At 37.5% G+C, this 72,089-nt stretch overlaps 1 protein-coding gene across 1 annotated transcript; it reads right to left on the reverse strand.

Moving 5' to 3' along the window:
- Window positions 1-27,028: 27,028 nt before the first annotated feature.
- LOC136729105 (disks large-associated protein 2-like) lies at window positions 27,029-58,499 on the reverse strand. The gene is made up of 7 exons (XM_066697527.1): window positions 58,376-58,499; window positions 48,733-49,085; window positions 44,245-44,330; window positions 40,250-40,659; window positions 39,704-39,795; window positions 29,571-29,723; window positions 27,029-27,241 (listed from the first exon to the last, which is right to left on the reverse strand). Exons 1-7 carry the CDS (start codon window positions 58,497-58,499, stop codon window positions 27,029-27,031), a joined length of 1,431 nt encoding a protein of 476 aa, XP_066553624.1.
- Between the last annotated feature and the right edge of the window lie 13,590 nt (window positions 58,500-72,089).

Genomic DNA, 72,089 nt, shown 5'->3' on the forward strand with positions numbered 1-72,089 from the left:
CTATACAGTACACTGACTTTACAAAGTGCTCTGTTGTCATTTTATTGATTGCACTGATATTCTTTCCCCCTCGGTCCTCGCTAATAAGATTTCACACTGGACTGTGAGGTAAATAGATTCTGACCTGCCTGTAGAACAAATGCATTACCTGAACTTGATTGCACGTGTGGCAGTTATACTAGCACTGATAAGACTATCAGTTTTGGCAGTCTGTTTGATCTGATAAACAAATAAATCATTATAAAATTTTATACTATGATGAGCTAAGGTAGCTAAGTGAAGATGCAGCACCCACTCTTGCTTTATGGTAATACTGTATATATCCTCTATCTCTATCTAAACATGAATGGGGAAAATACAAACATAGTGTAAATGTATATCTCAAATGTTTTTTTGTTGTTGTTTTTTTGTTTCAGGAAATTATATAACTGATAACTGATTGTCTGTGGTTATTTACACCTCCATCTGTGTTTTCAATGAATTCCCTGAAGGCTAAATACAGACTTTTTAGATTTGTAGGATTTTTACTTGTTTGCACATTGTTGAAATTAATATAGGGATTGTTTGTAATAATTTTTTAAAGTATATAATTTAATTTTTTTATATATTCCCCTGCTCAAAAGAACAACTTGTGTAGCAAAAGGCAGACTGCATCAATATTTTACCAAAACAACAAAAATAACTATACAGCATAATAAAGTTAATAAATTAAAAATTGAGTTTCACTGATAACAAAACAAAAAACATCAACAAGCTAATTACCAATGATGTAAGCACATTACATATCTTTAAACTAAATTGCTTTGTTCACAGCAACACACTTTTGATTTAGGAAAGTGCTGTTACAGAAAGAAAAAGCCACCACCAATATACTTATCTTTCAATGTACTATTTACAAAAACAGCAATAGAATCACATTTTCTTAGCAACTGTGTTATTTTAACTTACATATGTAAAGTTGCCACACTGAATTTGTTACCTCTTAGATACATTTAGAGCAGAACTGCTATTCAGAGAAGAAGCTGACAATAATTTGTAAAAAAAAAAAAAAAAAATACCAGAACTAATATGAGGTACAAGTTAATTTACATGGAGTGTACAGTCACAATAATCATAATAAAGAAAGTCTATATAAATGCCATCATGTATAATCTTTATACATTTAATTCAGCTCATTGTCTCTCCCAGCCCTTTGTTGAAATCTCCACAAACACCAAGCATTAATGGCTTCTGTCTATTGTCAAAATCATTGGATTAAAAAATAAATTATAAGAACTTAATACTGAAGTCTTAAGAACTTGCTTTCAAGGCACCCATGAACAGTTTGATTTATATTGCTATACACTTAACAAAGGAAACGTATATATATAATAATAAGGAGACCATATGTACATGATAAAATTGCATTTGTACAATACACTTTAGTTATCTAAATAAATATATCAAAGCAAATGCTATATACAAATGGAAAATATGTTATTATTAATTCATTTTAATTCACATATCACTTGAGATATGTGATGGATGTATCTGTATTTTTTCAACAGCAATTTGTGGTTTCTGCAAGTATGCAATTAAATATTATAAAAATTAACAATTGTACAGATGAGCAGGGGAAATTTCCAAAAAAATGTGTAGCAAGAGCTCCATTGCTTCGAACTTAGAAGTCTCCATCATATTTTCTTGGTATCAACCATGAAAGCAACAGCAACAGGAACAACAATATTATACCACCAAAGTAAATCTTCCTTTGTTTCTTAATATGTTTTAAACTCTCACCAACAAAAACACGGTGTGTCCAATGTCTTTCTGTGTCTCCAAAAACAGCCTGATGACTATCACATTACTTCTCTAAATAATAAACACAACTTCTCCATTCCTATAAAATTTAAATTAAACTTTAGAAAAAAGAACAAAGAAAAGTACCTTAACATTCTGACCAAGGGACTATTTTAAAAACTCAAAAAGAACCTCATGTTCACAATTCCTTATTTGTAACATTAAAGTGCAGCTTTTCCCTCTTACAAAAAATGGTAAAATAAAACATTTTGCAAAGTCATTCTACAGATAATCAATAAAGCACATCTGGGGTACGGAAATTCATTTTTGAAAAGAGTGATTAAAAAAATTATCTCACACATCCACACCTTTAATTCATCACAAATAAAACAGGTGCTCCCTCTGGCATACATTTCCAGAATTCCCTCTCCTTCAAGCAGCCCAAATCAAAGATTGAAGTGCAGAAGTGCTGCTATTTTATTTCTAGTCGTGTATTCTTTATATAAAAAGAATGGCATTTTTAGACAAAATTGATACATTTTGTGCCAACTTCATAACTAACCATTTCATTCTGAAACTTGCAGTTACATTTAGATAGACATCAATGCATAGTCAATATTGTGGTTCAATCCCAACTATAACAATATGTTTTGCATCAGTGCTCAACTTTGTATTGAAGCCCAACATTATTTAGGACTGGTAGTAAATCTCAAATGCACAACATTAGGACAAATATTTAGGGTATTCCACACTATTATACTGCAACAAAATATAGTGAACTGAAATAGGTTGTGGTACTATGGCATAGTAGAAACTCCAGAAAATGTAATTATCTGTACGTGTGCTTTTTATTGATTGCACCAGGCTAAACACTACTCTCACAATATCATAAGAGGCTATCAAATAAAATACGTAAAACAAATAAAAACAAATGATATAATAATAATAATAATAATAATAATAATAATAATAATAATAATAATAATAATAATTACAACTCTGATAATTTTAATTTGCTATAATATTCAAACCAAACTGGAATTATCTAGAACATTTTTACTAAAATGTATTTCTGCCAGGAAGAAAATAATGATCCCTGGCACTTAGTTGCATGCTAGAATATTGAAAGTAAAACAATGTTCACAACCACAGAAAACATTAAATTCACCAGTGACCTTGGAACAGCATTCCCATGGTGCACTGCTCTTAAGAAATTGTTAAGACATTCCACTTCTGCAGTAGAAAATGTTAAAATAGTGGACATTAATCATTGCATCCTCCCAACTCTAAAGCCGTGTGTTTACAATTTAAAAAAAAAATGTTTACTGGATTATTCTGCATCGGTTATGGCATACACAGATAGAATAATTGATTATTAGAACTGCAATATTAAAACTGAATCTCAAGAGACAACAGACAACCCAATAAATGATGTGCTGGCATATGCCAAGATGAAATAAGGACATTTATAGCAGAAATGTTGATGAGCATAGTCAAAGAACAAAAGATTAAACAGAAGTTTAATCAGGCAACAGGGAATTGACAAAAGCTGAAGATCTTGATGGTGATGCATGTGATATTTATATTTTTTAAGTTAACTGGTCAATACCTGTTTATTTTATTATTTGTCTTGTTGAGGTCAAAGAAGTTTCAATGTTTCATATTAGCATTATCAGTTACTTTTACATTTTTTTAAATGTCAATCCTGAAACTAAGCTTCTTATCAATGTATTCAATCGCATAGGGAAAGAGTTGGGTTTTTGTCTTTTTGCTGTGCTCTGCTAAATTAGCTCAAAATGGTGGAGATTTGTTTTAACAAAGCCCATCATTGTTGCATATAACATATTGCAACAATGATTTACATTTGCTCAATCTATATTAGGCTTCCCTGAAACATGGTAAACATAAAGAATAGTCTAAAGACAGAAAGCAAGCCACAGCCTTACAAACACGGGAAAAAGGAATTAAGGTGACACAGATGGATTACATGGTGACAAAACCTTATTAGGAGATACACATGCAGTTGGAAGTACAGCACAACATGGAAGGGACTAAGAATGTAACAGAATCAAATTAAGTACTTTGAAGTGGGTGAGGCAAAAAAGTTGCTAAGGGTAACCTGGTCAGATAACAAAGGAGAAAGGTCAGCACATTTTCCACAGCCTACAGAATCATACTCACCTCAGTGCCAAGTGATATGAGAGCAGAACAAAAGGTGGCCTTTCTGTGTGCACAGCAAGAAAACCTGAATCAGAAGACAACTCTCAGAGCAAGAGGGAACAGAACCAGCTTAGAAGATGACCATACTAATTTCCAAACCACCAGAAAGACAAGAGAAGCAGTTTGAAGCTCTTGAAAACTATCAACAGGAATGGTGATGTGGTAAGAACTTCAATAGATAGGTATTAAAATTGTAATACAGAGGAATATGTGGACATATGATTGACATTTGTGTTGGGACATATAGCACTTCAATATATAAATAAAGTAAATAAATAAATGAAAAGCATTGTATTTTGAAGGCATAAAGTGAAGACGACTAAAAGATCAGCTGATTATACACCAGTCTTTTTTTTTAAAACAGATGAAGGAAAGTTAAAATAGTTGAGAAGGGCAAAGAAGAGGCAAAAATGGATGAAAAAACTTATTCCATAAGGGCAAAAGGGCAGAATGGGATAAGTTCTGGGACCAAATGGAGAACCATTTAAGAATTAATAAATAAAACAAATGAATGCCAAGGAAGGTTACACCTACTTTGGAAGATAGAACACAGGAAGGAAGGAATAAGTAATTCCTACCAAGTAGAACAGAAGGAGAGTACATATCCAAAGAATGAAAAGTAAAATACTAAATAATGATTTTCCTTGTGACAGCAAGATAATCTTATTGACATTAACATTGGCAGTGGATGACTCTTAGTTTTCCAAAGACTGGATAAATAGAATCAAAGAGCAGAAATATCAGTTATCCCAGGATGCACAGAACCCCTTGGAAACAAAGCCAACACAAAGTAATTGCGAACCATGTCTGGTCAGATGTCTGTCATGTTTGCATGCAAATCCATAAGCGTTTGACATTCTCCAATTCTGAATTCTTAAAGAAATCAGGAAAGGGGATTCTCTGACTGACTTCAGAAATGAGCTAAGATGCTCTCCATTCCTTAGAAAATTGAATGTAATGGACTATGTCCCTCATTTTATTTGCTGTAACTATACAGTGAGGGACAAAAGTATTTGATCCCCTGCTGATTTTGTACATTTGCCCACTGACAAATAAATGATCAGTCTATAATTTTAATGGTAGGTGTATTTTATCAGTGAGAGACAGAATAACAACAAAAAAATCCAGAAAAACGCATTTCAAAAAAGTTATAAATTGATTTGCATGTTAATGAGGGAAAAAAGTATTTGATCCCCTATCAATCAGCTAGATTTCTGGCTCCCAGGTGTCTTTTATACAGGTAACGAGCTGAGATTAGGAGCACTCTCTTAAAGGGAGAGCTCCTAATCTCAGCTCGTTACCTGTATAAAAGACACCTGTCCACAGAAGCAATCAATCAATCAGATTCCAAACTCTCCACCATGGCCAAGACCAAAGAGCTGTCCAAGGATGTCAGGGACAAGATTGTAGACCTACATAAGGCTGGAATGGGCTACAAGACCATCGCCAAGCAGCTTGGTGAGAAGGTGACAACAGTTGGTGCGATTATTCGCAAATGGAAGAAACACAAAATAACTGTCAGTCTCCCTCGGTCTGGGGCTCCATGCAAGATCTCACCTCGTGGAGTTTCAATGATCATGAGAACGGTGAGGAATCAGCCCAGAACTACACGGAAAGATTTTGTTAATGATCTCAAGGCAGCTGGGACCATAGTCACCAAGAAAACAATTGGTAACACACTACGCCGTGAAGGACTTTAAATCCTGCAGCGCCCGCAAGGTCCCCCTGCTCAAGAAAGCACATGTACAGGCCCATCTGAAGTTTGCCAATGAACATCTGAATGATTCAGAGGAGAACTGGGTGAAAGTGTTGTGATCAGATGAGACCAAAATCGAGCTCTTTGGCATCAACTCAATTCGCCGTGTTTGGAGGAGGAGGAATGACCCCAAGAACACCATCTCCACCGTCAAACATGGAGGTGGAAACATTATGCTTTGGGGGTGTTTTTCTGCTAAGGGGAAAGGACAACTGCACCGCATCAAAGGACGATGGACGGGGCCATGTACCGTCAAATCTTGGGTGAGAACCTCCTTCCCTCAGCCAGGGCATTGAAAATGGGTTGTGGATGGGTAATCCAGCATGACAATGACACAAAACACACAGCCAAGGCAACAAAGGAGTGGCTGAAGAAGAAGCACATTAAGGTCCTGGAGTGGCCTAGCCAGTCTCCAGACCTTAATCCCATAGAAAATCTGTAGAGTTTGCTGAAGGTTCGAGTTGCCAAACGTCAGCCTCGAAACCTTAATGACTTGGAGAGGATCTGCAAAGAGGAGTGGGACAAAATCCCTCCTGAGATGTGTGAAAACCTGGTGGCCAACTACAAGAAACATCTGACCTCTGTGATTGCCATCAAGGGTTTTTCCACCAAGTACTAAGTTGAAGGGGTCAAATACTTATTTCCCTCATTAACATGCAAATCAATTTATAATTTTTTTGAAATGCGTTTTTCTGGATTTTTTTGTTGTTATTCTGTCTCTCACTGTTAAAATACACCTACCATTAAAATTATAGACTGATCATTTATTTGTCAGTGGGCAAATGTACAAAATCAGCAGGGGATCAAATACTTTTTTCCCTCACTGTATATAGCAACCATCGTGTGACCATCTTTGGAGATGAGGAATCCTAGGGTTTGTAGACATATTTGTATTATCAATCGAGAAATGCCTGGAACAAAACCAAAATCAAGTGAATTGCTTATTTTTAAGGAGTACACATAAACCAAACAAATAAACAAGAAAAACACCATGGTCTGCAGCACAACTATAGTTTGGAAAGCTCTGATACAGAAGATGGATATGAAGTTATCTCATGAATTCTATGGCTTATAACTCCTGTAACATCTATGTTAGCAAAATGTAGTGTCACACTAAATGCATTCATAGAGTTTCAATATATTGCCACCAGAGAGCACCACTGCTTTCACCACTTTAGATCAGCAAGTGAGCCAACTGACGTACATGCCAGCTCTGGGTTTTTTTATACACAGAGAAACATGTAAGTAGTAACCTGATAGTAATTTATGTGATGTTGTTAGCTGGCATGTTAAATCTGTATGTGTGTGTGTGTGTGTGTGTGTATATATATATATATATATATATATATATATATATATATATATATATATATATATGTATACACATGTGCATGTGTGTATTGTATATCTGGAAATTGTGTTAAAATGTCACAGCAGTTGACTGATAAAAGTTATACTGAAGAACAAAGACCCTTGTACACAAAACTTTAAAATAGCAGCTTTCAATCAGCATGAGATACATTACTTATAAAAGTTTACTGTAAGAATCAGTAATGAATGAATTCTGTGGTGAGATTGTTCAGGTCAGCTTTTGATACCATTTTAAGAATTTCAATTCTATAATCCTAGTTATTTTCACTACCATATATAGTAAAGGTGATAGAAATAATAGCCTTATTTAAATAGAAAACAATAATATTTGATCATTCTATCAATCTATCTATCTATTTACTGAAGTTTTTTCTTTTTTTTTAATATGCATTTTTTTTTGTCTCTAACGAGGTGCATTTTCAAATAGAGAAGTCCCTTTGAAATGTCAATTTTTGAAAAACTTGAAGAATCTGGCAACACGAGACAATTATGCCTGTACATTATACATTGCATAGCACAGGGTTCCCAATTGAATTAATATTTAATGTATTGTAAGTAATCATGAATCTGTAACAAATTCCACATTGTATTACGCTTATTTGACATTAATTCATCTTGAACATCCACTAATTATGAAGGTGTTACAATTAATTGTGCAACCCATTCTTATTAATCTTATGATATCCTCATGCTTGGCATACTTTTACATGTCAAGGCAAAAGTGACCTACTTAATCTGTTCATCATTCTCTACTGAACAACTGAGCCCTAGTAGGTGGAGCCCAACTCTCAGAGGGCATCTGTTCAGAACTGGCCTCTGTTGTATGGTGAGGTGAATTAAGTTTACTTGATCCTTGTGCCCTGTTATGAGTGAAAACAGTGTTTATGCCTCGGGAAGAGCTCTAAACAACTTCTCTCTCAGTCCTGTAAATGGAAAGCTGACGCACATATTGAAATCAGTATGCCAGAGTTTGTGCAACACTAAACCAATAACCAGTACCATGTTGCTCACTGGTACTAAGTGATCCAGTACTATGAATTAAATACTTCAAAACAAACAAGCTTCAACATGGCACTGGAGACACAGCAGCTTAATATGGATAGGTTACACTCTCAAAAGTGTGTTACTCCTTACAGCTTAGCTATCCACTATGATTCAACAATGTCTTCAAAGCTCATTGCCTGCAGTCTACAACCTACAAGACAGGACAACCACCAGCTTTACCAGTACAAGTACTGATTGCCTGAGACATGTCTTCTGAAACTAAAGCATCCTATCTTTTTTTGATTCATGCAGATCACAAGCCGCTTTCCTTTGGAGAGAAACCATTATCGGCAATACACAATCCAACCATTTACACAACATTGTCACCTTAATTAAAAAAGAAAACTCTGTGTATATATATATATATATATATATATATACGCTATATAACAATCTCTGTCTAGTCTATCTGGCTATATACACTCACCTAAAGGATTATTAGGAACACCTGTTCAATTTCTCATTAATGCAATGATCTAACCAACCAATCACATGGCAGTTGCTTCAATGCATTTAGGGGTGTGGTCCTGGTCAAGACAATCTCCTGAACTCCAAACTGAATGTCTGAATGGGAAAGAAAGGTGCTTTAAGCAATTTTGAGCATGGCATGGTTGTTGGTGCCAGACGGGCCGGTCTGAGTATTTCACAATCTGCTCAGTTACTGGGATTTTCACGCACAACCATTTCTAGGGTTTACAAAGAATGGTGTGAAAAGGGAAAAACATCCAGTATGCGGCAGTCCTGTGGGCGAAAATGCCTTGTTGATGCTAGAGGTCAGAGGAGAATGGTCCGACTGATTCAAGCTGATAGAAGAGCAACTTTGACTGAAATAACCACTCGTTAAAACTGAGGTATGCAGCAAAGCATTTGTGAAGCCACAACACGTACAACCTTGAGGCGGATGGGCTACAACAGCAGAAGACCCCACCGTGTACCACTCATCTCCACTACAAATAGGAAAAAGAGGCTACAATTTGCACAAGCTCAACAAAATTGGACAGTTGAAGACTGAAAAAATGTTGCCTGGTCTGATGAGTCTCGATTTCTGTTGAGACATTCAGATGGTAGAGTCAGGATTTGGCGTAAACAGAATGAGAACATGGATCCATCATGCCTTGTTGCCACTGTGCAGGCTGGTGGTGGTGGTGTAATGGTGTGGGGGATGTTTTCTTGGCACACTTTAGGCCCCTTAGTGCCAATTGGGCATCGTTTAAATGCCACGGCCTACCTGAGCATTGTTTCTGACCATGTCCATCCCTTTATGACCACCATGTACCCATCCTCTGATGGCTACTTCCAGCAGGATAATGCACCATGTCACAAAGGTCGAATCATTTCAAATTGGTTTCTTGAACATGACAATGAGTTCACTGTACTAAACTGGCCCCCACAGTCACCAGATCTCAACCCAATAGAGCATCTTTGGGATGTGGTGGAACGGGAGCTTCGTGCCCTGGATGTGCATCCCACAAATCTCCATCAACTGCAAGATGCTATCCTATCAATATGGGCCAACATTTCTAAAGAATGCTTTCAGCACCTTGTTGAATCAATGCCACGTAGAATTAAGGCAGTTCTGAAGGCGAAAGGGGGTCAAACACAGTATTAGTATGGTGTTCCTAATAATCCTTTAGGTGAGTGTATATGTATGTATGTGTAAAGCAAATGAACACCAGAAAGCTGTATGATCAAACTTTTAAAAGAAATACAATGAATCATCTTAAGTTTGATATTCAGACAATAGCAGTTGAAAAGATCTCCAAGACTTTTTCTGATAGTTAAAAACAGCAGCCAACAATTACAATTACAGTTTTATGTATCTTTATGTGTTGCTATAATGTATATGTAAGATATATAGCACTTTTCCAGTTCCATTCTATCATACAAACAACTTTGAAAAAGGAAAAATATCAAACTCACCAAATAATGTCAGATGTCAAAAGGATGTGTCTTTTAGGGGATGTGTTTTTATCTGAATTTTATTTGCTGACACGCTGATCTGGAATTCAGCTTGTCCAGATATGTTCTTATTCCTCAAATTATTAAAAAATAATATTAATTATTACATATTCCAAGTTAAATATTTAAAACATTTGACAAATACACCAGAAAATCTGTAAATGATTCAATTTGTTGATGCCTGTCAGTTACAAGGGCAGATACTGGATACTGAAAATATTTGTCACCCTCTTTCACTAATGAGTTTCACTACTCATTAAAATAAGTACATTGTTGGGTCTATTATTTCACATATTTTTTATTGTAGAGACAGGGAGAAAAAAAAAAAAATATATATATATATATACATATATATATATATAAAATGAAAGACCTGTATCACTTTTACGTGAACACATGTTTTAAGTCAACTTCCACAAACTGTAACAGCCGTATGTTGCTGAATAGCATGGACTGTTGTAGTGGCCCCAAGAATCATTGACTTTCTTTTCAACTTCATATCTTCTATCAGTGCAAGCTGTTCATGCAGTTAGACCTTTGCCACCGTTCTGTGGAGATATTTGGTCTGGTGCCTGAAAATGATGAAGGACAAAATACATGCCAAATTAATATTTTGGAAAACGTGAAGTGTCTCGGAAGAGGTGGCTCCAGCAAATGGAGGCTGAAAGCAATATCTTGCCAGCTGGTAAGGTACCAATCATCAACTTGCTTATCCATACTTTAGCAAGTAAAAATCACTCTCCTATTTAATTTAAAATTGTAAAAAAATGACATTATGCTGAGCCTGAATTATAACTTATTCACAGTTCTTACAGCACTACTTCACTTCAATGTACTATGCTTCACTTCACACATGTTTCAATGTCCTTACCCAAGGACTGAATTGTTGTTTGTAGTAATAGCAAAGCTCAAATAGCTGAAATAATTGGTTTCGAAAACCTTTTTATTTCCACATGCAGACATTTTCCAAAATCATTGTCATTGTGAAGCCAACAGTGACTTTGCAAGATTTGCGAAGTTCTACATTAAACAATAACCCAGTTCCTACACAAAGCCATTGCTGAAAAAGACCCATCTTAAATATTGTATGGGGATTGCAACATAGCATGTAAATGATACTGTAGATGTGGCTTTGTGGTTAGACTAAATACAAATTTAACATTTTAGTCTAATTCAAAGCATTACATTTGACACAAGCCCAAGACAGCATATCACTCAGTCAACACCATTCCAACTGTCAAACGTGATGGTGGCAGCATCATGGTGCTTTTCATCAGTGGGGACTGGGAAGCCTGTCAGGACTGGAGGGGAAATACATAGCAAAGTACAGGCGAATCCTAGAAGACACCCTGTTTGAGACCCAATACTAGGTTGAAAAAAAAAAACTTGCTGCCCCCTGGGGCTGAATACTTATGCAATCACTAAATACAATTTTGTTAATTTTCTTTGCAGGTTTTGGAGACTTCCTTAACATACTTTGCAGTGTGTGTGTGTGTGTGTGTGTGTATATATATATGTCACCTGCACAATTATTGGCACCCTTGATAAAATAAACAACAGGTAATGAGGTATACTGTAATTTTCTAACATGTGGAATATATTGTACTTTATTAATGATTCAAGTGAATTAACCAAAATAACACATTTCTCAAGTTATACATTTATTTCCACAAAAAATTTGTGTTATTTAATTATTGGCACCCTTGTTTTCAGTACTTCGGGTACCTTGCAAGGATAATGACACTGAGTGTCTTTATATATATATATATATATATATATATATATATTATTTTACAAGATTGGAGAATGCATTGGAGACCATTCCTCCAAACAAACCTTTACAGATCCTCAACATCATTTGGTCTGCGCTTATGGACTTACAGGTTTTCAATTGGATTCAAGTCAAGAGAGTGAGATCACCATTGATTTTGATGTATGCTTGGGGTCATTGCCTTGCTGAAATATCCTCTTGCAGACGAGTTTCAGCCTCCTGGTAGTGACAACCAGGTTTTGGGCTAAAATGTACTGGTATTTGGTAGAGTTCGTGACTCTTGAACTTAACAAGGGTCCCAGGACTGGTGGAAGCAAAACAGCCCCATAACGTCAAACATCAACCACCATATTTTCTAGTAGGTATGAGGTTGTTTTCTGTATTTCCATCCGACTTTCCACACCAAAACCACTTCTGGTGTACCTGGCTCAAGAGCTCTATTTTAGTTCCATCTGATCATAGCACCTGGTTCCAAATGCCAATGCCATTTAGCAAACTCCAGCTGTTCACATTTTGGTTGCTCCCAGTAAAGGTTTATTTCTGGCAACCCTTCCAAATGAAGATGGCATCTTGGTGACCCCAAGATGCAACAAAGTTCTGCAATTCTCCAACTGTGAACATTGGATTCTCCATTGCATTCCAATACAACATTCCTCACTGTGTGCGGGGGCAAGATGCACTTGCATCCTCTACCAGGCAGGTTTACCTCTGTTCGACTGGTTTTCAACTTCTAAATTATTGCTGTAATACCATTACTATTAGTAACAGTGGTAAGTGATATAAATATACAACTTACCACTATTACTAATAGTAATGGTATTAGGGCAATAATAGTTTTTTAGGTAGGTTTTGTATTGACTGATTTTTGAAGGTCAACATTTGTCTCTTTTCATTTGGGAGTTCTTCTCCATGGTGACGGATGACAAATGGATTTTACATGTGTGTTACCTCATTCATATACCCCAGTGAAGCAGGAAGCCATGGAAGGCCACAATACAGTTCAATAAGACTGAGAAAAAAGTAGAATATCATTGCATTTAATTTTGTTAGATTGTATCTATCAGAATCTTTAGTGGTGCCAATAATTTTAAGACCTATCTTTTTGAGAAGAATAATTATTACTTGTTAAAAATAATTGTATTAGTATAAAATAAGTTTTTACATATTTATGAGCATACATTTTAGCTCATTACCTGTGTTGTTTATTAGGTTGTTTATCTTTATCATGGACACAAATAATGTTCAGGCTATATTGATCCACTGCTGGATAAAGGCTAGATGTTTACACATGCTTCAAACTACAGCTTTTCTTTTCCTTGTCACACCTGCAAAGTTCATTGTTTCATCTTGTCATCATTGATGTGGTCGTCTTCTAGGTCTTTTTTCATCTTTTGGTATCCATTCGATATCTTCCTTTGTCCATCTTTGATCTGTTCTTTGTGCAATGTCTCCAGCCCACTGCTTTCAATGATGTTACATATTTATGTTTATCTTTCCATGCTTTTTTGTGTTGTCTGCTTCACAAGTTACCAGGCTTCACAGCCATAAGTGAGCACTGGTAGTATGCATTGATCTTCAGGCAAATGGGTAGATTTCCTTTCAACAGTGTGCTGTTTCTTCCAAATGCCCTTCATATTAATATTTATATTTATATACGTTTACAAACATGAAGAGGCCATTATACCCATCATGCTCATTTGGTGTCCATTAGTAACTCATGCCTCGGTCCACTGGCTTAAGCATCCATGCCATGCCATGCTGTGCAGTACATATCCCAGAGCTTTTTGTAAAACCAGGCCATTTAGCAAGTCCGTCCCCTGTTGTGGGAGGATCAGAGCGATTGTGGGTTTGGTTTGTGTTGCATTTTAAAAATAAAGACAGAAAACAACACTATGAGCAATAGAGCCTGATGTGGAAAGGACTTTTGTGTCTCTTTTATTCTTTATGCATTACATGATTGGAGACAGCATAATAAATACACGTTTCTGTTAAGAGATATTAGGAATAGCTAAACGTGTATAGACAACTTTATATTTAGACAAGCATTATGTTACCTAAGAAAACGTTTCCATGTACAACAATAAAAATAAATATTTGCTATTTATTGTTATTGTTATTATTATAATCATCATCATGATATGTGCTAGTAGATGTATTTTAAATGGCACAACTTGACTCCCTTAACTTATTACTCTTACTACAGATTTGTAAATTTGTAATGACACTTTTTGACATATTATTTTTAATTTACTTAGCAGACGTCCTTAACCAGGGCAAGTTATAGTTGAAACAAAATTCACGTTTCACGATTAATCATACAGTAACAGCAGCTACAATATAGCAGGTCATAATTTAACTGAAGTGTGCACGTTTCAGTCATGGTGTTTATGGATGCATATCTAAACCAGTCCTTAATGTTTTAGTGGGAAACCCAGATCTGTTGTATTTATTCATTCATTTAACTTGTAAATGGGAACATATTAACTAAATCGTGTTCGTACTGATTGTCTCTGCGGGGGTGTTATACAACAGACCTGCAAACCATTCACAGGACAACAGCCTGAAACACCGTTCAGTTGTTCAGAAAATATTAATAAAATTGGCTGCTACCGATCCGATTATTATCCTTCAGTTTATTTTTAACTAATCACGGCACTGAACCGTTCCTGTGAAATCCGTGTTCGGCAAGTTTTTAATACACTCGGATATTAACTGTAACCAGTCATTCTTTCTGTACGTGGATTTCACTCCATGGTGCTACAATAAAACTATAATTTCTTTGTGATCCCACACAGCATTTGAGCAGAGGAGTACGACACGCCCCCGCAACCCCCACAGTGCGGGGGTGCCCACAGAGATGTAAGGGCCTCACCCAACAATTATTAAAAAAAACATAAATAAATCAAGAACATAAGAATAATAACCATGCTGCGATCTCGGTGGGGTGGACTCACGCTCCGATCCTGGGGGTAGAATAGTGCTCCGATCTTGCGGAGAAAGCAAAGTATTGCCTTAGTGGGCGTGACGGATGCTTACGGCCACGTCTGGCTCTGGATAGTTAACCATCTACAAAACCTGGACGCGTCCAGACACTTAAACAAGTGGAAACACCCATTTAAGCGCCCGGGCACATCCGCCAGTGGAAACGGGGCATCAGTTATCCACGATTCACCTCCAGTCTATTTTTGAATCTTTCCAAATTTTCAGCTTCAATCACATCGCTGGGGAGTTTGTTCCAAACTCTCTGTGTGAAGAAGTGTCTCCTGTTTTCTGTGTTGAATGCCTTGAAGCCCAATTTCCATTTGTGTCCCTGGGTCTGTGTGTCCCTGCTGATCTGGAAAAGCTCCTGTGGTTTGATGTGGTCAATACCTTTCATGATTTTGAAGACTTGAACCAAGTCCCCACGTAGTCTCCTCTGTTCCAGGGTGAAAAGGTTCACTTCCCTCAGTCTCTCCAAGTAGAACATTCCCTTCAGAGCTGGAATAAGTCTGGTTGCTCTCCTCTGAACTGCCTCTAGAGCAGCGTTTTTTCTCTTGAAGTGTGTTGCCCAGAGCAGTAACACAGTATTCCAGAGGAGGTCTAACTAATGCATAGTAGTCTTAACATTACTTCCCTTGTTTTAAATTCCACACTTCCACACCGAGATTGTATCTGGTGAGCCACCTATTTTAGTATAATATGCAAATTTGACAAGTTTGCTAACTATCCCAGAGTTCAGAACATTAATATAGATTAGAAAAGGCACAGGCCCTAATACTGATCCCTGTGGAACTCCACTAACAACCTCACTCCAGTTAGAAGCAACTCCTCTTAATGCCCCCCACCCCCCATGTTCCCAATACATCAATCAGTTAATATTCCATCTACTTACATTACCTTGAATACCTATAGCTTCAAATTATTGGAAGTCTTCGGTACAGAACCTTGTCAAAAGCTTTCTGAATATCTATCATATCATATCAGCATATAGCAGCATTCATGTGATCCTCAGCTGCAGTTGCATTTTCAGAAAAATTGAATACATTAGTAAGACATGATCTGCCTTGCCTAAATCCATGCTGACTATCAACAAGTAGGGTTTTCATTAAGATGCTCCTCTATTTTCTGTCTAATATTTTTTTCAAAAAATGTACTAGTAATATGTGAGGTCTGATTTGCAGTTTTCCAATCAGTTGGCACATCTGCTGTTCTAAGTGTAAATTGGATTATTTTAGTTAGCTGCCTAATTTCCCTAAATTCGTTAAGTAATGTTGGAAAAATACCATCTGGCCCAGGTGATTTGTTTGTTTTTAATTCTGCTTATCCCTTTAATACCTCCTCCTCATTTATCCTGATCTGTCTTAGAATTTGACTGGACTGATTGTTAACCTGTGGAATGTCATCTGTTTTTTTATTTTGTAAAAGCCTCTGTAAAACACTAATTTAGAACACTTGCCACATCTTGTTCATTTTCTAAGATACTTCCATTTTTAGCTTTAAGCTGTTTCAATTCCTCCTTTATTGACCTCTTGCTGTTATTGTATTGAAAAAAAGCTCTTTGCATTAGTTTTAGCTCCAAGAACTATGTTTCTATCTACCTTTTTGCTTTCATGATCCCTCTCTTAACATCTATTTTCAGTTCTATATATTTTTTCTGTTTTGTTTAGTCTCTATCTCTTTTGTATGCACTTTACAATATTTTCTTCCTCTTGATATTATTTTACATAGTTCAATTAAACCATTTTGGCCAATGTTTTTTGATCCTCAATTTGCCTAGTTTTGGTACAAATTTTTCCTGAGCCTCTAGTAGTATATTCTTAAAATATAACCATCCATTTTCAACTGAATCTGTATCCAGTATGCCCCAGTCTATCTCTTCTAAGTACTGCCTCATACCTTCAAGGTTTGCTTTTCTAAAATTGTAGACCATTGTTGACCACCTCAGTGCTAACCATATTGTGATTGCAGTTTGCCATTGATTCTCTAACTAATGTTCTTCTGACTCTATCTTGGTAATTTGAAAATATAAAATCAATGCATGTGCTTTCTCTGGTTGGTTCACTAACAAATTGAGTTAGAAAGCAGTCATTTGGCATCTCAACCATTTCTGTTTCTGCTTCTGTAGTCCCATCTGGGCTTTCCCAGTCTATGTTTGGGAAATTGAAATCCCCCATTATAACAGCCACATCCTTTCTACATGCAGTCCTGATTACACTGTACAATGCAACATCTTTCTGAATATCTGAGTTGGGTGGTCTATAACACACTCCTACCACTAATCCTCCAGATCTTTTATTCAAAAATTTAACCCACAAAGATTCTGTTTCATAAGCATGATCTAATTTGACTTCTTCTGCCTCATAATGCTACCTCACCACCTCTTCTCCTTCGCCTTTCTCTCCTAAACTGTGTGTATCCTTTCAACTTGTATTCATCCCCATCATTTTCTGTAAGCCATGTTTCTGTCACTTCTACAACATCATAGTCACACGCCAGCACTGTGGCTTCATAGTCTAACATCTTGCTCCTCATACTCCTGGCATTGAGGTACAAACATTTCAGTACTTTCCTACTAGCAGTTTCCCTTTGTTTTATTTAATTAGTAGAACATCTCCCTTTGTCAGAGCTCCCTGCCCCTCTGGTCCCTAGTTTAAACAATCCTCAATTACTCTTCTGTTTAGATGTAGACCGACCTGTTTATACAGGTCCCATCTATCCCAGAAAAAAGACCAATGCCCCATAAATCTAAAGCCCTCTTCTATACACCAGGATATCAACAACATGTACAATTTTCTAATCTCTGTCTGTCTCAATGGCCTGGCATGTGGTACCAGTAGTATTTTAGGAGAAAACTACCGTGTAGGTTCTGCTCTTTAGTTTCTTACCCAACTCTTTAAATTTGTCTTGCAGAACCTCTGGCCTACCTTTTCCTATGTCATTGGTTCCAATGTGGACCATGATCAGTGGATCCCCTCCAGTTTTGGCCAGTAGCCCATCTACTAGTTTAGGGAGATCTGCAACCTGAGCACCAGGCAGGCAAGATACCATGCGGGTCTCCTTATCACTAGAACAAACTGTCTGATCTATACTTCTAAGGATCGAGTCTCCTACTATAACTACCTCTCTGTTCTTGGGGGGGGTGGGCACCATGGTGCTCTGGTGTTCAACTGCCTTCCCATCACCCTCTGAGCTGTCACTGTCCAACTCAGTGTCCAGCAGTTGGAACCTTTTGGGCATTTCTAGCTCTTGGGTCGTCTCTTCTATGCGGTGTGCACACCCTACGACCTATAACCTAGCTGTTCTCTACACTTTCTTGCTCTAAGGGCTCAACCTTCCTAGGTTTTGGCATGCACACCATCTCTCTTATGGGCTGATTGACCAATTATACCATATCACTCATACAGTGCAGATCAGCAAGCTGGATCTCAACATGCTCACAACATTGACAGATGAAATCTGAGTTCATCCAGGAAGGCAATAATTCTGCAAACCAGACACTGTAGTGGCAACATGCTTCTAAATTTAGCAAGTTGTTGGTGCTCTAAACACTGTCTCTTGTTTTTTATTTTTATCCGTAATTCAACTGCTTGACTTTTTGTTACTGAGAAACAGCACAGCTCCAAATTCCTTGACTAGATCACCTTTCCTTCAATATATTTACTAAAACCAACACAGCAGCTGTACTGAATTATCTATGATTAAGGCAAACTAGAAACAAGATTAACTTAAATTAAGGCAAACTGAAAACAAGATTAGGAATGCTAAAACAACAACAAAATAGCTCTTGCTCACCTGTCCTGTGTCTGACTTTGGCAAATGCTAACTACTTCTTCTATAATAGATGCCAGTGCTGATTTGTTATCCAAGGTAGACATAACTTTTGACTTCTCAGAGTATCCGTTGATCCACTTAAATTGTAAGTAAAATTTTTACTGTTAAAACGACTCAAGTCCTGTTTTCTTGCTTGCATCTGAGAGCTCTTGAAATTGAAGCTGCATACATATATATATGACAAAAGTTTAAAGCTGCTTCTCAAAATAAAAGTCTGGGTGTCACGTCAACATTAGAGCATTGTTAGGTGCCGATTGGGGTCTCCAAAAAGTGTATTTACAGTATACGGTAAAATGGGTATGAGCAAGGCATTGCCTTGCTGCTTCACTTGTTTTTCAGGTTTATATTTATCATCAGTGTTTTCAAATACGCCATGTTCACTTTGCAGATTTATTTGGGTAATTATTATAATGTAGAAATCCAGTGTAACATAAACAACAAATTATGTTAACATATAAACATATTTGTACCTAGGTCATTTTTTGTTGCATGACTTTGTTCTGTTTGGGTGAATGCATTCATTTCAGCCTGGACAAAACTTGATATTGCACTGGGAAATGTGTGAACTGGCCCAATTCTGATAAGAAAAGGCAGTATTAAAACCTCGGTTTTCGGTAAATCATGCCACCGTTTCAGGCAACAATTTGAACCCAAGTCATATGTGTCACTGATGTCCAACATGAACATGGAATTTAGTCATAACAGCATCTAAAACCAGTTGAGAATTAATCTCCCTGCCCTACTTATGAGGTGCACAAAGATTGTGGCTGAAGCATCCTAAGAGTGATCAGCGATTCTGCTCTACACAGAAAAAATAATCCAAATGAGTTTTAAATAACTGAGAGAAGATAAAATGTTTTAGTCACTGTTCCAATTGAAACACTAGCCAGCTGAGCAGTCTTCGTGACTGAAGCTCCTGCCATTCGTGTCCCAATAATCATCCCTCCAAAGTCACTCTCACTTTCCTCTTGCCATCTTCATCCAAAATTGAGGTCAACTCGGCCTACTCTGCATTTTTATACATGCCAAGAGCATGACAGGATGTTAATTGCTTAAGTGTATCATGCAGTACACCTGTTTGGAGGCATCTGCATTTGTTATGTTCCTCCACTAATTTATTCAGGTTTTTCCTTTAATTTGTCACCCACCTGTGTGTGTGTGTGTGTGTGTGTGTGTGTGTGTGTGTTGGGATGGTATTTATTTTTAAACAACCCCTGTTATACAAAAGACGAAACTAATTACTTAGTGCAGATTGTACTGGAATAGGAAACATATTATTTAATTTGCACTCACATTCAATTACGAACATCACACACTTAACATACATTCCTGTGCATAAGCCTATTACAAACCAGTGCAGGCGAGTGGGATGATTCAAGTGATCCAAATGCTGGAATGCATTACGATCAAAATGATAACTGCAGATTGCAGATTTTTCCTCACTAATTTTTCCTTTTGTTTACTTGCAGAACAATCTTCAGTGCACATAAATCTGCTCCGATGCTGAAAAGGAGAAAGTAATGACTTTCTTGACTGTTTTTCCTACACTCAGGGACACAGCAATTTAATTCGGTTGACTTAAAAATAATGATTTGAGTTTCCGTGGGGAAGACAAATCTGCTGCTTTTGTAGTTTTTCCTATGTTTCTGCTATCCAGCAAGTTATCATAAGACAACAACGAATTAAAACAGTGAAAGAGCATACACAGCTTTTGATAACTGCCATTACTGAAGCTTGACTTTTAAATTTATTTATTTTTAATGTTGCTTATATGATAGAATAGAACTGGAAACGTACCATGCATCTTACATATACACTATAGCAACACAAAAACATAAATAAAACCACAGTTTTAGGAATCACACAAATTACTCTTTAAGACACATTCAAATTTGTGAAAATAAATTAATGACATACCTGTTAACACACAATGTTGCCACAACGTTGCAGCAATGTAATTTATGTTGTCACAACGTTGTACAACGTTGTGTGTTAGCTGGGATGAAATAAAATACAAACAGCACCATAGGGTCATATGAAAGACACCTGTAATATTAATCTGAGATTATTTTATGATGCCAAAGGCCCATACCTCCACTGCTATGAACAACTGCAGTTAATTTGTAATCGAAGGTCAGGCATACCACATGTTGTTTAATATAACTAAGTCTGTGCTAAAATTACTCCTTGGATTATAGGATTTGGTGGTAGATACTTATTATCACTATGTTAGGTGCACTCTTATGAATCTATAATGACTATTTTTAAATCTAATCCAATTTACTAAAAATCTTGAAATTACTGAAACTTTTAGTGCAAAATAGATCAGTGTGCTTGTAGTTTATTTTTTATTTTTTTCTTCCAAACATGGAATGCACTGCTTTAACTTCACCTCAGCAGGGCAAACACTGCAACACACAACCATGAAAGCAATTGAATGGCTTTGGATTATTTGACCAGTTAACTACTCTCAGTCTCTGTTGTACAGTGATGTGAATAAGCTTCAATTGACCCTTATCCCTAGGAGTATGTGCTGTGAAGGTTGCCAGACTGGAAACTCAGAGCAGACTGTTGTAATCCAGGTGGTATAGCTCTAATAACATTTGTAGATTTATAATCAGTAGAATACATCCCTACAAATAGAGTTAAAATAAAAAACACGGTGGAGCCATTGCCTGAATATCAATATTTGTGTAAACTGAAAACAAATAATGAAACCTTTCTAAAATGAACACAAGGAAAATTATGTTTTTTCTCCCCTTCTGAAAAAAAACCAACGAATAAAATTCTAACTATTTGGTGCAGGAAAGCGCTGAAGCTTCACAACAATCGATTTTCCTACAGTTTCCTCAAATAATATATCATATAGTTTTCTACCCTAACCTCCCCTGATTTGCAACAAGTTTTTCCCCAAAGCATTTGATAAATTGACCTTTAATTTAAATTATTAATTGATCATTCTATGCACCCATTGCACAATAGTAGTTCAAAACATTCAATTTTCACAAGCTAGGGTCGTGCAAACTAGTAAAAATAAAATTGAATTCAATGTTTGAAATTAAATGTGTGCAGTGCACTTTTAACTTATGATTGGAAATCAGTTCAAATGCACCCCTGAAATCATGCCCAAATAAGGTACTCCTAATGAGAAGATAGAAGATCATACAAAATATTTAGGCTCCATACTTTTCGATATTTCTGTCTGTTGTATCTACCTGCCTTTAAGACTGTAATTGTAATCCATGTCCATTTATCAGTTATATATTATATCTGATGATGATGACTGATACCTATTGATTTAAATACAATTCAACCAATGAGATTTACTCTGAGAAAGTTTTTTTTTTCTCTCAAATAATTACAGGACAGCTACCACTTGACTAATTAATGACTAGAAAAGGTGCATGCTCTGTTTCACTTGATTGCAATTTACAGAGAGTCCCTTTAATAGACAGGAATTAGTAATACATGCTGGCTTCACAATCATGATTGCATTGAGAAGTGGACATAGACTAACAAAGCTAATCACTGTAAAGGCAGATAATTAAAGCAGAATAAACAACAACAAATACAAAGCCCGAGAATAATGTTTCAAAACAAGTAACCATCTTAGTGATTGTATGTATTTTTAGTTATGTGTATGCTACAAGTGTATGGACCCATATAGTGGACTTAATTAAATGTTGAAATAAATACATACATGTTGAAATACAAAATGTTGAAATAAATAAATAAATATTGAAATATATATATATATATATATGTTAACTCTTTAATCATTTATTTATTTTAACATTTATTTATTTAATACTTTTTTTTCATTGTCGACCATGCAATCATTGAATAAATAAATCATTCAATTGCTAGGTTTTGTTCAACGCGCTTATGTGGTTTACTTTGGGCTTAAAGCTGATATTGATTGTTAAATCATATAGATTATTGACCATAATAATTATTATCTTGTAAATATACTACAAAAAAACATAAACACGGATTATATGCAGGGCTTCACGTCATTATTAGATTTTATTTTATTAGTAAGATTATGATTACAAACTTTGACCACCACACAAAGTTGACACAATGTGACAACGTAATTTACATGTTGTGTGTTAGCAGGGAAGTAATGTTTATGTTTAAGCACATGAAGGTACATAACGCGATACATTAAGCGTTTTAGGCTCTTTCGCTTTTGACGTTGTAAAATAAAATACAGGTCGAATTTCGTTAAAACAACAATCTCACAATAAGGAAACTATATAGTCCTAGCCCATTGTCAATAGTAATGTTTACTCTTTCGACAATGACATTTCAGTACAATGAAATATTCTGATCTTCCCTTGTAGGTAGATTTGACCTGTATTTTTAGTTTACTTGTACAAATAATTGTGTTTGTAGAATCCATTAAAAACTTGTCTAACCAACAATGTGCCGACTATGAAAAGAGCAGAGAGAGAGAGAGAGAGAGAGAGTACCTCACAATTTACAACTTGTAAAACATTTCTGCTAAGAAATACTCAGTCGTAAACATGAGAAAGGGAAGGCTATACATTTTCTAAACGTAGTTATTTCATGTGTTGCAACATGAAAATGTTTGGATTTATGCTTGTTACCATGGTTTAATTCGTATTTAAAAAGCTAACAGCGTTTACTGTTATAAATAAATAAACGCATACACTGTGAGAAGTGAGAGAATTCGTTTTAAAACGTTATCGGATGTTGGAGGTTGAAGACCTAATTTACAGGATGAAGAAGGGCCATCACGGTGACACATTCATTTATTTAAACTTGTTGTGTGGATCAATCCTAAAATTATTTTACCAGTATATAAATAGCAGTAGTAGTTTGTTAAGTATTTGTGGTGTATTTTATTAATGTATTCGGGTAGGCTGACGCTACGCGAAAAGGAGTTCATTTAACTCCTCCCCCGCCCCGAGCCAGCACTAGGCAAGGAGCAGGGCCGAAAATTCACGGCCTGCCCAGTGGGCAAAATATATGTTTCAACTTATACTTCAATTTATACATTTTTATTTATTTCCTTAAATTTGTGGTTGAGCACATTTTCTAGTTGATAATTTCAGTAATATATAGCTTAAATTCTTTCATTTAGAGTTTGATGCTTTTGATTTTGTCATAACCTGTATTCAACATGAAAGCAATGTCAGTGTCATCCCAGGTTGAATTATTGTTGTATTCTGGTTGATCATTGTCTGATTTCAACCATGAAACGAAGTAGAAATTGCATTATGGTTGACGTTGATTCCATTTGCAAATCCAACCAATTCTAAATGTCTACTTGATGTTGATTATAACTTTGGAATAACGTTGCTTCCATTTGTTTGTGCCTGCTGGGTGGTTCTGGGTCAGCTCGACAAAATAGGCAGTGGGTAACGTGCCAAGCCGCGCCAACCTAGTTCCGGCACAGCTTGGATATGCCAGTGGAAAGGGTGACAGAGCTCTCCCATCTCCTTACAGTCCTTTATGACACAACCAATAGGTTTGCAATTTCAGGAAACATGCAAACCAGCAGAACAGAAGCCTCCAATTGTCCCAGCTGATAAATCTAATAATGGTTGACCAGGGTGACAATGTCCACTTAACATTGTGATTTATTTGTCTTGCAGTGAGACACTGTCCAAAACGTCTTGCAAATTACCAACAATATAAAACCTAATACGGACCAATAGCAATTTAATTATTTCATGGTTGAACTAAATAAATATATATTTAAATAAATGATTAAATAGTTAAATAAATAAATATATATATATATATATATATATATATATATATATATATATAATTTCAACATTTATTTATTTATTTATTTATGTATGTATTTAATTCAGTCCACTATATACATTAATACCAGTGGAGGGTCATGGGGAATGGTATTTGACAAGATTATGTTTTTTTGTTTGTTTTCATATATACATACATACACTCACCTAAAGGATTATTAGGAACACCTGTTCAATTTCTCATTAATGCAATTATCTAACCAACCAATCACATGGCAGTTGCTTCAATGCATTTAGGGGTGTGGTCCTGATCAAGACAATCTCCTGAACTCCAAACTGAATGTCTGAATGGGAAAGAAAGGTGATTTAAGCAATTTTGAGCATGGCATGGTTGTTGGTGCCAGACGGGCCGGTCTGAGTATTTCACAATCTGCTCAGTTACTTGGATTTTCACGCACAACCATTTCTAGGGTTTACAAAGAATGGTGTGAAAAGGGAAAAACATCCAGTATGCGGCAGTCCTGTGGGCGAAAATGCCTTGTTGATGCTAGAGGTCAGAGGAGAATGGGCCGACTGATTCAAGCTGATAGAAGAGCAACTTTGACTGAAATAACCACTCGTTACAACCGAGGTATGCAGCAAAGCATTTGTGAAGCCACAACACGTACAACCTTGAGGCGGATGGGCTACAACAGCAGAAAACCCCACCGGGTACCACTCATCTCCACTACAAGTAGGAAAAAGAGGTTACGATTTGCACAAGCTCACCAAAATTGGACAGTTGAAGACTGGAAAAATGTTGCCTGGTCTGATGAGTCTCGATTTCTGTTGAGTCAGAATTTGGCGTAAACAGAATGAGAACATGGATCCATCATGCCTTGTTACCACTGTGCAGGCTGGTGGTGGTGGTGTAATGGTGTGGGGGATGTTTTCCTGGCACACTTTAGGCCCCTTAGTGCCAATTGGGCATCGTTTAAATGCCACGGCCTACCTGAGCATTGTTTCTGACCATGTCCATCCCTTTATGACCACCATGTACCCATCCTCTGATGGCTACTTCCAGCAGGATAATGCACCATGTCACAAAGGTCGAATCATTTCAAATTGGTTTCTTGAACATGACAATGAGTTCACTGTACTAAACTGGCCCCCACAGTCACCAGATCTCAACCCAATAGAGCATCTTTGGGATGTGGTGGAACGGGAGCTTCGTGCCCTGGATGTGCATCCCACAAATCTCCATCAACTGCAAGATGCTATCCTATCAATATGGGCCAACATTTCTAAAGAATGCTTTCAGCACCTTGTTGAATCAATGCCACGTAGAATTAAGGCAGTTCTGAAGGCGAAAGGGGGTCAAACACAGTATTAGTATGGTGTTCCTAATAATCCTTTATATATATATGTACTCTTTCAATTCAATTGCCCTGATATTTATAATGATCTTCATTACTTACATTTCCCTTGGAAATACACACTCCCATATTCTTAGTTGCAAAAAATGTACTTTTCTATATTGCAAATCTGACTTTCATACCAAAGCTATTTATCTTCTTTACCAGAAATCATTCATTTCTAAAAGAATAATACTTAGTTGCTAGCATGGACTGATTAATTGAAGAAAAAATAAAGAAAAGATTAACATCAAAAATGCTCCTTTTGAAAACTGGCACAATATTATTAGCACATTTTATGCTTCAGCTATGCCACAGAAATCCAAAATATTTCACTTGACATGTGGAAGATGAAGATGATTTGGCTGTCTTTATATTGGCACATTATTTCAGTCTTTTTAGTTCCCACTATACAACAGTGTGAACAATTGCCTGTTTGTCTACTTAAAATAATCTGTTGGGTGGAGAGCCATTATTTTCCAACATTGACAAAGCCGAGCTTACAGAGAGGTAGCCCAAGTCCATTTCAGAAATGATGACTGCATACTCAGCTTCTAACTACAGTACAACATGCACGATTGAGGTATTTCAAGCATTGGCACTTTCAAATAAAATGGATTTACCATGATTAAATTCTTTCAACAGCCTAGTCCAAGTGTTAAAACCAAGAATCATGACAATCAAACAATAAATCTAAATATTTTCTGTTCAAAAATCTTATGAGTCATCATCTCTGTGCTACCGCTGTGACCTCAAACTGGTTGCGTATTTTCCCTTACGCATTAGCCCAAGATCACTGTTGCTGGTGGGATTCTTAGAAAGTTGCACTTTGTGATTAACTTTGAAAATGTTGAGAAATGCAGGCACCCCTTTAGGTTAATCTAGATCGCTATCTGAAAACTACAGCAGATGTTTACAATTTAAAGGTACTGCAGTGAAAAGCAAGTCAATTTACTACATCCCTTTCCGAAGATGGGTGCCCAACTTTGTTCCCTAGAAACAGAAACCAACCGCTATCTATTTGTGGGGGTAACTCAATAGATCCATAAGGGAGTAGTTCACTAGATACAATGAGCACAAAGCTGCTAAATATGATGAAACAGGAAGGGAAAAAAATAAAGCCTGAATGAAAAAGAAAAGACAATATGGATAACAGACTGGAAATGCCGATGTGTCCTTTGTCTTAAAGTCTGGTCTGGGCTTCAGGGATGTAAATCTCGATGCTGTCTGCTCTCTCAGTGGCCGAGTTCTGCCGAAAGGAAGCCGCCCGCTTGGCTGCCATCAGTCGTCTTCTAGCTTCTTGCCGCTGCCTGTCTGGAAGATCCAGGGACTTTTCTCGTGTGACACCTGGCTTACCTTTTGGGGGCTTCTTTGGTACTGGAGGCGGCAATTTTTTCTCCTCCTACAAGAATAATAATAATGAAAACATGTTGAAATCGTTCCAGGTTTTACTTTCATTTAATAAAAAAAAGCCATTAATGTAAAGCCATTTTTTAATGATAATAATAATCATAGCAATGTGTCTAAACATTTCATTTTCTAGCAGCTGCCGCTCATATATCTTTTAACAACATGTGCTTGTTAATAAGTAGTATTAGAATAAGCAGATCTTTGTTATTTCTGCTTGCTGTAAACACACTCACTGTATGGAAAACCATGATTGTTGTCATCAGTACAGTTGCTTTAAGGAGAAAGGGTTTAATGGTTTCTAGTACTAAATATTTATTTCTTATTATTATGATTCATTTCTTAGCAGATGCCCTTACCCAGGGTGACTTGCAGTTTGCACAAGAAACATTTCCCAAACATTGTGGAGTTGAGTAAATACAACCAGGACTAAATACAATAAGCAGACATCCTAGTACAAAGTGCAAACATAATAGAGTTCTGTCCTTGGTATGTGCTAAACGGTGTGGTAGTCATAAGAGAAGCTACATTAAAATGATAGAAGTGCTAAGAATACATAAATAATCAAGAACATGAATGAGCATAGTTAAATAAGAGCATTATGATATGTTGTGATTGTTGAGCTGTCCAGGAAATTAGCCTGCGGCATTGAAGGTGCAGTCTGAACAGATGTGTTTTGAGCAGACACTTGAAGGTAGATCATTCCACTGCTCGTAAAAATGTATCTTTAATGACTTATGATATGGCTTCTTCAGATGTTGCAGATTTTCTAGGAATAAATCATACCTTAATAAACTTAGATACATGTAACTCCTTCTCTCTTCAGGGGAGACAATTAAGAAAGACGTGTTATTATGTCCCTGCAAACATTAGAACTAAAAACATTTATTTGCATAAAGGCAATTCAAAGTATGACATAAAAGTCATAAAATAACTCAGCCTTTCTTCCCAGTATGCCTTTACCCATTTATGAAAGCTTGATAATTGCAGATCCAATATATTTTAAATGTGTTCCACACAATATATTTTAAATGTGCTTGTACTAATCTATATTAATGATCTGGACTCTGGGATAGTTAGCAAACTTGTCAAATTTGAAGATGATAATAGGTGGCTCAGCAGATACAATCTCGGCAGCACAGGCTATTCAAAGGGACTTGGATAATATTCAGTTGTGGGCCGATACCTGGCAGATGAAATTCAATGTGGACAAGTGCAAGGTAATACATGCAGGTAACAAAAACTTCCACTTTAATTACACTATGGGAGGAATAGAACTAGATGACGTAACGCATGAGAAAGATCTAGGAGTCTGCGTGGACTCCTCACTTTCTCCATCCAAACAATGTGGAGAAGCAATAAAAAAGGCAAACAAAGTGTTAGGTATATTGTCAAAAGTGTAGAATTGAGAACAAGGGCAGTGATGTTCAGACTGTACAATGCACTAGTTAGACCTCATCTGGATACTGTGTGCAGTTCTGGGCTCCACACTTCAAGAAAGATATCGCTGCTCTAGAGGCAGTTCAGAGGAGAGCAACCAGACTTATTCCAGGTCTGAAGGGAATGTCCTACTGAGAGACTGAGGAACTGAACCTTTTCACCCTGGAACAGAGGAGACTATGTGGGGACTTGATTCAAGTCTTCAAAATCATGAAAGGCATCGACCACATCAAACCAGAGGAGCTTTTCCAGATCTGGGGACACAAATGGAAATTGGGCTTCAAGGCATTCAAGACGGAAATCAGGAGACACTTCTTCACACAGTGAGGCATCACAATCTGGAACAAACTCCCCAGCGATGTGGTTGAAGCTGAAAATTTGGGAACATTTAAAAATAGACTGGATAGGATCCTTGCATCACTTAGTTATTAATGGACACCAGACGAGCATGATGGGTCAAATGGCCTCTTCTTGTTTGTAAACTTTCTTATGTTCTTATTTGTCCATTTTGCGGGAGATGGCTCCAGGGTTACGCTCCGGCCTAATCCTGCATTCCTCCCAAAAGTGGCCTCCTTTCGTTTGTAAACTTTCTTATGTTCTTATGTGTTGGCCATGAGAAGATCAGTTTCCTTGCTCTTTTGTGAGTACAGCATGGTGTCTGAGTGCAAATTAAATAATGTAATTTTTTAAACCCAAAAGAAAGCAAGTGGAAAGACATGGTCTCTAAAGAGATTAGCACAAAGAAACTGGAAAACATGTGTCCTGATCAAGTTAGCAAAGGTCACCTATGGGAGTCTTTATTTGAAAACGGCTTTATTATTATAATTTTCTTGAAATGAAAATTGCCAGTATGTGGATACATGAGAAGCTGAACCCACCTTCTTTTCTGGACTTTCAATGGGTCTCCAGTCATTGTTCTTGATCTGCTGCAGCTCATCAAATTTCATGCTGACATCATCAATGGAAAGCTGCAAAAGGTCCCAGAATCCTGCTAGGTCTTGGGAGGTGGGTCTGGGCATTGCACTGGGGTCCTGCAAAGAAGGTACAAGCAGTTTCTGGTCACAAATTTGTGTTGTGTAAAATGTGCCCCTGTTATGGCCATTCCCTCTAGCCTAGACAGAGCATTAAAAACCAGGGGACTGTTGGGGATGTTCACTCTGAGATGTGCCTGACACAGCTGTTCAGATCTGAGCAAGGGGCCTAACTGTAAACCATCACACATGCACAATGAGTTGGAAAAACAGCTCCCACATTTATTGACACCTAGATCTCTGAGCCTGAGCCCCCTTGTAAGTAGGTTACGAAAAGGCTGGTGACAAAAAAGCAGGAAACTGACTTCCCCAATATTTCTAATGAGGAATGTACACATGTGGACAGAAAAACAGATAGGGAAAATGCCAACAAATGTCCAGTTATCTTATTGGCTCCCTTCTAGTATAATATGTGGAATGTAGACAAAAAATTCAACAGCATATATTATTTCCCATGTAATAAGTGACCAATGTTCCAGAAGTAAAAAAATAAAATATTAAAAGCATGGCTGCCAAAATCCACTAGATGGTACTGTCAGCTTTATTTGTTTTTAGTTTCTTGTTCTTGTTTCTTGTTTCTGCTTTCTGAATGCCCAAAATAGGATTCTTTGCAGATTTAACATGACATCTACTGTAATGTTTTTGGAACACATTTTGTTTTTGGGAGCAAGTTTATCCAGTACAGACAGGTTTGCGTTGTCTGCTTGTCATCAGCATGAGTTGTGAATCCAATGACTTATATGTGCCCTAACTTAGTGATTTTAATTAGATATTATATAGATTTGTAAATGTGTTTGTTTTAACATGCATAGTACAGCAACCATATCTAACAGCATATGTTTAATTAGCACATGAGATATCATATAAGAAATACAAATCTCAGTGCCATTTAAATGTGCTGCCTCTACTAGCCCTGTCTTGCCCCTGGTGTCAAGACAGGTCTCTATTCTCTATTCGATTCTATGTCTGTTAATTTTCTTATTGAGATTATGTCTGTGGTCTACATACACTGTCTAATCATTTCCATGTTTTTAATGAAAAAATAACACCCAAAGAGTTTTTCTGTTGGATAGCTTAATTTTTTCTGCTGTCAAATAAGAAGCCAAATTTCTATCAATTATTTTTTTCATATTCCTTGAAGGGTGTCTATCTAACAGATAGCAGAGCGATTTTGAAATGTCTAAATGGATGTTTTGTGGACTTTGTGCCAGAATCAAAGGGTATAGTTCAATACGGCGTTACTGTGTTCGCATGGGTGTTTTTAACGTTTCTCAATTAAAACCACAAAATGACAAAGAAATCTATGAAATTCAAATCATTTCTGATTCACTGTGACTATCATGATATTGGCATTAACAACAGTATACTGTGATATTGCTCACATTTGTTTGCTTTTTAACCTATTTCCTTCGGTAATTATTCCTGTTAATGAACTTTCAAAAAAGTCAAAGTCAAGACAAGGATACATTGATCAGAAACATATCCAGATTCCATTCTCAATAACCCAGAAAAAAAAAAAAATAATAATAATAATAATAATAATAAGGGTACCTTAAAGGCTGGCTGCATTGCTTGCTTTTAGACTAAAGAGACTGCGCCTTTAAGGATTCTCCTAGCTCCGCCCCGGGAGTGCAGAGGTGAATCTGTGTTCAGGAAATAGACTGTGTGTGGGGATAGAGGCGCTTGACCTTGAACGGAGCAGAGGAGAGCAGGGTAGCACAGCACAGGGTAGGAGAGATCGTCACCGAGGCCAGGCAAACTCGGTAAAAGATTATTATTGTGCATCCAGACTGAAGGGAGAAAGGACTTGGAGACAGTGCTAGCTAGCAGCGAGATCCAGGAGTCAACGCTTATGGAGTTGGGAAACTATAATAATCCGAGTGGAAAAAACGTTTGCTATTTTCTAAAAAGACCTTACATTTTCAGTGCGTTCATCGACTGTGAAAACCTGTGAATGCGTTCCACCTCTTTGGAAACCAGTTCTGGATGTAGTGAAATACAGAGACTGAACTGATTCATCTTAATTTTTGCATACACCTGTGTTTTCTAAAATAATGAAGCACCTTTGTTTAAGTTTCTGGTGTAATTGAATGTCAGCTTGAGGGAAGCTGTAGTTAAATTCAGAAATTATTACATGGGGCAGTTTTCACACTATAAACAGTATAAATGAATACTTTTCAATGTAATTGCCCCTCCAAGGTTAATAGGATGAAGTTACAAAGTAGGAGATAGAATAGCACACCTGGTGTCATATTTCATTTGCAGATGAAGGGTGGTGTTACATTGGCGCCCAACATTTTATCGAACCTTATATATTTATTATATATATATTTTTGAACTTGCAATTTGAAACATGGCATCACCTTCTTATTATTCTCCATTTGATAGTGCGGGGAGTGGTTTCAACGTAGGTGATCCTGTGTCATGCTGCTTTGAAGACACACTTCTTGATGAAAATGCTCTTAATAACCTTCAGGTCTGATCTTCTACAGGCACAGTGTCGCTCACAAACCAAAAGGTCAGAGTGCAAATGCAATTGTGAATCAGGTCTGAAATATCATAGCATTGCTTTACAGGAGGAGGCTAAAGAGCTCTGGAATGTAAGATGTTTAGTTAATTCTGAAGTTGAGTATCTTAAAGGAGAAATCTCTGAGTTTTAGAAACAGCAGTGGTTGATCAAAAATGCACCCTGACTGTAGGTGAGAGGACGCCTCATCCTGATATGGCGCACCCATTCCACCTGCAGACTGATGCTACTGATGTTGGGTTAGGGGCAGTGCTATTGCAGCTGAAAGATGGCAGTAAGAGAACTGAAGCTTATGCCAGCTGCACCCTGACTGACACTGAAAGGCATTACCAGACAACAGAGCGGGAATGTCTTGCCATAATCTGGGCAGTGAAGATGTTCAGGGCTTATCTGGAAGGTAGGCGTTTCACCCTTGTGACTGACCACAGTGCCCTAAAATGGCTCCATTCATTAAAGGACAGTATGGGGAAGCTTAGTCGTTGGGTGTTACTTCTTCAAGAATTTGATTTTCAAGTTCACCACTGCAAAGCAAGACCAACCTGGGTCCTGATGCCCTTTCTTGTGCTCCGGTGGAGGAGACTGCTCCTGCAGGAGAGGGGAAGGGATGGAATGTATGGTGCCACCAACATTAGCAGAAGTTGATGCTATCGCTTCAGTTTCAATCAACTCTTCTGAGGAAGAGCTAGTACCTTTCACCATGGAAGAAGTTTGGTCTGAGCAGCTGAATGACAAGCTGACAGCAGGAATAATAAGGACCCTGCATGAAGGACATCAATCCAAAACCAAGAAGGACCACCAGCAGGCAAGTCAGTTGATCAATGATTACATGATTGTTAATGATCTTCTATTTCAGAAATACCTTGATGTCCAGACAGCTAAAGAGGGGTGGTGAATCTATGTCCCGAATAAACTGAGGCCCAAAGTCTTGGAACACTTTCATGATTCGAGAATGGCGGGACATTTGGGACACAAGAAGACTCTGGAGCGAATTAAGCAGTGCTTCTCATGGCCAGGACTTTGGAAGGATGTATAGAAATATGAGCAAACCTGCTCAGTATGCCAGAAATCCAAAAGCGACAACAAGTTCACACCTGGCCCCATGGTCATAAACAAGGTAGAAGGTCCAAGGACAACCTTGGCAGTGAACCTAATGGGTCCCCTTCCAATGAATATGAAAAGTAATGAGTACCTGCTTGTCGTTGTGGACCAATTTACAAAATGGGTGGAGCTATTTCCATTAAGAAGAGCAACCTCCAGTGTTGTCATCACCAAACTGGAGAATGAGGTGTTTTGTATATGGGGAGCTCCACGGTGCTTGTTAGCGGACAGTGGACCCCAGTTTATATTGATGGACTGGCAGTGCATGAAATATCAAGGTGCTGCACACAACCCCCTTTCACCCACAGACAAACTGGGTGGAGAGGATGAATCGCATCATCAGGTCTAATCTGTGAGCCTAGGTCCAAGCCAATCATGCCAAATGGGATGAGTATTTGCTACAGTTTGGGGTTAGTGATACTTACTGCGGTACAAGAGTCCACTGGATTTTCACCAGTAAGACTCAATCTTGTCCGTGAACTATGGAATAGATAGGGAACTGGAAGGACCGAGAGAGGAGGAAGCTGAACCTTTGGAATATGACAGGTTCCTGCATGTTCAACTTGAGGATGTCTATGAGTTAGCCCTACAGAACCTGGAACGAGCTCAACTGAAACAAGAACAAGGATATAACAAAAGAAGGTGAGTTATGGATTTTCAGGTTGGAACAATGGTTCTGCTGAAGACTCATCTGATATCCTCTAAGCAGAACAAGTTTTCTCCTAAACTGGCAATGGGATGGGACAGACCATACCAAATTGTAAAATGCACATCCCCTGTGAACTATATCATTGCAGAACCTCATACTGGTCAGTCACACAGGTTTCACTGGGTACTCCCTCTACCAGTGGTGAGCACACTGATACTGCACCCAGCCACCCAATGTTCTGGATCACCACTCCATAGGGTCTCAACCGAACTCAGAATGTAATGACTGCCCTGATGCCATAGTACTGACTGATCATGTTAGGGAATCCCCATTGCCAGAATGTAGGCTCAGACCTTGTAAGAAAATGGACTATGCCAAATTTCATAATACTGGCAACAAATGAGTGCAGGGTCTTTGCTTGAGTCACAGGTGTTTGTTATTGTAATAACACAAAACACGACATGTTGTACTGTTTGTATAATCTTTTGTTCCTTTTCGGTGCAGCGTTTGGCCTCCTTAAGTCGGCGCTAGGGGAGGGAGGATGTAACGGTACCTTAAAGGCTGGCTGCATTGCCAGACTGCACCTTTAAGGATTCTCCGAGCTCCACCCTGAGAGTGCAGAGGTGAATCTGTTTTCAGGAAATAGACTGTGTGTGGGGATAGAGGCGCTTAACCTTGAACGGAGCAGGGTAGCACAGCACAGGGTAGGTGAGACCGTCACGGAGGCCAGGCGAATTCGGTAAAAGATTATTATTGTGCACCCAGACTGAAGTGAGAGAGGGCTTGGAGACAGTGCTAGCTAGCAGCGAGATCCAGGAGTCAACGCTTATGGAGTCGGGAAACCATATTAATCTGAGTGGAAAAGACGCTTGCTATTTTCTAAAAAGACCTTACATTTTCAATTAGTTCATTGACCGTGACTGTGAATGCGTTCCACCTCTGAGGAAGCCAATAATGGATGTAGTGAGATACAGAGACTGAACTAATTTAATTTATTTTATTTTTTGCATACATCTGTGTTTTCTAAAATTCTGACTGTTAATGAAGCACTTGTGTTTAAGTTTCTGGTGTAATTGAAAGTCAGCTGGAGGGAAGCTTTAGTTAAATTCAGAAATTATTACATGGGCAGTTTTCACACTATAAACAGTATTTATAATGAATAATGTTCAATGCAATTGCTCCTCCATGGTTAAGGCTACAGGGGATATCAGTGCAGAGTAGGTTAGTGGAGTGTTGTGGTGTTACATGTTTCAGTCAATGAAACAAAGTGTAACCTGTGACTCCTTGTATCTGTTCTGACCCAAAATGCACACCAGCTAAATAAATGTTGATTGTTTTCTCACCTTGAATGTTATTAAGAAATTAATAATCAAAATAATAGGATTAAGTTACAAAGTAGGAGATAGAATAACACACCTTGTGTCATATTACAGATTTACTTTTAAATATTGGCAGAGGAAGGGTGGTGTTACAATATTGCTTTCAGAATAATGTTTGAGTCATTTATATCTTGCACTTCTTTCATGTGTTGCTTGTTTTTGTATGCACTATATGCATATGCGATTGTCACTATTTCCTCTTAAATGCCATTAAATGAACAGTTTTAACTAGAATGTATGCTGTCAAAGCATTCTCAAACATTTTTGACAAGGAAGTGGAAAAGTGGATGCAAATAACTGATACACCATCACTTTTTTGCACATTAGCAAATCAGTGCGATGTAAATTTAAAATTCCACATTCAAACATGATAAAAAATATACAGAGAACATACAATATTTAGCTAAACGTGCATGTACATCAAATTGAGATTCAAATAATAAAAAATATGTTTTTGCATTTTTGTCATAACCAGGCACTTATTTCACAGAGTGACTGGTCTAATAACCCAGTCTGACACATTTCAGGATCGAGTGAAATTTAAGCTGTATCAGCTGTGACTGTGTTAATGTGTGACATAATCCATCATCCACAGTCTCAAGAGAGAAATTAAACCACAGCTCTCTTTGGAAGCAAGTTAAACTGTAGTTTAAAATAAGAAAAAAAAAAAACAAAAAAAAAAAACAGCTTAAATTAGAAAACTAAATTAGCGTTTCTCTGTTTGGAGAATTGTGTTGTGGAAGTAGAATGTATTTTAGGTTATGAAGAGCACTGTATTGAACAGAGAAGACTACAGGGGGACTTGATTCAAGTCTTCAAAATCATGAATGGCATTGACCACAGCAAACCAGAGGAGCTTTTCCAGATCAGCAGGGACACACAGACCCAGGGACGCAAATGGAAATTGGGCTTCAAGGCATTCAAGACAGAAAATAGGAGACACTTCTTCACACAGAGAGTCATCACAATCTGGAACAAACTACCCAGCGATGTGGTTGAAGCGACAATTTGGGAACATTCAAAAATAGACTGGACGTGATTCTTGGATCACTTAGTTATTAATGGACACCAAACGAGAATGATGGGTCAAATGGCCTCCTCTCATTTGTAAAGTTTTTATGTTCTTAATATTTTAACCATGACCCTGTAAGCTGTATTGAAAGCTTAGTGGGAGTCTGGAATATTGAATGAAGCGAAGACGTGTTTGAATTTTTATTTAATTTTGAATGTTTTTCTCAGAAGACGCCATAGCTGGGGGGTAATTCACAGTACCTGACCTCCTGTAAAATTGCACTTATACAAAGTTTTGTCATACTTCTTGCTTTTGCATTACGAGTACTCGTATTGATTTCCCCCATGCCCCCTTTCCCTTAGCTCTTAACTATGACTTTATATCTTGTCTGCACTTATTAGCTATTACAATCTAGGATGTAGGACTTATATTTTGTATATTTTCCTATACACTTGTGTAAATTGGAATTTGTAAACTACATTATGCTTTGAACTGTACTGTATTATTGCACTTTGTATTGCTCTTATATAAGTCGCCCTGGATAAGGGCATCTGCTAATAATAATAATAATAATAATAATAATAATAATAATAATAATAATAAAATAATATACAGTGAGGGAAAAAAGTATTTGATCCCCTGCTGTTTTTGTATGTTTGCCCACTGACAAAGAAATGATCAGTCTATAATTTTAATGGTAGGTGTATTTTAACAGTGAGAGACAGAATAACAACAAAAAAATCCAGAAAAACACATTTCAAAAAAGTTATAAATTGATTTGCATGTTAATGAGGGAAATAAGTATTTGATCCCCTATCAATCAGCAAGATTTCTGGCTCCCAGGTGTCTTTTATACAGGTAACGAGCTGAGATTAGGAGCACTCTTTTAAAGGGAGTGCTCCTAATCTCAGCTCGTTACCTGTATAAAAGACACCTGTCCACAGAAGCAATCAATCAATCAGATTCCAAACTCTCCACCATGGCCACGACCAAAGAGCTGTCCAAGGATGTCAGGGACAAGATTGTAGACCTACACAAGGCTGGAATGGGCTACAAGACCATCGCCAAGCAGCTTGGTGAGAAGGTGACAACAGTTGGTGCAATTATTCACAAATGGAAGAAACACAAAATAACTGTCAGTCTCCCTCGGTCTGGGGCTCCATGCAAGATCTCACATCGTGGAGTTTCAATGATCATGAGAACGGTGAGGAATCAGCCCAGAACTACACGGAGGATCTTGTTAATGATCTCTAGGCAGCTGGCACCATAGTAACCAAGAAAACAATTGGTAACACACTACGCCGTGAAGGACTGAAATCCTGCAGCGCCCGCAAGGTCCCCCTGCTCAAGAAAGCACATGTACAGGCCCGTCTGAAGTTTGCCAATGAACATCTGAATGATTCAGAGGAGAACTGGGTGAAAGTGTTGTGGTCAGATGAGACCAAAATTGAGCTCTTTGGCATCAACTCAACTCGCCGTGTTTGGAGGAGGAGGAATGCTGCCTATGACCCCAAGAACACCATCCCCACCGTCAAACATGGAGGTGGAAACATTATGTTTTGGGGGTGTTTTTCTGCTAAGGGGACAGGACAACAGCACCGCATCAAAGGGACGATGGACGGGGCCATGTATTGTCAGATCTTGGGTGAGAACCTCCTTCCCTAAGCCAGGGCATTGAAAATGGGTCGTGGATGAGTATTCCAGCATGACAATGAGCCAAAACTCACAGCCAAGGCAACAAAGGAGTGGCTCAAGAAGAAGCACATTAAGGTCCTGGAGTGGCCTAGCCAGTCTCTAAACCTTAATCCCATAGAAAATCTGTGGAGGGAGCTGAAGGTTCGAGTTTTCAAACGTCAGCCTCGAAACCTTAATGACTTGGAGAGGATCTGCAAAGAGGAGTGGGACAAAATCCCTCCTGAGATGTGTGCAAACCTGGTGGCCAACTACAAGAAACGTCTGACCTCTGTGATTGCCAACAAGGGTTTTGCCACCAAGTACTAAGTTGAAGGGGTCAAATACTTATTTCCCTCATTAACATGCAAATCAATTTATAACTTTTTTGAAATGCGTTTTTCTGGATTTTGTTGTTGTTATTCTGTCTCTCACTGTTAAAATACACCTACCATTAAAATTATAGACTGATCATTTCTTTGTCAGTGGGCAAACGTACAAAATCAGCAGGGGATCAAATACTTTTTTCCCTCACTGTATTTCCTTCCCATCATCAGAATGGCTTTCATATTGTTTTAATATAGTCTACATTCTAGGTGCATTTACATTGCCATTTCTGATGCAGATCAAATGCATCAGTAGCATTAGATCTGGATCAGAAATGACAGTGTAAACGGTCAGCGATCGTATCAAATGCAACTCTCAGGGAGATGGTACAGATGTAAATGCTGGCAGTGTAAATGCTCGACTGGCTCAAGTTCCATCATGCGCTGGGGCGGCATTTGTTTGGACTTGCATGGTAGTGCACATGTGAAGACCCCTGTGGCGGCTGAAAGACGATCCTGATCAAATGGCAGTGTAAACCCGACACCACGGATGCTGATCAAATGTACCGATGCATTTGATCCGGATCAGAAATGGAAGTGTAAATGCACCTAGTGTTTCATTTATGTATGTGTGCAGTGATTTCATGTTATGTGATTGAATATATTATCATTCACCCCCGCTTGGATTGGAAACACCACATCAGGAACGCCTCCAACAGACCTGGTCCATAATGTTCCACCAACAGAACGACAAGCACGCTATGGTAAAAGACTGGTCCCCTGAGGTTGTTCGCTCTAGAGAAGATTACGTCACTGTAACGATTTCAGACACTATGAGCCCTGTAACATGGTAAATTGTTATATTAGGTTTTAATAAGCCTATATATACAAAAACTGTTAATCAAATTGTGTAAGTGGTCTTCAATAATTATTAGAATGAAGAGATTGGTGATACTGCATTAAGCATCTTAAAGAAAGCATTAATGAATCAGATATTTCAGTTTGTTTGTCAAATAACAACACATTTAAAAACTGCTGCCAATTAAATACACAGAAAATAGGGGAAAATGCTTACATTTAAAACAAGCAATTATCAAACTAATTTTGAAATAGTATTGGAAGTAAATTGTAGGATTGTCTACAAAACGTTCTTCAGATGTAGAAAAGCATTATGATTATAATTATTACATTATAATTATTAAAGTTATCATTTTATGTAAGTTACTGTGTATTGGAAATTATTATTATTCAAAAGTCAGTGTAAACAAAAAGTTTATTTTTAAAAGGGTATTTTTCAGCAATATAAAGACATACATACCAGATTCTGCTGACACAACCAATAAAACTGTTGGAATTTCTGGGACATGAGGAGCTGAGCACTGCCAACTGCACTTCGGATTTTACCTAGGACTGAAAAAGAGAATGACATATTAAGCATACTGTTTATATTTCAAGAAATATTTTACAACATTATATAAATCACATTCAATTTGCAATATTATGTTATGTGCCCCACCTGAAAAAAAAACAATGAATGCTCAGTTTTTCAGATTGCTTATTACTATTATTATTATTCATCAATTTATTTGTCAGAAACCTTCATTCAAGGTGACTTACAGGTACAAATATGGTATTATAAAATACTGATACTATAACATAAAAAAACAACAGCATTGAGTGCCCAAAAAGGACTCTCTCTGCCTTGTAGGTTGCATTTTAAAGATCGCTGATATGTACTCAGGCCCTTCTACTTGGGGATTTTCCCTCACAGTTCACAGACCTTTTCAACATCACACAATCAAATGGTTCTGGTCAGTTTGTGATAGCAGAAAGCCAAGCAGTAAACTCGCAGATGTAAACCTACTTTCCTCTGACAGATCGTTCTCCTCAGCCTCTCTCTCCATCTCTTTGCACCACCCCTCCATCCTCTTGGTCTCAGCATGTAGGAGCTGCATGAACCAGCTCCCATCCCGACGACAAGGGGACATCCGGCCTGTCTCTACTACCTCGTGAGCGGCCTCCACCAGCCAGGGTTCTGGCTGAGGGGTAGGAGGCTCTATGGGTGTCCGATAGTCCTCCCTGTAGCTGAAAAGGCCCTGTGTTCTTACAGTCCGTACAGCACCATACTGCGTGGGAGTGCTGGGTTCAGAATGGCGTTGAAACGAGCCCCCAAACTGAAGGCCTTTGTCCTCCATTGTCACGGGGAAGCCCTCCAATTCCAGGTCAGCCTGGACTGCAGCGGTTACGCTGTTTGAGCGCTTAAACCTCCCATGCCTGCAAACAAGAGAGCATTTGCTGAGGAACAATGAGACTGAGATAAAGTCGGTCTTATGTTGAGTGTTTCAGTTAATCCCACACATACCATGATGCCTAATTGGTTTAAGAAAAAAATGTAAAGTTATCTACAGACATGGCCGAAAGTATTGGTACCCTTCCACTTAAAAAAAACAAACTCAATATTTTCTCTGAACTATGTAGAAACTGACAAAAGTATTTGGTATCCATCCTTCATTTCACAATCAGTAGAACAGAAACTTTGCTTTTGATTTATGATGTAACATATTACTTTAAATAGTAAAACAAATGAAAATGGCACAGACAAAAATATTGGGACCGTTAACGTAATATTTAGTTGCACAGCCTTTATAGACAATAACTGCAGTCAAGCGCTGTCTGTAGCTCTGAATGAGATTTCTACATTTCTCCACTGGTAGTTTGGCCCACTCTTCTTGAGCCAACCGCTCCAGTTCTCTCAGGTTTGATGGGTGCCTTTTCCCAACTGCGAGTTACAGCTCTTTCCACAGATGTTCAATGGGATTTAGATCAAGACTTCGGAACAGTCCAATGTTTTCTTCTCATCCATTCTTGGGTGCTTTTTGAGGTATGTTTCGAGTCATTATCCTGCTGGAGGACCCATGACCTGCGAGGCACAGCTTTCTGACAATAGGCTGTACGTTTTGCTCCAAAATGCCTCGATAGTCTTTTGATTTTATTGTGCCCCGCACAGATTCAAGGCACCCAGTGCCAGAGGCAGCAAAGCGACCCCAAAACATTACTGAGCCTCCTCCGTGTTTCACGGTAGGGATGGTGTTCTTTTCTTTGAAAGCTTCATTTTGTTTCCTGTAAAGTTGTTGTGATTTACAAAAAGCTCTACTTTTGTGTTGTCTGTCCAAAGCACATTCTCCCAGAAGAACTGTGGCTTGTCCACAAGCATTATGGCAAACTCCAGTCAGGCTTTTTGTGTTTCTCTTATACTTATAGAGAGAGGTCTTCTACCATGGAGCCCATTTTCATTCAGACAGTGACAGATGGTGCAACTTGAAACTGTTGCACCTTGAGCTTGAACATTGGCTTGGATCTGTTTTGAGGTTTTCCTTGGTTCTTTCACCATTTGAACAATCCCTCTCTTCATTCTTGGGTCAATTTTCCTCTTGCGGCCACTTCCAGAGATGTTGGCTACAGTCCTATGGGCCTTAAACTTCTTCTTCTTAAATAATATTGGCAACAGTGCTCACAGGAACATCAAGCTCTTTAGAGATGGTCTTGTAGGACCATGCTTGGCTATTACCTTCTTTCTAACCTCCTCAGACCACTCTCTGGTTGTCCTTCTCTTTTTCATGTTCAGTGTGATACACACAGTGACACAAAACAGCAGAGTGAGTACTTTTCTGCATTTAAACTGTCTGAATGAGTGATAATGTGATTGAAGACACCTGTGATACTAATTAAAATAGAATGGTCTGCTTGAGGTATCACTACAATACAATTATTTCATATAACTTCTAAAGGGTATCAGTAATATTGTCCAGGCCATTTTAGAATGTTTTTATAGAATAAGCAATAATTCACATCTTTTCACAGTTTATATAGATGTATAGATGACAAAAAATATTTTAATTTCAACACTTTTCAGGGCAAATGGTGAATTATTTGAATAAAATGCAAGGGTACCAATAATCTCGACCATGTCTGTATTAATCCAGACACCAAACAAATTCATTCTTAAAAAAAGAAAAAAAGAAAACACAAATGGTGAGAAATAACTGAATATTAAATACTAGACAAATTATACGTGGCAATACATCTTATTATAGCATTTTTGTGGTCGGAACCTGTAACTGACAGCGTGATTTTGAAATGGACAGGATCAGAAATATGCAAGAAGATGTATGCAACTGAATCACTTCAATTCTATTTTTAAAGGTGCTTAAAATGGATTCAAGACACATTATATATAAATGTTATTAAGTGACCCAGTTGAGGTTTTGAAAACTGCTCTTCAACCAACTTTGTATTTTTCTCCATATGAAGGATACACCAATATATCTCATAACATTTGCCACAATGCTCTGTGGTTTTAGCACCCATAAATAACTGTAAAATATAACTAAAATAATGTGGACCTAAGACTACTTTGACATGACAACTTAGTTTACAACTGTTGACAAGCAACCGCTCTCTAATTATTATTATTATTATTATTATTATTATTATTATTATTATTATTAAAAGCTTTCCAAGTTCACCTGAATAAACTTTTCAAAACCATTTATTTTCATCATGCTCTTTGCACATTTTGTGTATATTCAAGATAGTATTAGAAAATGTTTTAATTTATATATGACAATAAAACTGATATGATTTATGAAATGCCAGTCACCACAGTTTCTCACAGCTTTCTTTATGAAACAGGATTGACATTGTTTGAGGCTTTGTTTTACCACTAAGTGCAATTATTCATCATGAACTGGTTGCCAGTTGAACTGATCGTACTGTGTCTTCAGCAGACATGATACCTCCAGGGCAAAGCCATTTCCAAATTTTGTCTATCCTTCCTTCTTTATAGAGATAAAGCATATTATCAAGAATGAATGAATGAAGGCTCCCTATCTGCCGAGGCAAACAATGTAATTATTAAGCCCTATTGTTCTGGGTACTATCACAGTGAATATCATGTAAATGATTTTCAGAGCCTTGATATCTAGTCTTTGTTCTACTTCAGCAATTAGAGATACTTCCTTTTTCCCCCCACAAGATAAAATACATAATACAAGTAGAATGTCAGTCATGCTTTGCTGTTTTAATGACCCTGCATAGTGAAGAATATTTGTTTTCTGTGCTCATTATCATAACTTTCTTACTCTTATAGCACAATTAATAAACATAAGCGCCTCAAAATGCTGGTGTTATTTACAAGTCCAAAGTAAAATTGTAAAGTTAAACAGCAGGGTCCAGTGAACAGAGAAATCCAAATTTACCTCCCCATCCCTACCTACATGCTTCTAGGAACAAGTTTTCTGGAACCTTGTCAGTTATAGTTAAAAAGCAGACACGTATACATCTAAGCAGAAAAAGCAGCAGAAATCAAGCCACAGAAACAGAACAACAGGAGAATGGAAATGATAATGGCAACTCCTACTAACCTAGTTTTCTGATTTCTCTGCATTTAATTTTGTCTATGTTACCCACCCAATGATGGTGCAATTTGTGTGGATAGCTAACCTTCCAACAGCAAATACATGGCCTGCTCTTATCATCATTACAAACCTCAATTCACCAGTTTTGTTCAATATTTACAGCTCAATGTGTTAACATTCACAAGACATATTATGGTACCTAGTATAATCTGTGCTGTCAATGCCCAGCTCCACATTAGGTTTTATCCGAGTGTCAGGTCGTGCAATGCAATTTATTCTTGGTATGAAAAGTGAGTCACCGAAGCTTTAAAAAGAAGCAGCAACTAGGAACACAGAACAACAGAAACGCATATAAAAGTAAACACAGGCATTTAGTGAAACCTTATTTAGAGAACAATAATCATTTATCCTCGAAACACTGCTCATTTTGTGCTTGACATACCGTTTTTCATCTTCCACTTGAACTCCAACAGAATGATATTCCCGAAGGCCTCTGCTTTCAGATTCTGAGTCAGTTGCTGTTTCCACCTAATGTAACACAAAAGAAAAGGCTGGAAGGTTGATGGCTGAAAGACTCCCCAAAAGAACTGGACCCCATGACCCAGAGTCGTGTTTTGTGTTTTGTGTTTTTTTATTTATTTATTTTTTATCAATAATCCAAACAGTTGACAACTCCCCCAAAAAAGAAACCAACAACCAAACCAAACCAAAAACAGTAAGTATTTGATTTATCCAGAAGAAAAAATGCATGTTTTGTTCAGTTACATTGTGAATGATTTTATGATTAAATGATTTAATTACAGAAAAGAAAAAAGACTGCTAATTCAAATTGGACATACAGACTACTGGGGAAACAATAGGGAAAACAATATATTTACTGCATCCTGGTAAATGAATGAACAGATATTTATTTATTGATCATGCAGCCTAATTGTAGAAAGACAATGAAGGTATCATAATACTGTCATATCCTGGACAATTAACTATAATCAAGAGCTGTTGGCTATGAGTCCCTGGTACAACCTCAGAAATGGACTGCAATTCCATTAAGCTGTTTCAACCATAGAAGTGAAGGACAGCCAAAACAAATGAGACTATTTCCATATTTTGTGGTACTATAATTTCATATAATTTGGGACACAGTGACAATAAATCTAACTAATGCAATGCATGTTGATTACAATATAGATTCTTAATAATAATAATAATAATAATAATAATAATAATAATAATAATAATAATAATAATAATATAGATGTGTAATCAAAAGTTTGTGCTGGTCCATGAAAATACTATGAGTCATTTTGTTCTGATATGAAGGGTCAATATATTTCTGTTATCATTAAATGAATAGTTTATTCTTAAATGATTTAATATTCAGCATTATCATTTGATAGACCTTACCATTCATGGGGTAATTTTATTTTGTATCTACTTTTTCTAATTCTTTATACATTTATTTTATGTTCTCACTTTAAAAAAAATAGATTTTGTGTGGTGACAGTACCCCATGACCCATCCCTGGAAGAAATAAAAATTTGATCGTGGTTTGTCCTAAAAGGCAGTGATCCTAATCAAGTCATAGCCACTGCCAACAAAGTGCTTTATGAGACAGTTACAGCTCCCTTTCCCTCACCATACTTAATGCATGGCTTATTTTATGAGGTTTACTGTTTCCTCTTAGCAGTAAATACTAACTCATTCCCATTTTCTCTTTGTCAATTACCTATAATTATGTAAGTGAAAAGCTTTCATTTTTAAGGTGCGAACGCGAAAAGTTGTTGAAGAGGTGCAGGAGGGAATCAAGAGCAAGATGGTCCTGCAAGAGGCAGCGATGGGTCAATAAAGCATATAAACACAGCAATCTGGCACTCTGTGCTGTAAATCGACAGCATTAATCTCCCCCTGACACAAAACTATAAGGATGTACTTTGTAGTGGTTACAAATATGAGTAGAAGAAAATTAAAATAAAAACCAAAGCCACCATTGATGAAAGCTTTGTAGTTATTATTATTATTATTATTATTATTATTTTTTTTTTTTTTAGTAGATGCTCTTATCTATGCATTATCTATTAACGGGTGGATCAATAGTGTGTTGGGTGAATAACAGATCAATGTAAATATTTTATTCAGCATCCACTTCCCAGCTAACACACATTGTGACAACGTGAATGTATTTATTTACACAAAAAGTGGTTACATTTATAATTGGAAGAAACTAGCAACTAAAAATAATCCACAACTGTTCATTTGAAATGAAATGTATCATGCATGGAAACACCCCCCTTATATAGAATATAAGCTGAATATACATAAATTTGTAGAGAGTACGATTGAGATTTAATGTTTACTCGATAGTAGTCACTACTCCCACAAAAGATGCATTAAGAAGGAAACCATTTGTAAGACATCAAATAGTTTTCAGAACAACGAACAAAGCAACAGCAGAATAAACGAACGAGTGAATTTAACAAATAAGTAATGAAGAAATGTGTAAACAAACATAATCAAGACGAACCCTGACACATTGCTGAACAAAACATAAAATTAAATGACATTCAATATCAACATATTTTCTCTCTGTGCACAAACAATAGGCAATATTTAGTTTGTATGGATGTTGCACACAGCATCTAATTTGTTTGGTGCACTGTACAGCTGTATTGCAGTTACTGTAGCAATAAGCAGTTATTTCCACTGAACACACAGAGGCTGCCAATAAACCCACGAGCAGTGCCTGTGCAAACCTGTGCCAAATGGGCTTTCTTTACACTGTGCCATTACTGCAAGAGGCTTTAGATAACTTTGAAGTTGTCTAAAACTAGAACATTGTTTTCTTGCAGTTATTTTCTTGATTTAACACAGTGAAAATGGGACCACTCCCAATGTATTGGATTACATTACATCATGGTATTTACATGAAAAATTAGAAGAAAGTAGCATTTAACTAAACATGAAACTGTGACATTTGTGTAGTCTTCTAGTAGGGGCTGTGTGAAAGTTGTGTTTTTTCCCTTTATTTTCTCCAGCAGGGTCAGCATTAAGCAGTTCAACACATCACTTTCTTCCTTTTCAGATGTTACAGAAGGCCTCATTAAACATACACTTCAGGGATGTGATTGGGAAGGGACATGGCTTCAGTTGAGCCTCAGTAGCCTCTCAGGCACTGGCTCCTGGCCTTTTTATCCCTGTCTGCCCCTGTTGAGCATGTTTGGAGAAGCGACGCAGAACCATTTTCCCTTCCTATCGGACTGTGACTTGTATATAGCTCATTCTGTATACACCCTGTACCCCATTGTAAATAGTTCCTTTGTCAGCAGTTCTGTGGCCCCGCCCTAGCTATGCGGCTGTGTCCCGGATGTGGCCCCAATGGGCCCCTGTGATTAATATCTAGAGTTGGTTGCATGGTCGCATGGGAGTTCAAGCTCCTGGCAAAAAGAGGAAGTCTCTGTGCAGACGTCACCTTTTATACAAACAAAAGTGGAAGTGGAAGGGTCCTGTCTGAGTGACGGGCACAGGGGCCAATGGCAGCTTTGATAGACAAATGTCTTTGATACGTTCCAGTGGATGCGTGCTGAAACCCCTCCCCCTTGAGCAGTGCTTCTTTTCTCAGACAACCGTGGTTGCATTCGCAACCCATCGTTTTTAATAAGAGAACCTTTCACAATCAAAATACATATAATGTTACCTGCAGTGGCCTGACAATTTAATCAAATTAGCAATCTGAAATTACTTAGACTTTCATTAAATGGAACCTCCTCATGCTCTGAAGAAGGACTGACACATATTTCCACAAGATTTGCCAGAATAGTCTTTGAAAAGTTGTTAAAAAAATGTAGTCAATATGAAGTTTTTGTAAGCCAAAAAAATCTTTTGTGTTTGTTTATATATAAAACAACCTTTCTGAAATATACCTATTAAAGAACTGTACAATTTTAATAAGACATAGATGCATATCATTGTATGATAATCCTCATGATCGATTATAATCCATTTTAGAGATTAATAATATAAAGAGATATTATTACTGATAAATTAGGTGAGGTAACAACACTGTCATTTAAACATCTGCATTTTCTCACATTCCTAGAAAATATCAGTAGTAAAATATAACTGAAGTCAAAGGGAAAGCCAATGTTTTTTGGTACTTGTGAATAGATTATAGAAATGTTAATCTCTGGAAACTCTGGAATATGCATATACAAGGCTGTATTTTCTTTTTTTGGGAAAACAAAATAAAACCTTTGATGTCAAATTATTTGGGGGTTAATGAATCTTTACATAAATTAATTTTGTGGTGAAATATTCATATTACTGAGCTTCAGGCTGAACAAAATAAAATAAATAAATACAAATATCTGTAACCTTAAATATACAATAAAGTAAAATACAAGGAAACTCAAACAATCTGGTCATTGTTGTTATCAGGAAAATTTGTGTTGGTTAACTGAAAAAATATAAAGCATTTATTAAATGTAGTGATGATAATAATAATAATAATAATAATAATAATAATAATAATAATAATAATAATAATAACAACAATAATAATAATAATAATAATAATAAGCCATAAGCCATAGGCTTGTGCTCCTTCTTATATTCCGCACCACAGCTAGCATTTAAAGAAAGCGCGGCTGATGTGATGAAATAATGTATGCTTCTTCTGCTGGCAGATATTGCAGCTGGTGCTGTTGCATTCTGTGTGAAGCCCTGCTGTCATGAGGTGAATTCTAATTAAGGCTGGGTACCCATGGGTAATTTGCTGAATTATTGGAGCCAGGGTGATGCTGAATGACAATTTCCATGCTATTAAGAATAAACCACAGCAAAGTAATATATCACAAACAAACAAACAAAACAACCGACAACAAACAAACACCAAAAAAAGATAAGGATAGGTTAGACAATGTTAATGATAGGTTACCTGAATACCTATGGAGGACCGTCGGCTTTTGAGATATTCCTCAGCTTTGGACACCAGTATGGCCTTGTCGCAGGTGATGACGGAAGTGTGGCTTTCTGTGGATGCATGCCTCTTGCCCGCTGCTGTCTCCATGGCAAGGGTGACAGCTTTGGTGCTGTCAAGGCTGTCGGTGGAGTTGTACAAGCCTCGACTGTCCTGAGGCCACAGCCCCCCTCTGGGATGCCTGCTGTCGTGGTAGGCATCTTGCGTGGATTCTGTGCTGCTTTGGGCCGTTACCGAAATGAGGGGCTTGGAGGTTGTTCTTGGTGGAACGGGTGGCGGTGTCTTTTTGTAACTGGGGGTGTATGTTACCGCTGGGAATCCAAAAAAAAAAAAAAGAAAAAAATACACAAAGATGTTACTGAATCATTTTGAACCAAAAAAAAACTAAAAACTAAACATGAACATACTTATTTAAAAAGTATGAATGGGTGATAATATATACATTGGCTCTCAATAGTATTCACCCCCCTTGGACTTTTCCACATGTCAATGTGTTACAACATGAAATCAGAATGGATTTAATCAGGAGTGTTTGCCACTGATCAACAAAGAAAATGTCCATAATGACAAAGTGAAAATTATAATCTGCAAATTGGTCTAAATGAATTACAAATACAAAACAGAAAATACTTGAATGCATAAGTAATCACCCCATTTGCTATGACACCCCAGATTGAGCTGTGGTGAAACCAATTGTCTTTAAAGTCATGTAATTACTTGAATGAAGTCCACCTCTGTGCAATTAAGGTTTGTCACATGGATTCAGGTTAAATATACCTATCTTTGGGAGGTCCCACAGTTGGTTAGTACAATTCCTAACAAAAACTACATCATGAAGAGGAAGGAACATTCAATGCAAAATGGTTGCAGCGAGTACAGAGAAATCCTGGAAGAAAACCTGCTGAAGTCTGCAAGAGACCTGGGACTTGGGAGAAGATTCATCTTCCAGCAGGACAATGACCCCAAACATACAAGCAAAGCCACACTAGAGTGGCTTAAAAAAAAAAAGGTCAATGTCCTGGAGTGGCCCAGTCAAAGCCTGGACCTCAATCCAATTGAGAATATGTACAAAGAGTTGAAAATTGCTGTTCACCAAAGGTCCCCATGCAACTTGATGGAGCTTGAGCAATTGTGCAAAGAAGAATGGGCAAAAAATACTGTGTCCAGATGTGCAAAGCTGGTAGAGACTTATCCACAGAGACTCATGGCTGTAATTGCTGCTAAAGGTGCCCCTACCAAATATTGACTGAAGGTGGTGATTATGCATTCAATTATTTTCTGTTTTGTATTTGTAATTAATTTAGAACAATTGGCAGATACAACTTTTCACTTTGGCATTATGGACATTTTCTGTGTTGATCAGTGGCAAAAACGTCTGAATAAATCTATTCTGATTTAATGTTGTAACACAATGAAATGGGGAAAGGGTATGAATACAACTCTCTTTCACACAGAGATTTGTCACAATCTGGAACAAACTCCTCAGCGATGTGGTTGAAGTTGAAAATCTGGGAACATTTAAAAATAGACTGGATAGGATCACTTAGTTAGAAATGGACACCAAACAAGCAGGATGGTTTGAATGGCCTCCTCTCGTTTGTAAACTTTCTTATTTAAACTTAAGTAACTACAAGCTATCTCATAGTTTTGAGAGTCATTGTAGACCATTTCTGGCCCAATTCCATATTAACATTTCATATCAATTATGTCACACTTTGGTTTGTTATCTGATGCATATATGTGTTTTCTCTCTCTTCTTAGTAGTCATACATCTTTCTATGCTGTGCTTATTTGTGTTGTTGGCAGTTTCTGTATCATTTTGGCATTGCGTGACCAGCAGCAATACGTTTTGGTCATACACTGGTAGCATGCATTGATCATATTCCATTCAAAGATCTACTGTGCTCTGACTAATTGGTGTGTTGTCCTTTAAACAATTACTTATATATTACAACAGAGATCGCGCTCAAATATTAGTCATTTTTTAAAATTAACTAATAAATTAAATACATAATAATTAATTAATACAGACAAAATGTTCTCAGCCTCAAGCCTACATCAGTGTCTCTACATACAGACATCCAGTGAAAGGAAATCCAGAATGCATTCTCAGGACTGTAGCATCTACCTGTATGGAAAATTTTTAGGTTTTGCAAATTGTTCCAAAGTTTTTATAGTATTGGGCAGAGTAAATGTAAATGACAAATAAACAGAAAAACAACACAAAAAACCTGCACTGCTGTTTCCCTGTCTTTTTACATGCAGGATTTTAAACACATCTTATGGAACATGACAGAAGTTGACTTTGCGTTTTGGTGTTTAAAACCAAACCAACACCTTGAGAATTTTATAGAACTTTGAAATACACAAGGAAGGGTGGCAAACTTGATCAAATTAACATAAAAGTATATCTAGTCATGTTGAGCAACATCAATATATTGAATATGCTGTACAGTTTGGGCAAACTTGATTTTGGTTAATTGTATATAATTAATTAACAAATGTTTTGTGCTTTCTTTGATGCATCATTTTCTAAAGGTTAACTTGCAGAAATAATACAATAACGCAGGCAAGAAAAAAAAAACACAACAAATCTTGTTTCTAAGGAAAAGCTGAGGAATGGTCCTCTCCGCCTCTGTGGAAAGTGACATTGCATACTCCACTACTGCTCTGAGGTTAAAGAAGACGGCTTCAGAGACATCAAACCTCAAGAACTATAGAAGCAAACTTACTGGCTGGTGGCAACTTTTTACTTTAGGAACCAGGGTTCCATCCTGAACATACAGCACCCTTTCAGTTAAAAATGTGTCCGCCACAGTATGAGAACTAGGTTCTTTAGCTATAATGAGACTGGTTCTAGTGGGAACAGCAAGTGTCTAAAAAGTTCACATAGTGCTCCTATTGTTAAAGTCTTCCTTTGTGTTCGCTGACTGGAAAGGCAAGTTGTTGATGTAAGCACACAAACTAAACAGGTGAATTGTTTTTTTTTATTTTCATTGTTCATATATTATGTAATGAAAATAACTGATAATTATAACTATTTCTTCTGTGGTTTGCAATACTTCTACCAATCTTCATATTCCCTGCTCTTTTCTCTCCACCTTGCTCTCTCTCTCGTCACACACACAACCAACCATGTCTCTTCTCCTTACAGTTCCTATCAAAGGTTTCAAACTTGATTGGCAGCATAACCTATTACCTATATAGCACAATGTATTCCCTGATTTCTATTTCCTCATTATTTATTTTGTTGAAAGCAATTATATTTACATCAAGGATTTATTTTGAGGTTGAACAAGCAGAAAAAAACAAGTTAATGGGAATGTTTGTAAATTTTTTTTTGGTCAAACATATCTATCACAAAATGGTGGTGTGGTTTTAATGCTTGTCTGGTTGTTGACAGAAAACTTAGACAATGTGACCATTTTATGCACGCATTTGATATGAACTTCAATTTATTTAGGATTTAGGATTTTATTACGATCCCCATTAGCTGATGCAGATACATCACCTACTCTTCCTGGGGTCCACACAAAACATATATAACATGACCAACAAAAGAAAAAACATTTATAGACAAAAACAATAATTAAAATAAACGTAGAACTGAACTCTTACAGCATATACATTCAATAGTTATAGGTTCTTCAATGCTTCACTTGTTTTTTTAAGCTTGTTTTATTGTGTGCATTATTAATATGAACTGAAAATGAGTTCCATTCCACCATGGCTTGATACAACACTGTGCGTTGCATTTGTTCTAGATTTTGGAACTGTGTAGAGACCTCTGGTGGCATGCAGGGGATGAAATTAACTTTTTTGGCCACTAGCCACTGTGTCTGGTAGAAGAAAAAAACTTACCAGCCACTTGATATTTTTACCGCCCAAAGGCAAAGATCATAAAAAATGCATGAGGGTGTGTAAATGTGTCATCAACATGTTAAAACATGACATTTATTCAGGTAAGTTGAATAAATCAATCACAATAACAAAAGCTAATTGCACACCTGTATAGATTCTTAGATAGGTGCGTATGAGGAAAAAGTATCCTCCCACATACTGTTTCTACTTGCAAGTGTTATAAGGTATTTGATCAAAACATTGCATTCTACTGAATTATAACACTTGCTAGTAGAGACAGTGTGCAGGAGCATGGTTTTCAAATTAATCGATCACATATGAAATAACATGGCAGCAAATGGGGATCTGGATAAACACACTAATACATGAGAAGGGGTGTTATATGGTCACACATTGTCCCTCTTCATACTCCTCTTCCTCTTCACTGCTACTCAATTCTCTGGATTCCCACACATCGTTAAAAATAACACTATGTAACACGATTTTTGTTCCTGTGTAGTAAGTGTTATTTCCTAATGGCTTATGCCTCACAAGTGTAGAAAATGGCTATTATTCCCCACAAACTTTGCTTTTGTGACTTGGACAGTATATTTTGAAATTTACCTATTTCCAATGAGAAAATGGGTGAATTTGTGTCTTATACTAAAGTCTTATACTAAAAATGACTACAAAAGATTTAGAAATGAGTAGTTTTTCAAGATTTACGATTATACTGTAATTTCTCATCGGAAATAGGTACATTTCAAAATATCACTGTCCTGGTCACAGAGTAAATGTTGTGGGGAATAATAGCCATTATTCAATAGCTATACTTTTGAGGCATAAGCGATTAGGAATTAACACTTAAAAATAAAAAAAATGTGTTACATAATGTAATAAAATAAAAGTATTTTCTTAAGGCCCTTAAAAGTCATTCAAATGTTTGTTGTCATTGAAAGTTATTGTTTATAAGCTACAATGTAAAGTATGTTTCTCTCTCTGCCCTCTGCCCACTGCTCTCACAGCAGTGTGTAATCTGACACTTGCCTTATCAGCCGAGAGTTCCAGGGCTGAGAGAGATGCTTTGGATTGGTTAGATATTAATTGTCACGGTCTGTGATTGGGTAAAAAAAGATATTATCTCTAGGGATGATGACACACCACAACATCCTTTCCATTGGTCAATACCATGCCTATGTTCTGCAGTTGTGCATGGTTCTTTTCAGCAGAATCTCAACTATGCAGCTAAAAAAAACACGTCTCTATCGCAAATAGTTTCCCCATAAAATGGATACTTTGTAATTGATGTAACTGATGAATACTTATCTCACACAACAACTATCTTAAATAAATATATGTAAAAATACCTTCCTATTAGAAGACATATGGAAATGGCATAAGCAGACGTGTCAACTCTCTTGTGTCAGACTTGTACTATTGTTTCCTGACATTATCACAATTTAAACTATAAATGTTGCAACTATTTGTTTAGGAATATTTTGCAATTACATTACATATTACATTACATTATTTGTCATTTAGCAGATGCTCTTATCCAGGGCGACTTACATTTGTACCCATTTATACAGCTGGGCATTTTACTGGAGCAATCTTAAGTGAAGTATCTTGCTCAAGGGAACTTCTCTGTGAGGAGTGTTCTGTCACGCATTTTTCCACAGATATGTGCAGATCTGCAGAATTCCACTGATTGTGTGTATATGGACTTTGTCAATGCAACTATTATAATTCTAAAACACTTAATTCGTTAAAAAGTCAGTAATTATGACTATGAAAGGTCATTATTTTTCCACATCCTTAACCTGCAGGAACCTTGCTTCTGCTTCATTGCTCTCCATAAAATGTCTCCTCATGCACTAAAGGCTATTCAGATGCCATATAATTAAAAAAAAAAAACATGATATTGTGGTTGTCCAAATCAACTAAAATACCAACACTACACTACAGGCAACTCACGGATATCTCACACTTTGACCTAACTGTGACCTAACTATGCTCACACTGTGAGCCCCCCAGTTCATTGTGACATGGATATTCAGTAATAAGATTCAAGACACACACACACACACACACTGTAATATGTTCAGAAATGAATTTATTAGTGCTGTACAATTACAGGCTTTCTCTTGCTACTGATCTTTTGATGCAGGTTTTTGAGATGCTGAAGTACCTTTCAATTTGATGAAGCACTTTGAATTCTACTGTCTTCATTTTTTGTTTTCCAGGTTTTACTTCTACCTCCACCTCGCTTCACACATTCTGGAATAGAACATCAAGTCATGTTGTAAATACAATACAATTTGTGGAATCTCAATGGAAAATCATTTGTGTCCACCTGATATATGATGTTATACAAATACTACTCTTGCAAAAAGCAGTAAATAATAATACAATTCTGTGAGTTATGTATGGTAACAGTTCAAAGTCTTTAAATTAAGTTCACCTGATCACTAGGCATAACCCAGTTGATTTTAAAGCCCACAATCTTTCCTAGAATGACATACTTTAATCAATTAGCTTTAAATATTGCAAGGGTGGAATTATAATTGTAAAATGTGATTACACTTACTGAAAATGCATCTCTGGAATACTGGTGGTTTCTTCCCATGCCTTCCTGTCCGGCTGTAACTAGTCATCAGTTTGTCCGCAATTTGTGTGTTTTAACACACTCCAAACAACCTCAATAATTTCCCGTTAGCCAAACATTTAAATACAGTGGTTGATCTATAACGAAAATGGGACTAGTATAGGTCAATGTGTGATTGGATTTTCTTAAAAAAAAAAAAAAAAAAAGATAGTCCAATCAAACCTTTTGGTTTGTTCATGGGAACACATGTGCTTATGATAAAATTATATTATTGGCAAAATTCCACATCCATACATGTAAATGTACTTGTAAATCTAAAAAACCCTTCACCCTCTAAAAGCATTAAGGACTCTTAATGTGTCTGTTTTTCAAGGTTTCTCTATAATGTAATTTTTGTATTGTAATAGACCTCGTTTTTTTGTTATTGTTACTCTGTAGCGTATTGTTTTACATTTAATTAACACTAGAACGGTCATAGCTGCTTTTTGTGCAGCTTTTGCAATTCAAAAATTAATATCTCTGCGAATGTGAATTTATCCCGCATATTTGTTATTATGTGTTACTAAATAAATGAATTAAATAAAGCTGGAGACTCCTCAAAACGAATACGTTATAAACACTTTCTTCAACAACACCGGACCTGCAGTCTATGCGGTAATAATATAGCCAACAATCTAGGTTTTGTAATACATTAATTAGTCAGTGTGAAAGATCGTGTGGATTTCTGAAACACATGATTTTCTCAGCAAGTTTCAAACTTTCCTGTGGAATTCAATCTTGATGTCGTTGCAAACCCAGGTCTCTAGATCAATGCATTAATCAGTCACCTATTTGATCATGACGATAATTCTTTTGTATTAGGTGTAGCGCAGAAAAACGTGTTTGCTGCATTGATACGCAGCTGTAATGGACATGCAACTATTTCTTTGCATAAGATGTTATGTTTTAGTTTTATGCTATATTTAGGTTTTATAATCGTATGTGCGCTTATATATGTGCATACCGATTTATACACAAGTTTACACTGTATTGCACTTGTTTTAAAAAAATACGGAAAACACGTACATTTTCAATGTAAATGCAGTGTTTCTGCACTGAAAATGCTGTGTGTGTGATGTTCATATGTAAAACTAAGTTATCCAACTCTTTATTTTTCATTTTTGTCACACAGCGGTTTCGTAAAGGAGCTGCACATTATGTGGATGCTGCGGTTGTATGTACTATGAAATGTTGGCGGTTCTAGTGTTAACAAAGAAAACTATCAAAGTTGTGACTAGTAAATATTGCATATTTCTGTTGCATTTGCTAAATAGTCCATGATCTCTAGTTTATTGTTGGTTGCAAAAACACAAAAGTAGTAAACAAAAATTCCTTACCATTTTGCTCTTTACTGATCCTCTCTTCTGAGAAATGCTGGGGTCATCTGCAAAAAATGTTGATCTTCACAGTGCCACCAAAGACGCTCTGTTTAAACCAGATAGTCAGCTCCTGCTTTTCTTCCACCTTTGATAAGGGGTGCTCTAATATAATCCAGGTGCATCATGTTAAAAAAAAACAGAAGACTTGGAATATGAAATTAGGTAGGTTTTCCATTATATTGAGAGGGAGAAAAGCACCACCGAAACTCCACGTACATGAATGTTCCCATGTAAATTAGATGGAGTTGACTATCTTATTTAAATAGAGGATCTTTAGTGACCCCTGCTGAAAGGTCATAGTAACTGGGTCACAGTGAACTCACACTGTGAGCTCACAGGGTGACTTCACTGTGATCTCAGTGTGATGTCTGTTCTGGTGAGCTCACAGCATGTCCTACACATGAGCTCACTGTGACCTTGTTGATAGCTTCACTGGGACTTGTTTGGCTACCTGCCAAAGTGGCTGGTAAGATTGACAGATTTACCCACTCCTCAATTTTATTCCTTGGTGGCATGTCTGGTGGGGTATGTGTGTGTATTAGAGCTGAGTGTGAGTTGACTATACAGACACTTAGGGATTTTCAATACATTAATGTTTCTAACATAAGAAATAAGTGACATTGTGAGCCTCTCCTTTACTTTCAACCAGGAGTGACTGTGATGCATATTATTTACACTAGATCTTAATGTGAATTGGCAAGCCAAGACGCTTTGTTCTGAACCAGCTATAGCTTTCCTAAATCCTTCTTTGCAGCACCTGACCATGACAGTTTACAATCTATAGTCACACCAAGAAGCTTTGTTTCCTCTACTTGCTCAACAGCTGCTACATTGTCCATTACCAGATTTAGCTGAGATCTAGAGCTCAAGGAGTGATTTGTACCAAACACAATGGTCTTAGTCTTAGATATGTTGAGTACCAGTTTGTTATTAGTGACTCAATCAAGAACTGTCTGCAACTCTTTGTCGAGGGTTGCAGTGATTTCCTTAACTGTTGTAGCAAACATGTTTAGTGTTGAATCATCTGCATACATAGACACACAGGCTTTTTTACAAGCAAGTAGAAGATCATTGGTAAAAATTGAAAACAGCTACAGGCCAAGCGACGACCCTTTTTATTTTTTTATGTGTCTTACATTTGTAAAGCTTCCGTTAAAGAAAATGATTTGTTAAGAACAGGCAACATGCCCGGGCATTCTGGGGTAGTAGAATGACTTTAGCTTTTTTCCAGGTTTGTGGACAAACATTCGTCTCAAGGCTAAGATTGAAGATATGGCAAATAGGAGTAGCAATATGGTCCGCTACCATCCTCAGTATCTTTCCATCTAGGTTTTTAGTATCAGGTGGTTTCTCATCATCGATAGACAACAGTCATTTTTACATCTTTTCCGTAACAATTAAAATAATTGTCAATATTTAATGGTTTAGGGATGAAATACCTATCTGACTCGATGAAGGATGGAGTTAAGTTGCTCTTACTGCCCATTATATTATTTAAGCTACTCCAGAGCTCTTTTCCATCATACTTTATATCCTTTATCTTGGATTCATAATACTTTTTTAATAATTTGTGTTCAATTTAGTCACATAGGGCCCAATATTTGTAGGGTTCTGCACCGTTCACTCGTTTGTATGACAAATTGTATGCATGGTGCAATTTGGGGGGAGTGGCTGAAATTATGCACTCTTACTTCCAATCACTCTTTGAATCCTTTGTCAACAACCCCGCAAACTCTACTCCAGCTTCTCCTCTTCACCCCTCCTCTTCCTTCCTCTCTCTCTGCAGAATACTTTGCCTCCTTCTTCTCCTCCAAGATTACATTAATCCGCAAGCTCTTCAACAGTCCTCTCTCTTCTCCCATTGTGCCCAAGTCTCCCACTAATCAAGCTTGCTTTTCTTCATTCACACCTCTTTTGGACTCTGAACTTTCATCTCTTTGCCATGGTCACAAACCCATGACGTGTGCCCTGGACCCTCTCCCCACTCACCTCCTCCAAGTGACTGTTCCCTACTTCTCTTCCTCTCCTCCCTCCTCAACCCCTCACTCCTCTCTGGCTGCTTCCCCTCTGCTTTTAAACAAGCTGCTTTTATCCCACTCCTCAAGAAACCTACCCTTGATGCCACCTCTCCTCAGAACTACTGCCCTGTCTCCCTACTCCCCTTCCTCTCAAAAACCCTTGAGTGTGCTGTCTACTGTCAGCTCTCTGCATTTCTTTCCCATTACTTTCCCATCACTCATTTCTTGATCCTCTGCAATCTAGTTTCTGCACAGCTCACTCCACTGAGACTCACTGACTCCCTCAGCTGTGCTTGGGTGGCCTCCCTCTCCTCAGTCCTCATCCTCCTTGATCTCTCTGCAGCGTTTGACACCGTCGAACACTCCATCCTCCTCTCCTGCCTCGCTGACCTTGGAATCTCTGGAACTGTTCTCACCTGGTTCTCCTCCTACCTCAACGACCAAATGACATGGCAAGGTTCCTCATCCACTCCCCAACCTCTCCTCACAGGTGTACCCCAAGGCTCCATCCTGGGCCCCCTCCTGTTCTCCCTGTACACTTGCTCCCTGGGCCACCTCATCGCATCCCATGGTTTCTCTTACCATTTTTATGCATTTATGATGCCCAGAAACTCCCATCGTTTCCCTCTTCTCACACTTTCATTCCCTCTTGCATCTCTTCCTGTTTATCTGCTATCTCCGCCTGGATGCACTCGCACCACCTCAAGCTTAGTCTCTCCAAATCTGATCTCCTATTTTTTTCACACCTCTTCCTCACCTTCTGCTGACCTCTCCATCTCAATCCCATTGGAATCTACGACGCTCTCTCCCTCTTCTTCCGCTAAGAACCTAGGAGTCACCCTCAATCCTTTGCTCTCCTGCACTCAGCACATCACCACGCTGACACGCACCTGCCGATTCCTCCTGAGCAACATACGCCAAATCCGACCCTTCCTCACCAACTACTCGAGTCAGCTATTTGTCCAGTCCCTGGTCCTCTCACTACTGCAACTCCCTCCTGGCCGGCCTGCCTGCAACTACTACCCGCCGCTCCAGCTCATCCAGAACTGTGCGGCTTGTCTGGTATTCTCTGTGCCGCAATTTGCACACGCTACTGCACTGCTCCGCTCCCTCCACTGGCTCCCAATCCCGGCACGCATCCAGTTCCAGACATTGACCCTCACCTACCGCTGCCTCGACCAGACTGCACTGAGCTACCTTCAGACCATGACCTCTCTATACATCCCCTCCAGACCTCTCCGGTCTTCCGGTGCCAGAAGACTAACTTTGCCTCCTCTCCACTCCCCTTCCTCCAGAGCCCACTCCTTTTCATCCCTGGTCCCTAAGTGGTGGAAAGACCTTCCCACTGAAATCAGGACCACCTGACCACCTTCCGGTGATTAATCAATACAGACCTATTCAGACTGTACCTGTAACTTAGCTATTTTCTCCTGTGGGGCTCAGCTCTCCTGTTAAATTGTACTTTATCTAGTTTTTGTTGTACAACTTACTTTTGCATTGCTAGTACTCGTGTTGTTTATATTGTTTACCCCTATGTCCCTTTCCCTTGAGCTATTAACTATTACTTCAAATTTTGTCTGCAATTATTAGCTCACAAATCTATGATGTAGGACTTGTATTAACTGTATATTTCTCTTATGCACTCATGTAATTTTGAACTTATAATCTGTACTATACTTTGATCTGTAATTCTAGACTGTATTGCACTTTTATAAGTTTTGTTTCATTTGCAAGCAATGCTTTTCTTACAAGGGCAATGTTATAGTTTACAATACCATTTGTGAGCAAAACATCTGTTTGCTGTAGCGATTAGGCCTATAATGTGCAGATTATAATGATTTAGTGTTTTTAAATGTACATTTCTATATATTTTTAACCATTCACGTTCAGCGTTGTTATACTGTAATGTCAATGCTTAGTTTTACTGTGTGGCACAATCATTTAAAGACTGTTACACTTATTTTAATAAGTTTACTGATTAATCAACTAATGCCCATTGATTAACCTATCAAATATTTTAATCAACTGACAGCCCTACTATATATATATATATATATATATATATATATATATATATATATATACATACACACACACACACACAAACATATTCTTTATTTGTTAATTTTTCTTAATTTATAAATATTTGTGACTAATTCCAGTAATTGAGTCACATACAATTAATTTGGACAGTTGGCTGCGGCGGCTGTAGGCTAATTTTGAAATACTACCTTGAAATTTTGTTTGGCACAGTGGTTAAGGAACAACGCTGTGAGCCCATGGGTTCGATTGCAGAAGGTAGGGGGGTGTAATTTCATAACTTTTTCCTGAAGTTAAACGGCATTAGAGTAGAATGAACAATTATAAGGCAATTAATAAGGCTTTACACAACTCCTCTTAATCAGAACTGGCTTTCAAAAACACAGTTCAGCGAATGTAAACTAGTAGCAAATGTAAGACAAAGGAAAGCAAATTAACTCATTGATATCCAGGTACAGTGGATGATTAATTTAGTTCAGCCAAACTAAATATAAGAAGTCAATAACAATAAATTAATAATAATAATAATAATAATAATAATAATAATAGGAAATCCAAATATGCACTGAATTCAATAATGCTTAAGTAAAATAAATAAACAAATCATCCCCTTTCTGCACTGTAAGCACTGTATTTTGAAAAGATAAACACAAACTCACTTTCTTAGTAAGTAAGCTGATGAATAGCTTACTTACGTAAAACACCAAGGATATGATGGCTACATAGCACTGCAGTAGGTGCTAGACACATTAATGTTAGGCACACAGCAGCAGTAATATGTACATAATGGGATTATGTCTGTAACAACCTACATACATACAGACAATTGGGTAATATGAATTACTACAATGTACACAATATTGTGTTTGTACTGCAATACAAAGTACAATGTGTGTGTGTGTACAAATAATAGAATGTTTAAAACATAACAAACAAGTGCAGAAACATGGCACTGGCCTTTGTCCAGCACACTGCCTTCATTCATCCACCTGCAGAGTCCTGTTCCTTTAATGCCACAGCTGACAGTGGCTGTATTAACATATGCTAATGTCTCTGTAATTGCAAACATGAGTTGCAAATGTATTCTGGGGCTGGCTTTATACATGCACATAGTGCAATTGCGTGAAAGCCCTAATTTGACTGAATATACCAATTTTTGCAGGGCACATTCATCCAATAACTGCATAAAGCTGTACTCAAACAGCAGGAATAACAGTGCACTGTGGAATGGCGCAAGTGGGTTTGCAAGGCACAACACAGGAAACAAAACGCTATATTCCAATGTCACACAAAGATTTGCAACATGTTTGATCATTTGGGCTCACATAAGAAGAACATAAGAACCCATTCGACCCATCATGCTCGTTTGGTGTCCATGAATAACTAAGTGATCCAAGGATCCTATCCAGTCTATTTTTAAATGTTCCCACATTTTCAGCTTCTACCACATCGCTGGGGAGTTTGTTCCAGATTGTAACAACTCTCTATATAAAGAAGTGTCTCCTACTTTCTCTCTTGAATGCCTTGAAGCCAGTTTCCATTTGTGTCCCCGGGTCCGTGTGTCCCTGCTGATCTGGAAAAGCTCCTCTGGTTTGATATGGAGCACCATTTGTGCCAAAGGTGTTCATCCGTCAATTTGGTAGCTCATTGGGAAATTCATTTGGAAAATCATCAATTTGGACATTCTGTCGGCAGTTTGGACAGGAATCTGTCAAGTAGTTTATTAATTTGTCCCATTTGTATGTCAATTAATCTGTAATTACATTGATCAGCTATGTAATTCATTTGGCTATTCATTAATATAAACAGACAAACTTCGAAACAAACCGATGAACTTCCAGACAAACAGACCAACTTCCAAACAAACTTCCAGACAAACCAATGAACTTCCAGACAAACAGACCAACTTCCAAACAAACCTGCAGACAAACCAATGAACTTCCAGAGGAACAGACCAACTGTCAATCATGCACTGTGCCAAATCCACTTCAGTCTTTCTAACCAATAGGAGCAGACACACCTATTTTAACCAATAAAACTCCAGGCTCATAAAATGGCTTCAGCCAATAATGTTGCAGTTTATTAGAAAGGGCGTTTCTCTGTCTCTCACATCGATCCGTGTTTCTCCCCCTCATTAGAAAATCTTCACTAATCAGAAATTCATCAGGCTATAAAGTTGTACTTAGTCTTTACTCCTAGAGATAGAAGGACAGGCATGAATGGATTATACTTATTTCAAAATAGATTGGATCCTTGATCACAGGGGCGATCACACAACCATCTATGTTGCCATAGCGTTATACAATGTTGTGGCAATGTTAGCTGGGGAATAGACTAATATTAATTCAAGAGAGGGTATTAGCTAATTACTTTAAGTCGCATTAATGTACTGTATTGTTTTAAGTATGTGCACACAAAAATAAAATAAACAATACTAAAGCCAAATAAACAACACACTAACATTAAACACCTTGCCCTAGCTAATTGAACATGTATATCTACTTAAATACAATTTAACCTCATCACAATATATACAATCTAACAGTCTATATTAAAATGCCAAAAGCATTGTCTCTTAACCAAACAAATTAACAGGAAATACAAAAACACCACAGAACATCAATCTTGGCATGTGACAGATTATTTTAAAACATTGTTACGCTGCATGTACAAAATATAGTGATAAAAAAATACTTTACTCTAAATGTACACTATAAGTTTTACTCTACGCAAAGCTATGGTTAAGCCTTGCCTATTCTAACAATTAATCAGCTCATAAACACACCTATGTAATGGTGATTTGTTCATATGGTTACACAGAGACAGAGACACCCTTCCTAATAAACTGCAACATTTTTGGCTGAAGCCGTTTTATGTGAGCCTGGAGTTTTAGTGGTTAAAATACGTGTGTCTGCTCCTATTGGCTAGAAAGACTGAAGTGGGTTTGGCACAGTGCATGATTGACAGTTGGTTTGGAAGTTCATTGGTTTGTCTGTCAGTCTGTTTGGAAGTTCATCAGTTCGTCTGGAAGTTAATTGGTTTGTAAGTTTGTTTCGAAGTTTGTCTGTTTATATTAATGAATAGCCACATTAATTACATAGTTAATTAATGTAATTACAGATTAATTGACACATGAATCAGACAAATTAATAAACTACTTGACAGATTCCTGGATGAATTTACTACTGTATGGCCTAACTGCCAGCTGAATGGCCTAACTGATGGATGGGGTTTAACTACTGCATTGTACAGTCTTAACATTACTTCCCTTGTTTTAAATTATACACTTTTGACAAAATACCCAAACATTTTGTTTGCCTTTTTTATTGCTTCCCCACATTATTTGGACGGGGAGAGTGAGGAGTCCATGTAGACCATGCTTTACTTCTTCTAGGTCTATTCTTCCCATAGCATAATTATACTGGACATTTTAATTATCTGCATGTAATACCTTACACTTGTCCACATTGAATTTCATCTGCCAGGTGTCAGCCCACAACTGAATATTATCCAATATGCTGAGCCACCTATTTTAGTATCATCTGCAATTTTGACAAGTTTGCTAACTATCCCAGAGTCCAGATCATTAATATAGATTAGAAAAAGCACAGGCCCTAGTACTGATCCCTGTGGAACTCCACTAACAACCTCACTCCAGTTAGAAGCAACTCCTCTAATCGACACCCTCTGTCTCCTATTCATCAGCCAGTTCATAATCCATCTACTTACATTACCCTGAATGCCTACAGCTTCCAATTTGAGGATCAGTCTTTGGTGTGGAACCTTATCAAAAGCTTTTTGATAAACGAAGTATATCATATCATATGCTTTCACATGATCTACAGTTATCTTTCAAGTTGGAAGCACTGCCCAAGGGGGAGGGGTTTCTCTACACTGCCGTAGGAACCTGATTGAAATTGATTGATTAAAATCTGTGGCCCGGCTGCCCGGCCTGAACCCAGGCCTCCCGTGCTTCCGTCTCCACCTACACCCGCTGCTGCGCTGGCTATCGCTAACTGCACCTGCCATGGCAGCTGCCCCCCCCACGGCAGCCGTGCCCCTCCTGCCTGCTGTGTCCACGGTGTGCGCTGCTACGGCCATGCGCGCCCCCGTGCATGCACGTGACCGACAGGTAAAAGCGGGGGAGAAACACCCAGTGGGCTCCCTCCCCCTCTTCTGGGTCATCCCCTGCCTGCCAGTGCATGTTCAAAAAATTTGAATAGATTAGTAAGACATGATCTGCCTCGTCTAAACCCATGTTGACTATCTCCAAGAATATGGTTTTCATTCAGATGCTCCTCTATTTTCTAATAATTTTTTCCAACATTTTACAAGTAATGCAGGTGAGACTGATTGGTCTGTAATTTCCTGGCTCAGTTTTGTCCGCAATCTTGTGGATGGGTATGACATTTGCCATCTTCCAGTCAGTTGGCACATCCCCTGTTCTAAGTGTCATTTGGAATTGTTTAGTTACCAGCGTATAAATAATTTCCCTAATTTCTTTATGTACTGTTGGAAATATACCATCTGGCCCAGGTGATTTCTTTGTTTTTAATTATGTTAGTCCCTTTAGTACCTCCTCCTCATTTATCCTGATTTCTTTAACCTGTGGCATCTTATCATTTTTTTATTTTGTAAAAACCTATGTGAAAAACTCATTTAGAACATCTTGTTCAGTTTCTAAAATAATTAACAATATTTGCCCTTTATCTGTTTCACTTCCTCTTTGCATTAGTTTTAGCTCCAAGAGCTATGTTTCGTTCTATTTCCCTCTTTGCTTTCCTGATCCCTTTCTTAACATCTCTTTGGAGTTCTAGATATTCTTGGTATTGTATTTAGTCTACATCCCTTTTGTATGATCTACACAACATTTTCTTTCTCTTTATATTGTTTCACATAATTATATTAAACCATTTTGGCCACTGTTTTGTGGTCCTCAGTTTGTTAAGTTTTGGTGTTCCAGTGTGCCCCAGTCTAACTCTTCTAAGTGCTGCCTCATACCTTCAAGGTTTGCTTTTCTAAAATTGTAGATCATTGTATTAGACTTGCTCCATATTTTTTGAAAGTATGCCTCAAAGCTAACCATATTGTGATCACAGTTTGCCATTGGTTCTCTAAATAGTGTCACTCTGACTCTATCTTGGTCATTTGTAACGATCAAATCAATGCATGCACTCTCTCTGGTTGGTTCCCTGACAAACTGATGTTTGAAAGCAGTCATTTACCATCTCAACCATTTCTATTTCTGCTTCTGTAGTCCCAACTGGGCTTTCCCAGTCTATGTTTGGGAAATTGAAATCCCCCATTATAACAGCCACATCCTTTCTACATGCAGTCCTGATTACACTGTACAATGCAACACCTTTCTGAATATCTGAGTTGGGTGGTCTGTAACACACTCCTACCACTGATCCTCCGGATCTTTTATTCAAAAGTTTAACCCACAAAGATTCTGTTTCGTTAATATGATCTAATTTGAGTTCTTCTGCCACAATGTCATTTCTGACATATAGTGCTACCCCACCACCTCTTAACTTTTGTCTCTCCTAAACTGCATGTATCCTTTCAACTTGTATTCATCCCTATCATTTTCTGTAGGCCATGTTTCTTTCACTCCTACAACATCATATTCACCCGCCAGCACTGCGGCTTCTAGGTCTGACATTCTTGTTCCTTATATTCCTGGCATTGAGGTACAAACATTTTAGGACTTTTGTACTAGCAGATTTCCCTTTATTTAATTAGTAGAACATCTCCCATTGCCAGAGCTCCCTGCCCCCCAGTCCCTAGTTTAAATGATTCTCAATTTCTCTGCACAGACCCCAACTGCTATTTAGATGCAGACCGTCCGGTTTGTACAGGCCCCATCTATCCCAGAAGAAAGACCAATACCCGATAAATCTAAAGCCCTCTTCTCTATACCAGGATTTTAACCACGTGTTGAACTTTCTAATCTCTGCCTGTCTCCCTGGCCATGCACGTGGTACCGGAAGTATGTAGGAGAAAACTACCATGGAGGTTCTGCTCTTTAGGTTATTTCCTAATTCTTTAAATTCGTCTTGCAGAACCAAAAAGTTTGCCTGATTGGTTGATGTGTGATTTGTGATGTGTGGTTGTGAAGCAAAGATATGTTTGAGTCAAAATCTGCCTGATTTCATGGATTATTCCTGGAGATCAATCAAATCTATATTTATAAAATACTTATTGCTGATCCAGTAGTTCATGCAGGTTATTCACTGAGACATACTCATCTTCTACATTCTATTTTGTGTTTTTTTTGGTCATCTAGTATTGGATATCCTAAGCATTTGATACTACAGTACAGTTAGCAAAATACAACCAGAGTAGATTATTTAAAGCGATATACTTAGAATTCATTAATCCAGCCCGGAGCGCTTTCATGTACACAAATCTGTCGCTGGTCTCTCCCACACTGGATAGGAGATGGTCTGGTTGACAGGTGACCGGTCTGTCTGAATAATAGGAAAACATTTTATGATATCCTATTGATGTCAGATGTTGGCCACTCATGCCACCTTACTCATTTTCAGTCTGTAAAGTATTTGGAGGCCAGAGAACTTACTGCTTGAAATAATTACGTATCTTAACTTAGTTCAATGCTTGGCTGTTAAACGTCTAAGCATAGGATAGGCTGTTGACTGACAACTGCCATGCTTGCTTTAGTCAGCTAGGGTTTTCACAGCTTGTTGTTCTTTATTTAATTAACATTTACTTTATTCTATTTGCTCAAGACAAATAAAGAATCACACATGTTTATGGTTCTAATTCCATGACAGGCAAACCCACTTTTATTACGTGGTTATGTAAATGAAGGAAAAGGCATTAAATACATTAAAGTTTTGTTTAGTCATAAGGGTACACTTAATAAGCAATCTATACAACAAGCATAGATATAATTGACTTAAGGTGTAACCTTAAGATCAGGGGTTTTCAAACCGGTCCTGGAGTACCCCCTGCCCTGCAGGTTTTTGTTCCAACCTAGGTCTTAATTACTTAATTAAATGGTATATTGCTTTGTTAGGTCAATTAAGGATTCAATTAAGCAATTAAGACCAGCAGGGCAGGTGGTACTCTAGGACCGGTTTGAAAACCCCTGCTTAAGATGATATTATGTTCCATATTGGCATGGATATTGGCAAAGACAGCTTTGAATTTTAACCCAGACCTTATTTGTATAAGATAAATAAAAAATGTACCACAAAAATGTACGATAATATCAAACAGATAAGACAACTTCAGCAATGAGTGGGGAAAAAAGTTTCTATACTAAGGGGTGTCAGCGATACAATTCTGATCCAGAAATGATCCATGAAAGTATTTCCTCAGAGACTGTGCATTGAAAAATATTATATTGATTGCTTATTAAGCGATACAGATATGCCTTTATTGGGGCTGTTGTACATACAGTTTATGCAGACCTCATGGTAGGGAATTTGGCCAATTCAATACAATAATTTCAGCATTTCAGATTTCTATTTGCTCCTAAGGCTGTATGGATTGGGAACAGTGTATATTATGTTTTTGCTTTGGTGACTGAAATGCTAACTATCCTTTATAAATATATCCTTAGGTCTTGGTATTCAAGGTCAATGCAGTTTCTGCTGTGTTGATATCATAACTGACCTATTCAATTGCATCTTATCATCATTCTGGCACATTAGGGATTAGCTTGAGATAACAAACATTTTCACATTAAATTGATTCTCCATGTGAATATGGCTGCTGAATGCACATTGTGTCCTTCAAACTTATATGCAATTTAGTTTGTATCCTGTCTTTCTGTAGGCTATTTATGCTGGCCATGAATAGCATTCACACAAGCTTGTCTTCGACAAAAGCATATATCCTTATTTATAAGACAGCAACTCACACAAAGTAACCATAGTGTCCCTTCACCACATAACTTTGATATACCAATGGTATTGTATCACTCACATTCATAATATAGAATTAAACATAATATATATATATATATATATATATATATATATATATATATATATATATATACACACTCACCTAAAGGATTATTAGGAACACTTGTTCAATTTCTCATTAATGCAATTATCTAACCAACCAATCACATGGCAGTTGCTTCAATGCATTTAGGGGTGTGGTCCTGGTCAAGACAATCTCCTGAACTCCAAACTGAATGTCTGAATGGGAAAGAAAGGTGATTTAAGCAATTTTGAGCGTGGCATGGTTGTTGGTGCCAGACGGGCCGGTCTGAGTATTTCACAATCTGCTCAGTTACTGGGATTTTCACGCACAACCATTTCTAGGGTTTACAAAGAATGGTGTGAAAAGGGAAAAACATCCAGTATGCGGCAGTCCTGTGGGCGAAAATGCCTTGTTGATGCTAGAGGTCAGAGGAGAATGGGCCGACTGATTCAAGCTGATAGAAGAGCAACTTTGACTGAAATAACCACTCGTTACAACCGAGGTATGCAGCAAAGCATTTGTGAAGCCACAACACGTACAACCTTGAGGCGGATGGTCTACAACAGCAGAAGACCCCACCAGGTACCACTCATCTCCACTACAAATAGGAAAAAGAGGCTACAATTTGCACAAGCTCACCAAAATTGGACAGTTGAAGACTGGAAAAATGTTGCCTGGTCTGATGAGTCTCGATTTCTGTTGAGACATTCAGATGGTAGAGTCAGAATTTGGCGTAAACAGAATGAGAACATGGATCCATCATGCCTTGTTACCACTGTGCAGGCTGGTGGTGGTGGTGTAATGGTGTGGGGGATGTTTTCTTGGCACACTTTAGGCCCCTTAGTGCCAATTGGGCATCGTTTAAATGCCACGGCCTACCTGAGCATTGTTTCTGACCATGTCCATCCCTTTATGACCACCATGTACCCATCCTCTGATGGCTACTTCCAGCAGGATAATGCACCATGTCACAAAGGTCGAATCATTTCAAATTGGTTTCTTGAACATGACAATGAGTTCACTGTACTAAACTGGCCCCCACAGTCACCAGATCTCAACCCAATAGAGCATCTTTGGGATGTGGTGGAACGGGAGCTTCGTGCCCTGGATGTGCATCCCACAAATCTCCATCAACTGCAAGATGCTATCCTATCAATATGGGCCAACATTTCTAAAGAATGCTTTCAGCACCTTATTGAATCAATGCCACGTAGAATTAAGGCAGTTCTGAAGGCGAAAGGGGGTCAAACACAGTATTAGTATGGTGTTCCTAATAATCCTTTAGGTGAGTGTATATATATATATATATATATATATATAATTACATAATAAGTATTGAACCTCGTGATTTTTGTATTCATGTTACTACAGTACAATCATAAAAAATTAATCTGTATTCATTTTGGGTTTTGGGTTTTATTAGGATTTGGCCTAATACTTTCATAACTCTTGCCACCTTCAGATGTGTGGGAGTATGTATATTTATAGTCACTAAAAATATTACCATACCCTGAGCTACATTATGTTACAGTAAGTGTTTTTTTGACATTTAAGGACATTTAAAATTCACGTTATAACAAATCTTACAAAACCACAGTTAAATGCATTCAGCACATAAAATAAAAATACATGAAATTAAATGAAAACAAATGAAAACTACAAAACAAATTACATACATCTACTTTTTTTTTCTTTCTTAGCTCTCTCTCCATTCTGGTTTTAGGAAAATATCAAGTACAACCACCTCATCAGCCAACCCACTTTCTGAATACAATTGTGCAAGGAACATTTCCACTAAGCATGAATAAGCATAAACATTAAGAATTTCTGAGTGAGTGCTGCAATAGCCTACACAGGATTAAATTAGTGTTTTTTGTTTCCTAAACAGCATGTCAACAAAGAACAATATAAAAATAATTACTCTGGTGCAAGACATTCATTTAATGAGCTGACATTAAAAAAGTAATTTGAGTCAATATGCTACTTGTGTACTTTGTGTAATGGGTATATCCCAGTAACGAGTCATCCTTGCAGACATGATACTCTTTTGGCAGTACTTAAAGGTGGGTGGTGAGAGTATGAGGCCTCCTCACATGACAGAAGGAGTGGAGGAGGTCTAATAAACATTGAAACAGTAGTTAAAACTTTGCTAGTAAGTACTAATACATGACCAGAAGTAAACATTGGTACAGTCAATCAGGGTAAAGCTATAATTATACATCAAGATACCGGAAATCTGTGCTACCTGCACGCAACCAAATATCTGAGTTGTTGTCATTTGTTCGTCCTCCCGTTACATGTGTAATGACCTAATAACATTACAGTGGTCTTGCCAATGCGGGGCTCATAGGCTGTGATATTGCTCTTTCTGTCAGAGCACTGGTGTTGTGTCATATTGGTTGTTGCCTCCTTAAAGTGTGGTCCAGTGCCACGGCACTGCCTGTACTGTTTATAAATGATTTATGGTGGTGTCTTTCATTCCGTTGGTCTACCAGTAGGCTATTGGCTCTTATCACCATAACATCAGTACCATTAATTCCCTTTACATTGGCTCTCACTGTGCTACCAGCCTCAGGTTATGTGCAGTTTTTAATTTTATTTTTTTGGAAGAAGAGGGCCCTCAAACTCTTCATAACCTAGGGCCACAAAATGTCTTACCCTGGGTCTGTGCGAGATGTGAATGCACCCCATGTAAACATTCTGACAGAGTGATGCATTCTGGGCATGGTTGTTTTCTGTAGGAAGTCTATAGATTGAATTCACTGTCAAAGCGAGCGCAGAAACATAACTTGTACATGTAAAACAGAATTTTCTACACTTGCAGATTTGTTTACTCTTAGAATTCCATTCTACGCTTGTTCAATATTGTTTACACATTTGCAGTTTTGTCTGCGTTCACACAGAACTCGCTGCGCGCTCGCACTTCTTGCTGCACATTAGCAATTCTCTCTACATGCTTGTAATTATTTTTGTATTGTCTTACTGACTTTCAAAAAACAAGCGTAGATCAAGCATTCCAAGATGATCATTGGCACAATCAATCTCCATTCTCATCAAACATGGCTGACAGAGGGAGAGTCTAAAACGCTTAACACAGCTAAATGTGCATTAAACATAACCATTACTAAAGTTTGCATGTTTACATTTAGGCATGTCCTAGTACTATGAATAAAGTACTAACATAAACAATATGACCATGATGTTAAGCCTTGCCTAAGCGATATTCACATTAAGTGGATTAGGTAATGTTGAAAATGCTCAATGTGGCTAACTGTACTTAAACTCCTGCACAACCTTGCAACCCTTGGGCAGTGCTTCCTTTCTCAGATAACTGGGAAACTCAGAACTCAAACTCGTGGGCCAACCTATCAAAATCTTTTGAGTTGGAAGCACTGCCGAAGGGAGAGGGGTTACAGTATAACCAAACCATCA

Source organism: Amia ocellicauda, chromosome 1, assembly GCF_036373705.1.
Source record: "Amia ocellicauda isolate fAmiCal2 chromosome 1, fAmiCal2.hap1, whole genome shotgun sequence".
Taxonomy (NCBI): Eukaryota; Metazoa; Chordata; class Actinopteri; order Amiiformes; family Amiidae; genus Amia; species Amia ocellicauda.

Coding starts and splice junctions, on each gene's coding strand:
- LOC136729105 (XM_066697527.1), bottom strand. CDS start 58,499: ATGGGAGAAGAGAGAGGACTGTTGAAGAGCTTGCGGATTAATGTAATC. Junction 40,660..44,244: donor CAAGTGGAAGATGAAAAACG/GTATGTCAAGCA, acceptor TCTTGTTTGCAG/GCATGGGAGGTTTAAGCGCT. Junction 29,724..39,703: donor GGTTGTGTCAGCAGAATCTG/GTATGTATGTCT, acceptor CCTTCTTTGCAG/GACCCCAGTGCAATGCCCAG.